The sequence below is a fragment of the Malus domestica genome, chromosome 08, assembly GCF_042453785.1.
Source record: "Malus domestica chromosome 08, GDT2T_hap1".
Taxonomy (NCBI): Eukaryota; Viridiplantae; Streptophyta; class Magnoliopsida; order Rosales; family Rosaceae; genus Malus; species Malus domestica.
The window spans coordinates 3,995,163-4,066,344 of record NC_091668.1 but is presented as its reverse complement, the minus strand read 5'-3'; the positions used below and the strand labels follow the sequence as shown (position 1 = coordinate 4,066,344).

Here is a 71,182-nt window from a genome sequence, read left to right as displayed (position 1 = left end):
TGTGGCCTTAGAGATGAATCTGGTTAAGGCTGCCACCTTGCCAGTAAGGCTTTGGATGTCTTTTGAAGTTACTGGCTCTTTCATGTCGAGGATTGCTTTGATCTTTTCGGGGTTAGCTTCAATGCCTCGTTGGCTAATCATGAAGCCTAAGAATTTGCCAGAGCCCACGCCGAAGGCACATTTGTTGGGGTTCAACCTCATTCGATACCTCTTTAGAATGGTGAAAGTTTCAGATAGGTTGGTGATGTGTTGTTCAGCATGTTTGCTCTTGACTAACATATCATCAACGTAAACTTCCATGCTCTTCCCAATCTGTTCGGCGAACATTGAATTGACCAGTCTCTGATAAGTTGCTCCTGCATTCTTTAGGCCGAAAGGCATGGCTTTGTAGCAATATAGTCCCTTGTCAGTAGTGAAGGCTGTGTGTTCTTGGTCTGAGGGGTTCATGAGGATTTGGTTGTATCCTGAATAAGCGTCCATGAAGCTCAAGAGCTCACACCCTGCCGTAGAGTCTATAAGTCTATCAATGAGAGGAAAGGGAAACTATCATTCGGGCATCCTTTGTTCAGGTCGGTGTAGTCGACACACATTCTCCACAAGACCTTTTGAAGCAGGAGACTTTCCTTGGTCGGATTTTTCTTAACAAGGACAACATTTGCTACCCATGTTGGGTAATTGACTTCACGGACGAAGCCTATGTCCTTGAGTTTTTCAACTTCTGTTTTCACCGCCTCGTATCGTTCAACATCATAAGATCTTCGCTTCTGTTTTACTGGTTTGGTCTTGGGATCAATACTCAAGTGGTGACAGATGATATCGGGAGAGATGCCCGGCATATCTTTATATGACCAAGCGAAGACCTCGGCGTTCTCTTGCAAAAAAGAGATCAGCGACAACCGAAGGGGTGGTGACAAAGTGGTGCCAATCTTCACCATGCGATTTGGATGGTTTTTGGAGATAGAGACATTCTTTAACTCTTCAGCGGGTTGTGCTTGCTGGGTGAATGAGTCATCTCGAGGGTCGTCGGGTTGACTGTTGCCATCATGAAGATCCGAGTTGGCTTCATCTGGACTGGTCTTTACTACCTGGTTATGTATAGAGAGGGTCTCCTTGGGGGCAGGCAGGTGTTGTTGCTTAACTGAAGTGTTGTAACATGATCGAGCACTAAGTTGATCTCCCCTGATGTATCCATTGCCGAAAGGGGTTGGAAACTTCATCAACAACATATGTGTGGATACCATGGCCTTGAGATCATTGATGCCTGTGCGCCCAAAGATGACATTGTATGCCGTCGGGCAATTGACCACTAGGAAGTTAGTGGTAATAGTAACTGTGTAGGGGCCTGTACCAATGGTGAAGGGTAAATGTATACTCCCTAAAGGTTGCACGATATCGCCAGAGAAGTTTATCAGAGGAGAAATCGAGCGATCGAGCAAGTGTTCAGCTACATTAAGTGCCTTGAAAGCTTCAGCAAACATGATATTGACTGAAGCACCTGTGTCTATCAGGATTCGTTTCACATCAAAATTTGCTATGTGAGCCTCCACGATCAGCGGGTCGTTGTGAGGGTAGATGATACCTCTTTCTTCCTCAAGGTAGAAACATATTGGATCCCAGTTAGGCTTTTGATACTTGCCTCCCCTGATGTCTTCCACGTGAAACACTTGATGGCCAGGTCTCAAAGTTCGTTCACTGTTTTTCATGGCCCTATTGGAAGATTCAGACATAGGTGTGCTGCCGCTTATAGAATATATCACATTCACCTAGCGTTGGTTACGGTTATCCCTTGGAGGGTGAAGGAGGAACTGATCAATTTTTCCTTCACGTGCCAAAGCTTCAATATGATCACGGAGGATGACGCACTTCTCGCCATCATGGCCATTATACTCATGGTAGCAGCAAAACATGCCCGTGTTTTTCGTGGACTTGTAATTTGGCTGTCTTGGCTTTGGCTTTGGTATCAAATGAGCTATATTGGGGTAGATGGCCGCGCATGTAGCGTTCACAGGTGTGTATGTCTCATACCTCGGGGTAGGGCCTGTCTTGACACGTGATTGGCCCACTGCATTGACTGCTTGGGGACAGGCGTTATTGTGACGATATCCTGAGTTATCGCGATAATGCCCCTTATTCTTTTTATTAAAATGAGATTGGTGAGGATGGAAATCTTTCATTTTGCCCTGGGATTGATATGTCTGCTGACTTGGCGAAGCATTAAATGAGGCAGGGGGGTGTGCTGCTACCGTTTGGAAGGTTGAGGTCTTCTTATTTGGTTGGATCTGGCCTCCACTCCCTACTTGCTGATAAGGGGTGACTGTAGGGGGTTTCCCTTGATATGTCATTGCCTCGGCGGAGGCATGGTTGTAAGCTTGTGCCATCACCTCAGAGTAAGTCTTCCAAGTGTTGGCATTGATCATGTACTTGAAGAAACAGTCACGTAAGCCTGCCGTGAAGGCCTTGAGGGCGGTCTTGTCATCTGCCTTAGCGCAACGAGAATACTCATGGCTGAAGCGGCCGTCATACTTTCGTAATGACTCGTCTGGCTTCTGGCAAATAGTGTACAAGTCATCTGCGGAATGCAAGCGATCGGTCTGGAAGATGTGTTGAGAGACAAACAGCTTCCTCAACTCTTCAAATGAGTCTACTGTCTCAGGCGGAAGACGGCAATACCAGTTTAAAGCTCCGCCAGAGAGGGTGGAGGGGAAGAGAAGGCACCGTTCTTCGTCGGTGTGTCTCCGATATACCATGGTGGACTCAAAGAGGTTAAGGTGTTCAATCGGGTCTTCCTTTCCAGTATAGAGTTGTAAGCCAAGCTTCTGCTTTGTCTTTGCTTGGAGGGGGGTGTTGAGGATCCTTCTTGTGAGGGGGCCAGGCCTGGGTTGGTTCCAGTCAGGTATCTCGGCTTGACGTTCAGCCTTCAACTTGTTTACTTCCTCCAGGAGCTGTAGGACAAGGGGGTCCTGAGTGGAGTCGTGCACCACTGAAGGTTTCTTCCGTAAGTCCCCATCGCCTCTTGTAAGTAGGAAAGTTTGATCAAGATAGCGTGATTTTTCTTTGGACTCATCACACTGACTCCTAGAGTGAGTATGTCGGAACATTTCCGAGGCCCCTGTACCTTCATGTTCTTCTGGGACTTGTTGCCCATTCCCTAGATTAACTGCTGGCCTGGGTCGTGGGAGAGGGCCGAGTCTTTCAGAAACTCTTGGGTCATTGATCTTCGAGCTTATGTGGATGGGATTCTCTCGACGTTGCTTTAGGAAGTCTCGACAATCGCGATAGACGACTTTTGATCATTCCACTCCTTCTGTGAGGAGGTGTTTTCCTCTACTCATTTTGCTTCGGGTTGAAGCAGCTGGGTTGAGAGAAGTCTCATGTTGATTATCACATTGATGTGTAGCTCGATCCTTATCAGGGATGTCCGTGTTGGATATCGGTGACCCTCCGTGTTGGGGGGCATTCAGATGATTGTTGACCTCAGCAGGGGCGACGAGCTTGTGTGCTTGAGCATGCCTAGCCTCGTGAAGCATCTCAAAAAGTTTTTCATACTGCTCTTGAAGAACCTCGTTCCTCATCACTATCTTGTTGTTCTGAGCTTCTAACTCATCGACTTTAGCTTGAAGAGTAACTCTATTTCCTTCCTGCTTTCGTTGCTTCATACTAGGTCCAATGAGGATGTCATTCTGTGTGCTATGGCTTCTTTCGCTCCCCATGTCGGAGATAGATGCTTGGCCAAAAGAGAGTGTACGAGCAGTGGAAACCAGCTTGACAAAGCTGAAGAGAGTGGGAATAAGTGTCGTTTCCCACAGACGGCGCCAAATGTTGATGCACAAAATCAGCGAGGACTTTGGTGCAACAGAAAGTGTCAGGTTTGTGACCTTCGCTTGGTTGCTTCGATCACTAGTGAAGATAAGTACGTAAATGAATAGGGACAGGGAAGCAAACACAAGATGTACGTGGTTCACCCAGATTGGCTACGTTCACGGAGTAGAGGAGTTCTCATTAATTGTGAAGGGTTTACACAAATACATAGGTTCAAGCTCTCATTTTGTGAGTTCTAGTGAATAGTTTAGTACAAAATGACATTAGAGATTATTGTGGGAGAATGATCCCTATTTATAGAAGAAAGTTTCTAGTTTTGTTCTAACATTGACACGTGTCGTGTTGTGATTGGCTTCTGATGTTGACACGTGTCGCGCTGTGATTGGTATCTGATGTCGACACGTGTCGCATTGTGATTGGCCTCATAGTTGAAGGGAAGCTCTTCTGGGTTCTTGCCGGTATAACGTTGACCGATGCTCAGTAGTTTCGGGATTGGTCAAGTATGGTACAAACATGGTGTCTTCTATAAATTCGGATATTCATAGACTAGCGTTGCCAAAACGATTTTCTTACCAAGAACTAGTTGCAGCCACCAATGGATTTGCAAATGACGGAAGGCTAGGTCACGGAGGTTCAGCCTTTAGGGCAGGTTTATAAAGGAACTATAAGAGACCTAGGCTGCAAGGTTGCTGTGAAGAAAATCTTCACGGAATCTGAGCACTATGAGGGAATTTTTGTCAATGAAGTGAAGATAAAAAGTCGGTTGATACATAGAAACCTGGTGCAATTCATCGGATGTCTTGAGCAAGGCGAATGCTTACTTGTTTATTCATACATGCCAAACAGCAGCCTGGATACGCATCTATTTGGCTCGAAAACAACATTGCAATGGGATTTCAAGTACAAGATAGCTTTAGGCTTGGCTTCCGCTCTTCATTATCTACATGAAGGTGCAGAGCAGTGCGTTCTTCATAGGGATATCAAATCAGCTAATGTCTTGTTAGACAAAGATTTCAGTGCTAAGCTTGGGGATTTTGGGATTGCCAAGCTCGTGGATCCCCAGTTCAAGACTCAGATAACAGGGGTGGTAGGGACTTTTGGATACATTGCCCCTGAATATGCAAACGGAGGGAGAGTCAGTAAAGAATCTGACATGTTTAGTTTTGGAGTTGTCGCCTTGGAACTTGCATGTGGAAGGAGGACTTACTGTGATGGGGGGTTTTACTTGCCAATTGTGAGTTGGGTTTGGCAACTCTACCTTGCTGGAAATCTTCTATGTGTAGCTGATGAAAGATTGGAAGTGGATTTTGACCGAAATGAAATGGAATGCTTGTTAGTTGTTAGATTATGGTGCAGTCAGCCCAACAGCGAGGGAAAGCCAAAAGCCGGACAAGTGATAAAGGTTCTTCAGCTCGAAGCACCATTTCCGGAACTTCCACCTGATATGCATGACATTCCACTCCTGCCTCAGCACCAGTTGGTTCCTCTCAATGATCTTTAGCGTCTAGTTTCTAACCAGTGGGTCATCAAATTTAAAACCGCTAAGCTACATCGATGTACAATATCATCTGAATCTCTTTTGTTTACTTATCGTTTTAGAATTAAGCAAGTGCATTTGATAGCTCGAGATAAAATTGTTGGATGCGAATTATCTGCGATGACCAAGTTACATGGCTAATAGTTTGATGCTTTTCGATGTATAATGTCTGAATTTTTCATCTTAGTTTTAGGGTTCTAGTACTTCTTTCGTGTTTTCGACGCGCTTTTGTGTATATGTATTGGGCTATTAAATTTGTTAGTTGAATAACATAGCTTAGTCCTCTAAATATGTTTATGAAATCTAAAACAATTTTGAAGTGAATGATATATATTGGCGACGTTCTCTTCTTTTTAAGTTTCTGTAATACAAAGAGCGGAACAGTCCAGATGAACTTTGGGAATAAAAAATATCAAAAAATGAGTCATGAAATTGTGTCGGAGCAAAGACTGTTTGCACTCTATGAATATAACTTGTAGTTTAGTATGAAAAAATAAATTAGTCAAAATATTGTAGTCTTCAGTATGTAACCATTTCGGCGTTCTTGTTTCTTTGTTCGCACTTTAATAAAATAATATTCGTAGTTTGTAATTCGTTCATCCGTCTGTTTATTATGAGTCTCTTAATTTCAATGCAGCGGATGAAAGACTGGAAATGTGTTTTGATCAAAATAAAATGGAATGCTTGTTACCAGTGGGATTGTAGTGCACTAATCCAAACAGCAATGAAAGGCCAAACACGGGACAAGTGATGAAGGTTCTTCAGCTTGAAACACCACTGCCGAAATACTTTCTGTTACACCCACATCCAATTTAAATTATATTTTTACTAAGTTTGAGTTTACCTTGCTTTTAAAATTGTTTTTGGATCTTAAATGGTGTGCCCAAGGGGCCCACCCCCTGTTTTGTCCCCCGGTTCTCTTTCCCTTTCCTTTTATTTTTCTGAAAAGTCTTTCTCTCTCTTCTCTCTTCTCCCTCACACTCATTTATCTCTCCTTCTCTACTCTCTGTGCTCTCTCCTCCCTGGTGACCAACACCCACACTCACGCACACACACCCATCACCAACCCCGTGCGTGCAACACCTCCATCATCATCATCACTCTGTCGTCTCTCTCTCTCTCTTTCGTCGCTGCGAGACACGGAGGAACCCAGGAACCTCCGGCGAGCTTCTTCATTTTCTCCGGTTAGGTAAGCTTTGGGTTTACCTCTATTTGTTGTAGATTGAAGCTTGGGTGTGATTTATGAAGTGTTATACTCGTGATTTCTAAGGTTTTGGAACGAGATCGGCTCGGTGGAAAGCACACCCAGCACCTGCGCGTCCGACTACTTTCGAGCCAATTTTCGGCCAAACAACGGCGATTTGGCCGGTGTGAAAGGTATCAATCACTTCGTCTCGCCGAGTACTACAACTTTCCTTTTTGTTTCGCCCAATTTCATGGAATATTGAAGAAGTTATATCCATTTGAATCTTACCCAGTTTCCGGCGACCTCAGTGGCTTTCGAAGCGTTTTCCAGCCAAACCACGGCGAGCTAGACGTCGTGCGAGGTACCATTCTCTTCGTCTCTTCGAGATCTATGATTTCCGTTTTTGAATCACTCGATTTCGTTGAGTTTTGACAAAGTTATGGCCGTTTAAAGTTTGTGTAGTTTTCCGGCCGAATTCCGGCTTTCTCTCCCATTGGGTCTGGCCACCCACCAAACCCAAGGCTTTTGGGCCTTTCCTGCCGAGCCCAACCCAAACCCATTTCTGTTTTATTTATTTTATAATTGTTTTAATGTAAAAGGCCTTCGGGCCGTTCCTAATAGGGCCTTCAGCCCCGTTCCTTTTTCAAACCCAAAACCCTTGGCTTAAAGCCTTTGGGCCAATTAGAACTTGGGCATTCAACCCATTAGTCTAACCCAAAACCCAAGCCCAGCTAGGTTCGGCCCAAACCCATGTGACCCAAGACCCGTTGACTTTGACACGGTCTGACCGTTGACCGAGTCGACGGTCAGTGTTGACTTTGACATTGACCGATCAATGTTGACTTTGACCAGTCAACGTTGACTTTGATCGCTGACTTTTTAAATTTTCGTCCGAGACCTCTCCTAGTCTAATTTCGACGTTCTGGACCCGTTTCTGAAGTCCGTTTTCCCAAATTAAGTCGTTTGAGTAGAGTTTGACTTGATGCACCCTTTTATGTGATTAGGTGCTTTGATTAAGACATTTCTATCTTCGCTAGCAGCGCGGCTTCGACAGCTAAGTACTATGAGTGGACCCTTTCAAAAATGCATGTTTTGATAATAGAAATGCACACATGAAAAACATGATTTAATGATTACGTTTTATGAAATGCTTTGAGATAACATGCCTACTGAGGCTAGATTGAATTATTACTATTTTCCTATAACTCGTGTTCTTAGAAAATATCTGATGGATGACAGCGTTGACCGAGTCAGCGTTGCTTTGACTTTGATCGGTCAACGTTGATTTTGACCATTGACTTTTCAAGTTTTCATCCGAGACCTCTCCTAGTCTAATTTCGACGTTCTGGACTTGTTTCTGAAGTCCGTTTTCCCAAATTAAGTCGTTTGAGTAGAGTTTGACTTAATGCACCCTTTTATGTGATTAGGTGCTTTGATTAAGACATTTCTGTCTTCGCTAGCAGCGCGGCTTCGACGGCTAAGTACTGTGAGTGGACCCCTTAAAAAATGCATGTTTTGATAGTAGAAATGCACACATGAAAAGCATGATTTAATGATTACGTTTTATGAAATGCTTTGAGATAACATGCCTACTGAGGCTAGATTGAATTATTACTATTTTCCTATAACCTGTGTTCTTATAGAATATCTGATGGATGACGATATGATATTTAGAACATGTTTAGAACACCTCTTTATAGTATAGATGATGGATGACTTTATACTATGAAGTTGCTTTTCAATATATATATGTTTTATGGTTTTTTACTTACCTAGTAGTCCTTTCCGCTACGGGACGTAAGGATAGATTCCGGTCCGTCCCGGGCGAAGGTTTGATGTTGGCATAGGGCCTGGAGTGTGTTTCCTCTGGCATTTAAGACCAGGGATGAGGAGCCGGCAAGGGGCCTGGGGGTAATTTTCCTCTGACTGTCCGCTCAAAGATGGGGAGCCGGCATGGGGCCTGGTGGTTATATTGGACATTCACTAGTGATTATTATATATACAAGTTATGATTTGAGACAGTACACGGCATGCTAGGTTTCAGAAAACCTATGTTTATCATGATATATGTGTTTTCATAAAACTTGGGGGTTAGTACTGTTCGTGGCAGGAATTTCCGCTGGGGATGTTTCCTGGCCGACGAGCACACAGCTCCCCTGGAGGTTGGCGCCGGTTGAGGGCTGTTGTCGGGCTTCTGCTTCGTTTCTGGGCGTTGTCGGGCAAGTCTCGTCGGGCAAGACTTTTCGGGCAAGGCTCTTCGGGCAAGGCTGAAAGAGAAGGACAGAGTTAACTTTGAGAGGTGCCTTTGTGGGGCCTTAGGTATAGGCCTTGAGGCTCACAATCAAGGTTAACATTTAGGTGCTCAGGCGTGCCACTGCCATCTTTAGCATGGCAGATGTAAAATGGTTGTCGTTCTTTCATTGTATATATATATATATATATATATATATATATATATATATATATATATCCAAGAAACCTTGTTTAGTTATAACAGGTGCCTTTGTGGGGCCTTAAATGTAGGCCTTGAGGCTTCCCATACATAACTAAACCAGTACTCGAACGCATCATATGTATTCTTGTGATTGTAGGAGTCTTCTAACCATTATATTTCTGATTACCCGAATCTAAGGAATAGAACAAACCCAAATGGGTGCCTTTGTGGGGCCTTAGGTGTAGGCCTTGAGGCTTCCCATCAGAGTTCATTCTTATGCTTAGACTCTTAAGATCGCTGAATAGGATGAATCCAAATGGATGCCTTTGTGGGGCCTTAGGTGTAGGCCTTGAGGCTTTCCATTAGAGTCCATCCCATGCCTAAGCGTTCTATGATAATCATGATATAATAGAAAGAAAACTAGAAGGTAGGTCGATTACTTGCGCCCCAAGTAACTTCGGACTTCTCGTTTATCAAGGATTGTCGTGGATGGGTTAAGTCCACATAAAGTTCTTTTTTATGCCTTGAGGCCAAGGACTTTTAAACTAATCAGATTTACATGCCTACGGGCTTAGGACTTGGATCTAATTTAAGCATTGAAGATATATTTAAATCAGATCCAAGTGTTGAGAAAGCTTGGTCATCGTGATTTTGCTAGAAACAACTTGCATATAACTAAAAACATACAACATATCGCTAGACTTTAAAGAAAGAAAAGACAAAGACAGAACAAAGCAGGTCGGGCAAGATTAAACCTTATCAATTAAGGCTGATCGTCTTGCAGGTCCCTATCTTTGTGGTTCTGTCAAAGGTCTGAAAGCTTAGGTGGAGAGGGGAAAGGAGAATACAAAAGGGTGAATCGATACTACAACAAGTTTGAACAAGGTAGCAGAGCTATTACAAAGTTTAGGAGAAAAGATTATCCCGAGGGGGATGAAAGCTTGGGCTGACTACAGCTTCGTTTTGAAAGGCAAATCTGGCTTTTTGAGCAGAGTTTGTGCTTTTGTTTGTTTGTTTGAGTGTCCTTATTCCTGTCTTCTCTTCCTCATTTTATAGACTACTCGGTTTGGCTTCTGTAGCAACAGCTTTGCCCGAATGCGGTCTGAGGGTGATGACTCATCAGCTTTATTACATGTAATGCCACCATAAAGTACTTTATGGGCTGTGCAGTCTGATCAGTCTACACCACTTGGTCTTTGGGTAGGTAGGCAAGTGGCCTTTGTGAATTGTATCAAGTCAGAAAAGGCCCTTTCCTGCCTTCCCAGGTCTCGGCTGGGCTTTGATCTTCTATTCCTCCAGGCCTCCTTTTGGGCCGACTCCATCTTTGGGCCAAAAATCAAGTTTTAATCCAAACAGTGCCCCCTTCAATTAATGTGAAGGTTGGAATCTCAAGTGTCAACATTGATTGAATACCCGTATGCATGCATATCCGTCCTTGGAAATTGGTGCTTCCGGTGCCCCTTGCTTTTTTCATGACCCTTGAACTGTCCTTTGAGCTCTATAAAATCGAGCTCGGGACTTCTCATACAAAGCCACCAACTTTCCTTTGGCTCTGGCCTTCAACTTCTATCCATCTTGAGGGTTCTTGTTTTCTCTTAGCAACTGAGAAATGGGTTCCTTAGGTTTTGAGTGGAGTTTCCTAAAACTCCCTTTTCGCGAGAAAATGAGGTTTTAACTGATGACTGTTATCTCCAACACCCTTGGTCGACCGCCCCTCTATCTCCAACACCCCTGGTCAGGCGGCTTCCTTCTGATGGTTTGTCCTCCCGCAAGTTGCGGTGATAAATCAGACTTCACCATCACATATGGTGACAGCCCCGTTGGAGGATCCTCTACCAGGCCCATGTTGGCCGCACAACCCGATCACCCGATTGGGTTCCATCCATGAAGACGTCGGGAAACCAGTCGAAGACACCACCATATTCAGAGAGAATTAAATGTAATAGATAGGATTGGAACTCTGTAAATTTCATCAATTTGCCAACATGAAATAAATACTATTTTAGCAATTTCTGTCTTTCTGCCCTCTTTGAATGTTTGATGAACAAAAACACTGCATATGGGATTCCCGAAGCTTGCTTCACTCTGCCCCCTCTTCAATGTAACAATCCCTAACATCCCATAATGTAGGACAATATTTCTTTAAGAATCTAACATTAATGGGATGTTTCTGCCTATTTCCTTCGAGGTCCGCTAGGTAGTATCCTCCTTTATTCAAGACTTGACTAATAATGAAAGGACCTTCCCATGTCGGGCTCCACTTTCCAAAACCCCGAAGCTGAGCTCCCAGAGGGAGGACTGTTTTCCATACTAAATCTCCCTCTTTGAAAGACTTTACCTTCACCTTCTTGTTATAAGCTCAGGCAACAGCTATCTTTCCTTCCTGAATCTGGTTCAAGGCTTCAATTCGGGCTGCATCCAGATCTTCAATACCTTGACACATAGCTTCGATATATTCTGTACTATGTAACCCAAATTGGTTTTGAATTCTTACGGAACTAACGTTGATCTCCATGGGGAGCACTGCATCTTGCCCGAACGTCAAAGCATAAGGAGTTGTGCCGGTCCCCGCTCTTTTGGAAGTCCTGTATGCCCACAACGTGTTCCCCAACATCTCATGCCACTTTTCTGGACTATCTGTCACCATTCTTTTAATAATGTTGACCAAGATCTTGTTGCTAGCTTCGGCCTGCCCATTTGACTGAGGGTAGTACGGACTGGATTGGATCATCTTTATTTTATACTTGCTTGCAAACTCCTCGACTTCTTTTGAAATGAAAGATGGCCCACGGTCCATCACTATAGTATCGGGCACCCCATATCTGTGCAGGATCTTAGTCTCGATAAAATTCTTGACTACGGTGGAAGTTACGGATTTTACTGCTGATGCTTCCACCCACTTGGTGAAGTAATCCGTCGCCACAATTATAAAAGTATGCCCTTTACTGGAAGCTGGATAAATTTGCCCGATGAAGTCCATCGCCCATCCTCGGAACGGCCAAGGCTTGACCACTGGATTCAAAGGTACTGAAGGCACGTGTTGGAGAGGTCCATGCCTCTGACATTCTTCATAACCGCGGGCATAAGACTTGCAGTCTTTTTCCATGTCGGGCCAGAAATAACCGTACCTTCTGAGTAGCCATCTCATCTTTGTCCCCGTTTGATGTGCTCCACATATTCCCTCATGTACTTCGGCCATCACTCTCATGGATTCTTCCTGGCCTAAGCATTTTAACAGTAATCCATCCGGGGTTTTTCTCAGAAGGTTCTTCGTCCATAAGACATATTTGGTTGCTTGCTGTCTATTCTTCTTACTTGTAGGTGAAGAAGGATCCTTCAGGTGATAAATGATGGGTGCCCTCCAATCTTCCATCTTGGCTTCTAGAACCATTACATCCAAACTAAACCCCCGATCCAAGATGGAAGGAAGGTTTCTTGTTTGAATCTCGACATTTACTCCATACTTTCTTTCCTGTATTGGCACTCCTGAGGCGAGTTGCGCCATTTCATTGGCTGCTAAGTTAGATCCCCTAGGAATATGATTGACCGATAGCTCGGATTCCCAGAAACTCAACAATTGTGTTGCTGCCATATAGTACCCCGCCATAGTGATATGTCTGCACTTGAACTCGCCATTTAGCTGGTTTACTACCAACTCTGAATCACCAAAGACTTCTACCTCTGCTGCCCCCAAATCCAACTGGATTTCCAGACCAATAATCAATGCCTCATACTCTGCCCGATTATTAGTATTTTCTTGGTAATCGAGCAGGAATGAGTAATAATGATAAACCCCCTGAGGATTTATAATCACAATCCCAGCTCCTGCAGCCTTCTAAATGTGGGATCCATCGAAATATAGCTTCCAAGGAGTAATCCATAGGCCCGTTACTCTTCTTATCTCTTGCTGGATCCAATCTTCTTTGCCCGAAACATCACTTCTTGGTGGGATCCAAACGCTAGTAACCTCCAAACTTCCTGGGATATTAATTACCTCACTTTGAGGTTCCTGATGCTCGGTCAAGAAATCAGCTATTGCCTGGCCTTTGACTGCCATTTGAGGTACATACTAAAAGCTGAATTCTGACAGTGCTAGAATCCACTTCCTAATCGTTCCTGCTAGCATAGGCTTTGACAACATGTACTTTATCACATCTGTTTTGGCAATGATGTGTACGTGACAAGGTAACATATAATGTCTTAGCTTGCTGGCCGTAAAATATAGAGCCAAACACAATTTCTCCACCGGAGAATATCTTGTTTCTACTTCGGTCAAAATTCTGCTGAGGTAGTATACGGCCTGCTCCTTTCCACCTTCATTATTTTGAGCTAGCAAACTCCCAATTGACTTTTTCGAAGCAGAAATATATAGCTTCAAAGGCTTTCCCCTTTGAGGTGGTACCAGCACTGGTGAAGAAGTTAGGTAGGCCTTGATGCTGTCAAATGCCTGTTGGTGGGTCGGCCCCCACTCGAAATTCTCTTTATCTTTCAACCTTAGTAAAGGAGTCAGCGGTTGGATTTTGCCTGCTAAATTGGCAATGAATCTCCTCAAGAAGTTGATCTTGCCTAGTAGTCTCTGAAGCTGCACTTTGTTGGTGGGTGGAGGTGACTCCAATATTGCTCGAGACTTGTTTTTGTCCACTTCCACACCTCTCTGATGCACCAAGAATCCCAAGAAGTTGCCCGCTCTTACTCCAAATGCACACTTCTTTGGATTCATCTTCAATTTGTGGATCCGCATCCTTATCAATGCTTGCTTGAGATCTACTAGATGCTGTTCTTCTGTTTTAGATTTCACCACGATGTCGTCGATATAGACCTCCATGCTTTGGCCGATTAGATCATGAAAAATGGCATTCATTGCTCTTTGATATGTTGCGCCAGCATTCTTGAGCCCGAATGGCATGACCAGATATTCATATGCCCCCACATGACCAGGACACCTAAAAGCTGTTTTATGAATATCATCTGGAGCCATCTTTATCTGGTTATATCCGGCATTTCCATCCATAAAAGATAAAACTTTATGCTTTGCTACTGCATCTATGGACAAATCAGCCATAGGCTTGGGGTACTCATCTTTTGGTGTAGCGCCATTAATATTTCTGTAATCAACACAACATCGTACTGCTTTTGTTACAGCTTTTAAAATGGGTACGATGTTGGCTAACCACTTCACATATTTGGCTGGTCTGATAAAGCCAGCTTTCACTAGCCTCTCAATCTTTTCTTTGACCTTTTCTTCTATCTCCTTTGACATCCTCCGTGGTGCTTGCTTGACCGGTTTATATCCTTCCTTGATGGGCATTCTATGTTCCACCAAGGTTGGATCTAACCCTGGCATCTCGGTGTAATGCCAAGCAAAACAGTCTTTGAATTCTTGCAGGAGACAAATAATCCTGGCCCGATCCTTGGCCCCTAATAAACCACTGATCTGTATTGGTCTTGGATCATTCTCTGTGCCTAGATCAATAACTTCCAAAGGATCCTGAACTTCGGGTGATGGTTTATCAGGTTCTGCACATAAAAATTCGACCAATTCTGGGCTCTCAGGCAAGTCGTCTGGCCCATCTAGATCATATATGCACTCGGCCATCTGAATAGCCTTATCCAGTTCTTCACTGCAAGATTCCTCTTCATTTTCATGCTGGCTGGTCGAAGCTTCTTCCTGCCATTCTTGCTCTTCCTGCTCCCTCTCTTGTCTTCTTCCTTTCCCATATACCAACAGCATTTTAATCAGGGATCTGATTGCCATGACCTGATCTTTCTTCTTTTGTTCAGTCATTGATGGTGTAGGGAAATTGGTATGAGACAGGGTCTATCCCACTCCTCCTTAGTAAGGAGCATTCCTTGTTCCAAAAGCTTTTGGGCCGTCACCTTGGTAGGGCGGCCGTTCTTATCAGCTCCTGAACATTTCAAGATTCCTACGTTGGGATTGTAGAAACCTGCTTCCGCAACATTGGCCGAGGGGAGGAACGGCCGTGTTTCGGCCTCTACTATCTCCCAAAAGCCTGGTCCTTCAACACCCGCCTCATGATATACCGCCACTTGTTGATGAAGAGTGGAAGGTATGGCTAAACTTTGATGGATCCAATCTCTTCCGAGTAAGGCTCCGTAAGTAGAGGTGCAGTCCACCACAAAGAATGCCAGCATTATCTTTTTGGATCCCAAGTCCACCTCCAAAGGTAATATGCCATGAGTCTTAGTGATGGCACCTGAGAAGCTAGAGACCGTAAGGTCCGTGGGAATAAGATCTTCCGTACCTCTCCCCATCTTCCTCATCTGCTTGGTCGGTAACACGTTAACCGCTGCTCCTCCATCAATCAAAATTCTTTTGAAGGGCACACCTTCTAGGTGAGCTGAAACATATATAGGCTTCAGATGGTTGGCCAACGAAATACTCGGACGGCTAAACACCATCTTATTTGTGTAAATCCTTAGAGGACCACCTTTGGATGTTTCTGAGGGCTCAGCTTTGCCCAAGTCTTCTTCTTCCGCTATATCCACATTCACTTGTGCCATCATTTGCTCTGTTGTTAAGTAATCACCCTCCATAGTAGTAGGTTGATCAGGTCTGGCACCAAAAGTGGCGGATAATATATACGCCATGTTGATGTGGAAATTACTGGGCTCGAGTACATCCTCCTTCTTGCTCCCAATATGGTCCATGAATTCATCTAACCAGGCCATCGCATCGGCTGGAAGCAGAGGTTCTGGTATCCCCTCCTGTTGTAGTTGACCCATGCCCTCGTACAGAGCTTGTTTTGGAACTTCACCAAAGGGATCCACCAATGGCAGAGAAAGTGGTCTTGCAACGGTTCCCATGTGAATAGGCTCCGGCTTCCATCCAGGAGTTGGTACCATGATCGGATCTTCTTGAGCTCTTCTCAAGATCCTATACTTCCCAGGATGTTGGCTCTGCGGCACATGATCCCCCACCCCTTCTGCTTTGCTGTTGGCTTTCTCTACCTCCTTCTTATTTCGCCAATGGAGCTGGCTACTACCTCCAGATGTTGCTCTTTCCATCTTTTGAGTTTTTGAGGTTTCAGAGGTAGTGGGGGTTTTTAAGGAATTCATGTAGGCCTTGTGCTGCCTTTGAACCCTCCTGATCATAGAGGCTCCCATTGGTTTGGTAGGCTGTTCGTTCTTTCCGACTACATACCATTTCCGCCCGAGGTGGGCAGAATTCCCTTTTCTGTCGGGATTAGCTATCCCATCAGTTCTCTTGACTTTCCTCCTCATCTGGCCATTCTGAGGATGATCTGCACCTCTTTGGATTGTGGCCTCCATTTTTTCTGCCTCGTCAGAAGCTTCATGGTTTCGAAACACTTCTGACAAAGCCTTGGGCTGGGAATCACCTTCCAAGCGTTGAAAAACACTTCGGGAGGTGTCCTTCCTTGTTGCCTGCTTATTTCTCTCGCAGGCCTCTCTTCTTGCATCTTCTTCCTTCCTCTTGATTAACTCGTGATCAATGAGGACTCCAGCCGAAGGAATCTCGAGCTCACACTCACACTGGCATTTACTGCACATAACCATCCCCTTGATTATGGCAGCCTTTGGATACACGGGTAGTTTGTTTATTTTCTCCGTAGGTTTCTTGGCCAGTCTTTCTTCTTCTTCCCTTGTAATCTTCCCTTTTCCCTTCTCCGCCCATGTTATATTCAGCATATTTATAGGGGCCTCTGGAAGGGGACATGCAGGGTTGATTATCACGTCCATCCCGTCTGGCTGGTTGTTTTTACGTCTTTTTCCTCTGGGAGGAACTACATCAATATCACTTCTAGAGCTCGTGGAGGCTTTCTCCAAGCGTTGCAACATTTGGAATAACGTGTTCTGCAAGTCTTCTGGCATATCCGTTTCTCTATCTTCTGATTGGTAAGTCCCACCGAGCGTGCCAAAACATTGTTCGTGGCAGGAATTTCCGCTGGGGATGTTTCCTGGCCGACGATCACACAGCTCCCCTGGAGGTTGGCGCCGGTTGAGGGCTGCTGTCGGGCTTCTGCTTCGTTTCTGGGCGTTGTCGGGCAAGTCTCGTCGGGCAAGACTTTTCGGGCAAGGCTCTTCAGGCAAGGCTCTTCGGGCAAGGCTGAAAGAGAAGGACAAAGTTAACTTTGAGAGGTGCCTTTGTGGGGCCTTAGGTATAGGCCTTGAGGCTCACAATCAAGGTTAACATTTAGGTGCTCAGGCGTGCCACTGCCATCTTTAGCATGGCAGATGTAAAATGGTTGTCGTTCTTTCATTGTATATATATATATATATGTATCCAAGAAACCGTGTTTAGTTATAACAGGTGCCTTTGTAGGGCCTTAAATGTAGGCCTTGAGGCTTCCCATACATAACTAAACCAATACTCGAACGCATCATATGTATTCTTGTGATTGTAGGAGTCTTCTAACCATTATATTTCTGATTACCCGAATCCAAGGAATAGAACGAACCCAAATGGGTGCCTTTGTGGGGCCTTAAGTGTAGGCCCTGAGGCTTCCCATCAGAGTTCATTCTTATGCTTAGACTCTTAAGATCGCTGAATAGGATGAATCCAAATGGATGCCTTTGTGGGGCCTTAGGTGTAGGCCTTGAGGCTTTCCATTAGAGTCCATCCCATGCCTAAGCGTTCTATGATAATCATGATATAATAGAAAGAAAACTAGAAGGTAGGTCGATTACTTGCGCCCCCAGTAACTTCGGACTTCTCGTTTATCAAGGATTGTCGTGGATGGGTTAAGTCCACATAAAGTTCTTTTTTATGCCTTGAGGCCAAGGACTTTTAAACTAATCAGATTTACATGCCTGCGGGCTTAGGACTTGGATCTAATTTAAGCATTGAAGATATATTTAAATCAGATCCAAGTGTTGAGAAAGCTTTGTCATCGTGATTTTGCTAGAAACAACTTGCATATAACTAAAAACATACAACATATCGCTAGACTTTAAAGAAAGAAAAGACAAAGACAGAACAAAGCAGGTCGGGCAAGATTAAACCTTATCAATTAAGGCTGATCGTCTTGCAGGTCCTTATCTTTGTGGTTCTGTCAAAGGTCTGAAAGCTTAGGTGGAGAGGGGAAAGGAGAATACAAAAGGGTGAATCGATACTACAACAAGTTTGAACAAGGTAGCAGAGCTATTACAAAGTTTAGGAGAAAAGATTATCCCGAGGGGGATGAAAGCTTGGGCTGACTACAGCTTCGTTTTGAAAGGCAAATCTGGCTTTTTGAGCAGAGTTTGTGCTTTTGTTTGTTTGTTTGAGTGTCCTTATTCCTGTCTTCTCTTCCTCCTTTTATAGACTACTCGGTTTGGCTCTTGTAGCAACAGCTTTGCCCGAATGCGGTCTGAGGGTGATGACTCATCAGCTTTATTACATGTAATGCCACCATAAAGTACTTTATGGGCTGTGCAGTCTGATCAGTCTACACCACTTGGTCCTTGGGTAGGTAGGCAAGTGGCCTTTGTGAATTGTATCAAGTCAGAAAAGGCCCTTTCCTGCCTTCCCAGGTCTCGGCTGGGCTTTGATCTTCTATTCCTCCAGGCCTCCTTTTGGGCCGACTCCATCTTTGGGCCAAAAATCAAGTTTTAATCCAAACAAGTACGTTGATAACTGTTTTACTATATATATATCAAATTGGTCCACTCATGTTTGTTTTGCGCCCCCTTCAGGACTTAGAATCGAGGCATACAATCCCGGCGTCAAGGCACTTCCGCATCGGCATCTTCGAGTCCTCTCGGTGTAGGACTCATTCTTTTATTCATTCAATCTTATATTAGTTCTTTTAGTGGTCTAGTTAGTTGTATGCTCTGAACACGTTTCTTAAATGCATATTCTTTATTCCTTTATATTTATAAGTCTTATTTATTTCTTAATCTCAGCATTTGCATTCAATAAATGGCTTTCGTAACCCTCGGGTGTCGGTCAGCACGTGCTTACCCTGGTGTTCGGGGAATATCGAAGTCGGGGCGTGTCACTTTCACTTGACAGGCATGATCATCTCCCGCCTCAGGGCCCTAAAACTCAACGACCTGGTGCTTCTTCGCCGGCATGCTTAGCTTGTAGCTTCGGCACTGTGGGTCGTTAAAGTAGTGCAGCCACCAACCTACATCAATGTAAAATATATCAGAGCCTTTATTCTTTCTTCCTAAATCTGTTACGTTATATCCGGTTGCACTGCTCTAGATTAGCACTAATTAAACATTTTGATCCAAACCAAATCCCGGAAATTCACTAAAAAAACATATATAGAATTTCATAGCTGTCTAGTTAGAACAACAAAAAAGCCTTACCCACCAAGTGAAATCGGCTGTATGAATCATAAAACGCCACTACGCTTGTTTTTTGCGCCAAGTCTTATGAAAGCTGCCCAGTTAAAGACCAAATAATTAAGGGGCATTTTAATATAGATGCCTCAAATTTGAATTTTTTTAATCAAACATCTATAACTTTTAAACTTTTGATCAAACATATCTAAAATGAGGCATCTAATTCTAATTAACTGAATAATTAATCTAGACTAATGTTGCCTTGAAAGCTCAAGTATAAAGTTTCTGTACTAGTTTAAACAAAATTGTATAAAATTCCTCCGATCTAATTTTGCAAAGCAAACTGACCTTGTCAAAGTCTTCCAGCTACCGATGAGGTACTGCCAAAACAGATGCCGTACGTTAAATCCTCGCCGGCCAGACTTTTTCGATATTTTTCAGTTTGTTTAACATCTTAACAGATGGGAATCTTTCTTCTTTCCCTCTGTAAAACAAGAGTGTATTATCCTAATACATCGTCTTTGTATATAATAACTAATTACTTAATGATTTTTAAGTAAAATACTAAAATGTCATTGTATATCTTTGAGATGCTGCACGCTGGTTTCGTACTCATCTGAATTGTATTACATATCACATTCTTCAGATTGACCTCGACCTCGAGCAAGTCTTTCATTCAGAAATCCAAAGATGCAATCGATGGTCTTTTTTTTAATTCTTTGATTGCAGATTATTTTTTCTTCCTTCTAATATCTTTGCAAGAGTTTCGTTCTAGTTACTAGCTAAACGGAAGTTACAATGTTTCAAAGCATTCTAGCAAGTTTCATCCTCATTGTCATTAGTTTTTTGACCCGGCAACGTTGACTTTGACCGTTAACTTTTCAAGTTTTTGTCCGAGACCTCTCTTAGTCTAATTTCGACGTTTTGGACCCGTTTCTGAAGTCCGTTTTCCCAAATTAAGTCGTTTGAGTAGAATTTGACTTAATGCACCCTTTTATGTGATTAGGTGCTTTGATTAAGACATTTCTGTCTTCGCTAGCAGCGCGGCTTCGACTGCTAAGTACTGTGAGTGGACCCTTTCAAAAATGCATGTTTTGATAGTAGAAATGCACACATGAAAAACATGATTTAATGATTACGTTTTATGAAATGCTTTGAGATAACATGCCTACTGAGGCTAGATTGAATTATTACTATTTTCCTATAACTCGTGTTCTTATAGAATATCTTTGCAAGAGTTTCGTTCTAGTTACTAGCTAAACAGAAGTTACAATGTTTCAAAGCATTCTAGCAAGTTTCATCCTCATTGTCATTAGTTTTTTGACCCGTCAACGTTGACTTTGACCGTTGACTTTTCAAGTTTTCGTCCGAGACCTCTCCTAGTCTAATTTCGACGTTCTGGACCTGTTTCTGAAGTCCGTTTTCCCAAATTAAGTCGAGCAAGTCTTTCATTCAGAAATCCAAAGATGCAATCGATGGACTTTTTTTAATTCTTTGATTGCAGATTATTTTTTCTTCCTTCTAATATCTTTGCAAGAGTTTCGTTCTAGTTACTAGCTAAACGGAAGTTACAATGTTTCAAAGCATTCTAGCAAGTTTCATCCTCATTGTCATTAGTTTTTTGGCTCCCCTTGCACATCCGCTGTCCTTCAAAATAACGCAATTCGACCAAACTACAAAGAACATATCTTATGAAGGTGATGCCTCGCGGGTATCCAGAGCAATTCAACTCAACGAAAAAAGTTCATGGATGGTTGGGCGGGCTACGTACACTCTCCACCTGTGGGACTCTAGTACAGGATCACTGGCAGATTTCACTACTCATTTCACTTTCATTGTCGACACTGGTAACAAGAGCGACTTTAGTGACGGATTTGCCTTTTTCCTTGGTCCTGTTGGCCATCCAATCCCAGTAAACTCCGCCGGCTCTCTACTCGGATTATTCAACAGCACCGATGAAAGCAATAAACAAATTGTAGCTGTTGAGTTTGACACTTTCGCAAACGAAGCCTTTGATCCGCAAAAGTGGCATGTCGGGATAAACATAAACAGTATCAACTCCGTAGATACTGCCAGTTGGAAAAATGTTAGCAGCAACAGCGGGAAGCTGGGACATGCATTGATAACTTACAATGCCACTTCCAAAAACCTTAGTGTGTTTTGGACGTATGACGAAAACCCTGTTTTTGTGAACAACTCTTCTCTTTCTCACCAGATTGACTTACGAGAGGTTCTCCTCGAAAAGGTTACAATAGGATTTTCAGCTTCTACCGGAGTGTTCCCAGAACGACATCTCATATATTCTTGGGAATTCAGTTCAAGCTTGAATTTTACTAGCAAACAGAACGAAAGAAAAAGGGACAAGAGATTCTTGATAGTGGCGGTTGCAGTTTCTTTTTTCGTTTTGATGTTTTGTGTGGCCATATGCTGGTTGGTGATCAAGAAGAAGCGCGTATATAGGACCGACACACCCTCGGTGAATACGAATCTTGAGGGACTGTCATTTCCGAAACGATTTGCTTACAAAGAATTAGCTGCAGCCACCAACGGCTTTGCTAACGATGTGAGGCTAGGCCAAGGAGGTTCGGGACAAGTTTACAAAGGAATGTTAAAAGACCTTGGATGCGCAGTTGCGGTGAAGAGGATCTTCGCAGAATCAGAGCATGACGAGAAAATATTCGTCAATGAAGTCAAAATACTAAGCCGATTGATTCACAGGAACCTGGTGCAGTTCATTGGATGGTGTCATGAGCAAGGCGAATGCTTACTTGTTTACGCATACATGCCTAATGGCAGCCTTGACACGCATCTATTCGGCCATAGAGCAGTACTGCAATGGGATTTTCGGTTTAAGATTGCTTTAGGCTTGGCCTCGGCTCTTCATTATCTACACGAAGATGTGGAGCAGTGTGTCCTTCACAGGGATATCAAATCAGCTAATGTGTTTGTTGGAAGAATGCATGCAAGTCATATCTTGTGTTAAAATGCATGCATGAAATAAACATGTTGGATGACTAGTGAAGTTAGGCTAGTCAACATTCTTTGTGTAAATTAGGCAAGTTAGGCAAGTTAGGAAATTAGGCATGTTAGGCAAGTTAGGCAAGTTAGGCTTATGTCTACTTTCTTTTCCTATATATATGTTTCATTTGTAATTGTTTCTTCATGAAATACACATCAAAAATTCTACATGGTATCAGAGCAGGTTCATTTGTAACCTGTCTCTGCCATTCTTGCTGCTGCAATTTTTTCTTTCTTTCAAAGTCTAAGTCATGACTGAAGAAAGTTCTGTGAACCATGATGAGGAAACCCGGCACAATCTCTCTCCAAACTTCTCAGACGTTGAGGTTAACACCAATCAACGTTTGTGTTCAGTTCTCTTGAACGAGTTCAATTATCTTCCTTGGTCCCGAGCTGTTTCACTAGCTCTCGGAGGCAAAGGGAAGTTAGGGTTTGTAAATGGAAGCGTGGAAGCTCCAGACAGTTCTTCCTCTACATACAATGCATGGCTCTGCAAAGATCAACTTGTCATGTCCTTGCTGCTCAACATCATGGAGAAACATGTTGCTGAAATTTTTAGCTACTCCAATTCCGCACATGATCTTTGGAAAGCTTTGCAGGATATGTATGGAAATCAAAACAACTATGCACGGGTCTTCCAATTAAAGAAGGACATTGCCAGTGCTCAACAAGAAGGGAAAGCATTTGTTCAACACCTTGGGAGCCTCAAAGCCATGTGGAATGAGTTGGATGTATATCTCCCTCATACCACAGATCCTACCATTCTCCTAAAACGAGCTGAGGAAGACAAAATTTATCAGCTGTTAGGGAGTTTGAGCTCTGGGTACGAGGACCTAAGGAGTCACATCTTGATGAGTCAAGACCTGCCTACCTTCAACAATGTTTGTGCAACTATCCAACGAGAAGAAGCAAGGAAGAAGGTTATGAATGTTGATCACAATCCTAGATTAACGGAGACTCGGGCATATGCATCAAAGTACAAGAACTCAGAAGCCAAGGTATACAAGGGAAGAAACACACATCTAAAATGCAAATATTGCAATGGTGTTGGTCATGAGGAAGACAAGTGTTGGGAACTTCATCCTGAACTCAAGCCTAAGTTCAGCAAAGATGGAAGGATGATACCAAGGTCCTCACAGCAATTTCAACCTCATTTCAAGGCACAACTTGCTAATGCTCACGCTCCTACTATCTCACAAGGATCCATGGAGTTCACTGCCAATCCATTGTCATTGATCAATGAATTTGCAGCTTACCTACAAAGTAAGGGGCACAGAGGAGGCTCACATGGTCAAGGCAATGAAGAGGGTAGTCACACAGCTATGTTGGGACAATTTGCCGGATTTCTTGCTGGAAATGAGAAAGTTCCAAAGGGAGAAGCATCAGGTATACTCAAAGCCTTTACTACTGCCCTATTAACTAGTACTGAAATTGATTGTTGGATAATTGATTCAGGCGCCACAGATCATATGACAAACAAAGTTACAAATTTACATCATTTTAAAAAATTTTCAAGCCCCTCACATGTGTCTGTTGCAAATGGAAAAAATGTCTTAGTTTTGGGAAAAGGAGAAATAAACTTACTCTCTCAAAAAACACCTTCCACTGCCCTCTATGTACCAACCTTTCCCTTTCAACTTTTGTCAATTGGAAAGATCACCAACACCCTAAACTGCCGTGCTATTTTCTCACCAAATAAAGTAATGTTTCAGGATGTTCTCACCATGAAGATGATTGGTGAAGGGGTCTTCATAAATGGACTTTACTACCTGTGCAAGAATGCATGTTTCACTCAAGCTCTTCAAGCTCAATCGAAGTCCATAGATGAAAACCAACTTTGGCATAGGAGATTAGCTCACCCCTCTGAACTTGTCTTGTCGAAACTGTTTCCAAATTTTTGTAACCCCTATCCTACTTGTGATACTTGTCAATTTTCTAAGTTTACTAGGCTACCTTTTGGTAATTCAATGTCTAGGACAAGTAAACCTTTTGAAATGGTACACACCGATGTATGGGGACCTGCAACTGAATCAATGGAAGGTTTTAAATATTTTGTTCTATTTGTTGATGATTTCTCTCGAACAAGTTTTCTATATCTTATGAAATCAAAAAGTGAAGTCCCTACCATTTTCAAAGACTTTCACATGCATGTTAAAACACAATTTCAATCAAACATTAAGGTTTTAAGGTCAGATAATGGCACTGAATTTCTATCCAACAACATGCTTCAATACATAAGTTCTCAAGGTATCATACATCAAACCAGCTGTGTGGGGACTCCCCAACAAAATGGAGTAGCCGAGAGGAAAAATAGAGATCTCTTGGAAAAAACTCGTGCTCTCATGATTCACATGCACGTTCCAAAGAAATTTTGGTCGTTTGCCATCCTTACTGCCACTTATCTCATCAATCGACTTCCAAGTCGTGTGCTAGGGTTTAAATCTCCATATGAAGTTCTCAAGGGGAGGAAAATAGATTTGACACATCTCAAGGTGTTTGGTTGTGTGTGTTTTGTTCACATCCAAACCTTGAACCGTGACAAACTAGATGCCAGGGCAACCAAGTGTGTGTTTATGGGATACTCGACCACTCAAAAGGGATACAAGTGCTTCAATCCAGTCACTAAGAAGTGCACAGTTTCAAGAGATGTGAAGTTCGAAGAAGACTATCCCTATTTTACAAGTCAGGGGGAGGATTTAGTTGACATGTTCCCACTCCCTCAAAACTTTAATTATCCGATGTTGGAAAAGAGATCAGTCATTGTAAGTCCAGATTGTGAAGAAGTTCAAACTGACCAAATTACTGCCAGTGAGAGTGAAGACGAGCCCTACTCTGATCCTTCTCCGCCCTCTACAGAGTCTCAGGTGATTAAAAGAAATCCTCCTCGAATCAGAAAACCTCCAGCTAGGTTGCAGGACTATGTTACATATGCCTCACGACATCCAATCAATGAATGTATCAGCTTTAGTAAGTTCTCAACATCTCATGCTGCATTTCTCAGTGAAATTGATAAGCACTATGAACCAAGAAGCTTTCAAGAAGCTTCTCTTCTCCCACAATGGAACCAAGCCATGAAAGAAGAGATTCGTGCACTGGAAGAGAATTGCACCTGGAGCCTAGTTCAACTACCACCAGGAAAAAAGGCTGTTGGAAGTCGTTGGATTTACAAGACTAAATTCAAAGCTGATGGATCTATCGAGAGACACAAGGCTAGACTTGTTGCTCGAGGTTTCACCCAAACCTTTGGTGTAGATTATAAGGAAACATTCGCACCGGTGGCCAAGATGAACTCAGTCAGGGTTTTACTGTCAGTTGCAATCAATTGTGGATGGTCACTCTACCAAATGGACGTGAAGAATGCTTTCCTTCACGGCGAGCTGCAGGAAGAAGTGTATATGCAACCTCCTCCAGGCTATGATGGTATTAAAGGCAACATGGTTTGTAAATTGCACAAGGCAATATACGGATTGAAACAATCACCAAGAGCTTGGTATGCCAAGCTCAGTTCTGTTCTGGAAAAGGCTGGATTCATGCGAAGTAATGCTGATTCTTCGTTATTTGTAAGAACTGGCACCAGGGGGAAGTTGGTGGTCCTCGTCTATGTTGATGATCTTATCATCACTGGAGATAATACCGTGGAGATTGAGGCACTAAAACTCTCACTACATCAAGCTTTCGCTATCAAAGATTTGGGGAGGTTAAAATATTTTTTGGGGATCGAAATGGCAACATCTTCAAAAGGACTGTTTCTACATCAACGGAAATATGTATTGGACCTCCTTCAAGAAGCAAAAATGCTTGACTGCAAGCCTGCTATCACTCCCGTTGATTGTAAACTGAAGCTCAGCATAGATGGAGAAGCCATGCATGATGTAAGCTACTATCAACGATTAGTAGGCAAGCTCATATACCTCACTATCACTCGTCCAGATATCACATATGCAGTGAGCTTGGCTAGTCAGTTCATGCACTCTCCCACTGTTGATCACCTTAACCTTGTTAAGAGAATCCTTCGTTATCTTAAGGGTTCAATTGGGCAAGGAATTACAATGCATAACAATCAGTCCACTGTCATTAGTGGCTACACAGATGCAGACTGGGCAGGTAATGCAATTGATAGGAAATCAATCACAGGCTATTGTACATTTGTTGGTGGAAACCTTGTCACATGGAAGAGTAAGAAGCAACAGGTAATTGCTTGTTCCAGCGCAGAGGCTGAGTATCGAGCCATGGCAGCCACTGCGTGTGAACTCATTTGGCTTAAAGGGCTTCTTTCAGACTTAGGGTTTCCTAGTTCTACTCCTATAACGCTTATGTGTGATAATCAGGCAGCCATGCACATTGCTGCCAATCCTGTGTTCCATGAAAGAACCAAACATATTGAAGTGGATTGTCATTTCATCCGAGCTCAAGTTCAAACGCAAATCATCCGGACCATGTTCACACGAAGCCATGATCAACTAGCAGATCTTTTTACAAAGGCACTAGCATCATCTCAGTTTCATCGGTTATTGGGCAAGCTTGGCTCAGTGAATCCCTTCGACCCAGCTTGAGGGGGAGTGTTGGAAGAATGCATGCAAGTCATATCTTGTGTTAAAATGCATGCATGAAATAAACATGTTGGATGACTAGTGAAGTTAGGCTAGTCAACATTCTTTGTGTAAATTAGGCAAGTTAGGCAAGTTAGGAAATTAGGCATGTTAGGCAAGTTAGGCAAGTTAGGCTTATGTCTACTTTCTTTTCCTATATATATGTTTCATTTGTAATTGTTTCTTCATGAAATACACATCAAAAATTCTACAGTGTTGTTGGATGCCGAATTCAGCACAAAGCTTGGTGATTTTGGGATTGCGAAGCTCATGGATCCGCGGTTCAGGACTCAAACAACAGGGGTGGTAGGGACTTTCGGGTACATGGCCCCCGAATATGAGAAGGGAGGGAGGGCAAGTAAAGAATCCGACATGTTTAGCTTTGGAGTTGTGGCCTTGGAACTTGCATGCGGTAGGAGGACTTTCCATGACGGAGAACTTGACGTGCCGCTTGTGAGTTGGGTTTGGCAACTCTACCTTGCCGGAAATCTGCTCTACGCAGCTGATGAAAGGTTAGATTCGAACTTCGACATAAATGAAATGGAATGCTTGTTAATTGTGGGATTATGGTGCACTAATCCCGACAATAAGGAAAGGCCGAAAGCTGGACAAGTGATGAATGTTCTTCAGCTTGAAGCGCCATTGCCGGATCTTCAGCACGACATGCATGATCTTCCGCTGCCTCAGCTTCAGTAAAATGGCGATTCCTCTCACGTGATCCTTTCATATATGATCTGATTTCACCATGTCATCGCTTCCGAGCTACTATATTATATTTTTAATCTCTCTATTTGTATGCATGTATGAGTATTGTGTTTTAAGATTTCTTTCACGAAATTAGATTTTTTTTGTATAACTTTCCAACTGATATTCATGTTCCATCGATCCATTCATCACTTCCCAGCTCCCCCGACACGAATAGTTTAGGTCATTGAATCAAATTATCCGCTAATCTTTAGGGAAGAAAAATATCATTAGATAAAGAGCCAATTTAATATTTTTTGTCGTACTATTCATTGATTTTGCATACGAGAGTCACTAATTACAATTATTAACGAACTGCTTTATCGCAGTGGCAAAAAACAATAATGCATATGCACACTGGTGCCACTAATCCCCCTCCCTTCTTCATTTAACAATTTAATCGATTTGTTAAAAAAAAGAATTATTCCTTATCGAGATAGTAATGGATAGTTGTTAGATTACATCCAATCTCGACAATAAAAGAAAACAAGCTAATACATCATTCAACTCCGGCACACCGAAAGAAACTTTATTCATCTTCGAGAAAATGATGGTGTTTTATTGTAGTGGCGAAAAGCGATAACACATATGCACCCTAGTACGGTTCGATCCCCAACGATCCTCCTACCCTTTGAAATTTAACAATTTAACCGATGAATGTTATCGTTTGTTTATTCATCATCGGGACAGTAACGGATAGTAGTTAGAGTACATTCAACCTTGATAATAATAGAAAACAACCCTCTGACATTTACCAATTTAACTGAGAAAATTATCGTTTGTCGAAAAAACAAAAATTATTCATCATCATCGAGACACTAACGGATAGTTGTTAAATTACATCATAGAAAACAAGTGAATACATAATTCAACTCCATCGCACCAAAGAAGCCGGCCTAATATTATAATGGGGGAGTATGTCTTGTTCCTTTTTTTTTCACTCGTTAAGTGACTTTGAATTGGTCGGTCTCTTTTAGTTGAATTGGTCGGTCTTTGGAGTTGAATATCCTCCTAAACTATTTAATTAAGATTCTAGAGGCTCGCACGCATCGACTTTTAGGATAAGCTGCATCGTCACTATTGTTCTTTTCCTTTTTTGTATAGTAAATAAAATAAATTAACTGTCGCTATTTTTGTTTGCAGATTACTCTTTTTTTTTTCTTTTTTTTTTTACAAACGATATTAGAACGACAAATTCACTTAAAGTAAGAGGAGAATATGATATTCGAGTATGAAGATAAGAGTAAACAAGGTCGGCCAAGGTCATGGACAGAGCCAATGAAGGCTCACTAGGGGTAGATGTCCCCACTCAAGTAATTCGTTTATTAAGTTGCTGACTAGAGTTATATAATATACACGTACTATTCATTGATTTTGCATACGAGAGTCACTAATTACAATTATTAACAAACTGCTTTATCGCAGTGGCCAAAAACAATAATGCCTATGCACACTGGTGCCACTGATCCCCCTCCCTTCTTCATTTAACAATTTAATCGATTTGTTAAAAAAAAAAATTATTCCTTATCGAGATAGTAATAGATAGTTATTAGATTACATCCAATCTCGACAATAAAAGAAAACAAGCGAATACATCAATCAACTCCGGCACACCAAAAGAAACTTTATTCATCTTCGAGAAAATGATGGTGTTTTATTGTAGTGGCGAAAAGCGATAACACATATGCACCCTAGTGCGGTTTGATCCCCAACGATCCTCCTACCCTTTGAAATTTAACAATTTAACCAATGAATGTTATCGTTTGTTTATTCATCATCGGGACAGTAACGGATAGTAGTTAGAGTACATTCAACCTTGATAATAATAGAAAACAACCCTCTGACATTTACCAATTTAACTGAGAAAATTATCGTTTGTCGAAAAAACAAAAATTATTCATCATCATCGAGACACTAACGGATAGTTGTTAAATTACATCATAGAAAACAAGTGAATACATAATTCAACTCCATCGCACCAAAGAAGCCGGCCTAATATTATAATGGGGGAGTATGTCTTGTTCCTTTTTTTTTTCACTCGTTAAGTGACTTTGAATTGGTCGGTCTCTTTTAGTTGAATTGGTCGGTCTTTGGAGTTGAATATCCTCCTAAACTATTTAATTAAGATTCTAGAGGCTTGCACGCATCGACTTTTGGGGTAAGCTGCATCGTCACTATTGTTCTTTTCCTTTTTTGTATAGTAAATAAAATAAATTAACTGTCGCTATTTTTGTTTGCAGATTACTCTTTTTTTTTCTTTTTTCTTTTTACAAACGATATTAGAACGACAAATTCACTTAAAGTAAGAGGAGAATATGATATTCGAGTATGAAGATAAGAGTAAACAAGGTCGGCCAAGGTCATGGACAGAGCCAATGAAGGCTCACTGGGGGTAGATGTCCCCACTCAAGTAATTCGTTTATTAAGTTGCTGACTAGAGTTATATAATATACACGTGTTATCTTTGAAGAAAATATATGTATCTAATATCCAACATAGCTTCATATCACTTATACTCCATGTCAAATATTATATGAGCAAAAGTGCTCTTACTCATGTCATTCAACCTGAAAAACTCACTCCCGCCTATTATGTATTAATATTTTTCACACCACTTTTCCACTTTCCACTACTATATTGAAATTTTTGTAACATGGAATTGTGATACATCATCATTTGAAAGCATCTCTATTATCATATTGAGTATAAGTCATACTATAATAAGGTTTTCTTAGTTGATTTTCGGATACCCACACTAAAAGAAATTTGTAGCTCCGTCCCTGCCAAGGTTCAACCAATAAGAGATAAGACGGCTTTAATTAGTGCATAAGACTATTTAATCAGTCAATAAGTGTATACCACTTATCATATTCCTCGTATTTTTCTTTGCTGTTTCAAAGTTGTTTAGGCCTTTTTCTGCAGTTCTCTTTTTTACTGAAACTTTGCACCTATTTCATCCTAAACTATCAGACAATGATCTTTCACTACTCAAACAAGCGCTACATTTTTAGTGTCTTCTTCCTTTCCATCCATCTTTTCGCTCCCTTTGCCAATCCACTTTCCTTCAGCTTCCCACAATTCGACTCTGGCTCAAATAAAATACACTACGCGGGCGATGCCCGTCTCTCCTACACAAAGATCGAACTCAACCAGCAGCTGGGGTCACCCTGTGTCGGGCGAGCTACGTATTCAGAGCCTCTGCAGTTATGGGACTCTACTACGAGCTTGCTCGCAGACTTCGCCACTCATTTCACGTTTACTGTCAATTTTGGCGACAGTCCGTACATTGGCGACGGTTTTGCCTTTTTTCTTGCACCCGTTGGCTATCCTATTCCGCCCAACTCCCACAGCGGTAATCTAGGATTGTTCAACAAAACAACTAATCTTGTAGTGTCACAAAACCATATTGTAGCTGTTGAGTTTGATAACTTCAAAAACGAGCAGTGGGATCCACCTGCGCCCCACGTGGGGATCAACGTGAATCAGATTTCCTCCACGGTTAGTGGCAGTTGGGATCTTAGAAGCAAAAGTGAGAACGTTGGTCATGCATGGATAACTTACAATGCTTCCTCCAACAACCTCAGTGTGTTTTGGACATACGACGTAAGCCCTGTTTTTGTGGACAACTCTTCTCTTTTTTCTGTCATTGACTTGCGAAAGGTTCTCCCCGAGCAGGTTACAATTGGGTTTTCTGCTTCTGCTGTTCAGAAGCAGCGGCATGTTATAAGATCATGGGAATTCAATTCCAGTTTGGATTCTGTTGAGGTAGCCATCAAACAGAAGGAAAAGAAAACGAAGAAGGCAATCTTGATCACGGCAGTTGTAGCTTCTTCTTTCGTTTTGATGCTTGGTGTAGCCATTTGCTGTTTCTGTTTGTTGGTGGTTAAGAAGCGAAGAAATCGGAATGATGGACATGCAAAGCACTCGAATGATTTGAATCTTGAGAAACTGGCATTTCCGAAACGGTTTTCTTACAAAGAATTAGTTGCAGCAACCAATGGCTTTGAGGACGATAGAAAGCTAGGCCAAGGAGGGTCAGGACAAGTTTATGAAGGAATATTACAAGATCTTGGATGTGCGGTTGCTGTGAAGAGAATCTTTGCCAAGATTAAGAACCATGAGAAAATCTTCACCACTGAAGTAAAAATAATATGTCGTTTGATGCACAAGAATCTGGTGCAATTCATTGGATGGTGTCACGAGGAAGGCAAATGCTTACTTGTTTATTCGTACATGCCTAATGGCAGCCTTGACATGCATCTATTTGGCCCTAGAACAACCCTGCAATGGAGTTTCAGATATAAAATAGCTTTAGGCTTGGCCTCGGCGCTTCATTATCTACACGAAGATGCAGAGCGGTGTGTTCTTCATAGGGATATCAAATCAGCTAATGTCCTGTTGGACAACGATTTCAGTGCTAAGCTTGGTGATTTTGGGATTGCGAAGCTTGTGGATCCACTGGTCAGGACTCAAACAACAGGGGTGGTAGGGACTTACGGCTACATGGCACCGGAATATGCGAAAGGAGGGAAGGCCACTAAGGAATCTGATATGTTTAGTTTTGGAGTTGTGGCCTTGGAACTTGCATGTGGAAGGAGAACTTACGAGGATGCCGGATATCATGAGCCGCTCTTCAGTTGGGCTTGGAAGCTGTACCTTGCAGGAAATCTTCTCGACGTGGCGGACGAGAGATTGTGTATGAATTTCAATAGAAATGAAATGGAATGCTTGTTAGTTGTGGGATTATGGTGCACTCGCCCTGACCACGAGGAGAGACCAAAAGCAGGACAAGTAGTGAAGGTTCTTCAGCTCGAAGCACCCTTGCCCGAACTTCCCCAAAATATGCATGAATATCTACTGCCTCAACGTCCACAACAAGCTTTCTCCTCTCACGGATCCATTACTGATACCTTTGAAGATGCAGGTCGGTAGAAACCGAGCTACATCCTTGCACAATATCATCAGATTCGCTCTGTGTTTCCTTCTTTTTAAATTACTACCTTTTATCTTAATGCATGGCTGTATGATTTCACATATGAAACATTTGAATTGGTATATGCGTTTAATGTTTGTTTGTTCGTCATGCTTTAGCACATGAGGCCATTTAATTTTCTTGCGAAATAACAAACCGCACCAGCTATGTATGCAAAAACAAACTTCAATGAACAGTCTGAATTTCGAACATAAAAATTTGGCAACAGCCGAAAACAACATATTCACTTTAGCATCTAACTCTTCACTTAGAACCATAGAATACATATGGGGTGCCTGAAGAAAAGTGCAATCCTTTGAATGTGATTTATCAGTTCCCCATCAAAAAGAAGCTAATGTGTTCTGTCCGCTATCACATCTGGGCTTTCGGTTCCAGCACAAACAATTTGTATCGTTAAAGCCGAATTGTTTGCCATCATCAAGCTGCATTTCTTGTATATGAATTCAGATTTATAAAGTCTGAATCACTACATTTTGTTTTTGGGTGTCACTACTTACTATACTAGTAATTCCTGGTAGTTGTTTAATTTGTTAAGCCTCTATCTGTTTCAATTGCTAATAGAGAAGCAATCCCAATCTAAACAAGAGTTTAATGAGTTTCGGCAAAATCCTGTCTACATCGAACCCGAAGATATTTGTTCTTCATTGTGAAAACATAAACCGGTACAAGGTAAATCACATAACCCAAAACCCAAATCCCTTGTGCCGCAACACATAGAGATTTACTCATCGCGCTAAATCACATAACCCAAAACCCAAATCGCTTGTACCGCAACACAGAGATTTTCACTATGAGCTTCCTTTTGTAACAGAGTCTGCATGCTTATCCTTACCAAATGCACATACCCTGATTAAGCTATACATAGCCAAAGACATATATGATGGAAAGATTTCCACAATCTGTAATGGTTTCTACGGTCTACAAATCAAGACCGGAATCGCCTTCAGGTGCTCCGCTCTTATCTACCGCAATCACTTTGCTTTTTAACTTTGTGCCCATAGAAATCGGTATAATTAACAGAATAAGAATAGTTGAAAACAAACTAACAACCACAAATAAACTGCTGAGGATCTAAAATCAATCCAATTGTTTGCTATTTACCTTGTCAATATTTTCATGCTGACTGGATATATAGAAAAAAAGGGCGGACTTCAAGCCAACTCTATAAATATATAGCTTGTAGTTTAGTATGAAAAAACAAGTTAGTCGCAATATTGTAGTCTTCAGTTTGTAGCGCATTCTTGTTTCTTTGTTTTCACGTTAATAAAATAATATTCGTAGTTTGTAATTCGTTTGTTCGCCTGTTTATTATGCGTTTCTGTTTTTCGATGCACCTCACGAGAGATTAGAAATGAATTTTGATCAAAATGAAAGGGAATGCTTGTTAATAGTGGGATTGTGCACTCATCCTAGCAGCAACGAAAGGCCAAACGCGAGACAGGTGATGAAGGTTCTTCAGTTCAAAACACCATTGCCGAAACTTTCACTTCACATGCATGATCACCCACCGCCCCAAAGGCCCTAAAACTCAACGACCTGGTGCTTCTTTCCCGGCATGCTTAACTTTTAGCTTCGTCACTGTGGGTCGTTAAAGTAATACAGCCACCAAGCTACATGGCCATGTACAATATATCAGAGCCTTTACTCTTTTTTCCCTAAATCTGTTACGTTATATCCGGTTACACTGCCCTAGATTAGCACTAATTAAAGATTTTGATTCAAACAGAAGCCCGGAAATTCACTAAAAAAACAGATATAGAAAGGTTTCAAAGCTGTCAACTTACAACAACAACAAAGTCTTATCCCACCAAGTGACGTCGACTGTAGGAATGCTAAAACGCCACTATGCTCGGTAATTGAATATTTTTTGGCGTACTATACTTTGATTTTGCATATGAGAGTCACTAATTACAATTATTAATAAACTGCTTTACTGCAGTGGCTGAAAGCAATAATGCATATACACCCTGATGCGAGTTCGGTCTCCACTAATCCTCCTCTCTGACATTTAACAATTTAACCGACGAACGCTATTGTTTGTCATCATCGAGACATTAACGAATAGTCGTTACATTACATCCAATCTTGATAATAATAGAAAACAAGCAAATACACCAATCAACTCCGGCACACCAAAGAAGCCGGCCTAATATTGTAATGGGGTGGGGGGTAATGTCTTAATCTTTTGTTTTTTCAATTGTTAAGCGACTTCGAATTGGTCGGTCTTTTTGAGTTGAATATCCTCCTAAGATTAGAAAGATAAAACTATTTAATTACGATTAGAGGCCCCCGTGAGTCGCGCGCGTCGACTTTTGGGGTAAGCTGCATTGTTGTCACTATTGTTCTTTTCCTCTTTTGTATAATAAATAAAATAAATTGACTGTTCCTACTATTGTTTGCAGACTACTGTTTTTTCAATTTTTTTATACAAACAATATTAGACGTTAAATTCAAAGCTGTCACCGTTGACCGAGTCAACGGTCAGCGTTGACCGAATCAACGGTCAGCGTTGACCGAGTCAACGGTCAGCGTTTGCCCGAGTTAAAACGTTCAACGTTGGCCGAGTCAACGGTCAGCGTTGACTTTGACCGGTCACTGTTGACTTGACCGTTGACTTTTCAAGTTTTCGTCCGAGACCTCTCGTAGTCTAATTTCGACGTTCTGGACCCGTTTCTGAAATCCATTTTCCCAAATTAAGTCGTTTGAGTAGAGTTTGATTTTTTTGATTCTTTGATTGCAGATTATTTTTTCTTCCTTCTAATATCTTTGCAAGAGTTTCGTTCTAGTTACTAGCTAAGCGGAAGTTACAATGTTTCAAAGCATTCTAGCAAGTTTCATCCTCATTGTCATTAGTTTTTTGGCTCCCCTTGCACATCCGCTGTCCTTCAAAATAACGCAATTCGACCAAACTACAAAGAACATATCTTATGAAGGTGATGCCTCGCGGGTACCCAGAGCAATTCAACTCAACTCACAAAGTTCATGGATGGTTGGGCGGGCTACGTACACAGAGCCTCTCCACCTGTGGGACTCTAGTACAGGATCACTGGCAGATTTTACTACTCATTTCACTTTCGTTGTCGACACTGGTAACAACAACGTCTTTAGCGACGGATTTGCCTTTTTCCTTGGTCCTGTTGGCTATCCAATCCCACCAAACTCCGCCGCCTCTTCACTTGGATTATTCAACAGCACCACCAAACTCCGCAGCAATAACCAAATTGTAGCTGTTGAGTTTGACACTTTCGCAAACGAAGCCTTTGATCCGCAAAAGTGGCATGTCGGGATAGACATAAACAGTATCTCCTCCGTAGATACTGCCAGTTGGACAAATGTTAGCAGCAACAGCGGGAAGCTGGGACATGCATGGATAACTTACAATGCCACTTCCAAAAACCTTAGTGTGTTTTGGACGTATGACGAAAACCCTGTTTTTGTGAACAACTCTTCTCTTTCTCACCAGATTGACTTACGAGAGGTTCTCCTCGAAAAGGTTACAATAGGATTTTCAGCTTCTACCGGAGTGTTCCCAGAACGACATCTCATATATTCATGGGAATTCAGTTCAAGCTTGGATTTTACTAGCAAACAAAAAAAGGTCGTACCCAGTGCACAAGACTCCCGCTTTACGCAGAGTCAGAACGAAAAAAAAAGGGACAAGAGATTCTTGATAGTGGCGGTTGCAGTTTCTTTTTTCGTTTTGATGTTTTGTGTAGCCATATGCAGGTTGGTGATCAAGAAGAAGCGCGTATATAGGACCGACGCGCCCTCGGTGAATACGAATCTTGAGGGACTGGCATTTCCGAAACGATTTGCTTACAAAGAATTAGCTGCAGCCACCAACGGCTTTGCTAACAATGTGAGGCTAGGCCAAGGAGGTTCGGGACAAGTTTACAAAGGAATGTTAAAAGACCTTGGATGCGCAGTTGCGGTGAAGAGGATCTTCGCAGAATCAGAGCATCACGAGAAAATATTCGTCAATGAAGTCAAAATACTAAGCCGATTGATTCACAGGAACCTGGTGCAGTTCATTGGATGGTGTCATGAGCAAGGCGATTGCTTACTTGTTTACGCATACATGCCTAATGGCAGCCTTGACATGCATCTATTCGGCCATGGAGCAGCACTGCAATGGGATTTTCGGTATAAGATTGCTTTAGGCTTGGCCTCGGCTCTTCATTATCTACACGAAGATGTGGAGCAGTGTGTCCTTCACAGGGATATCAAATCAGCTAATGTGTTGTTGGATGACGAATTCAGCACAAAGCTTGGTGATTTTGGGATTGCGAAGCTCATGGATCCGCGGTTCAGGACTCAAACAACAGGGGTGGTGGGGACTTTCGGGTACATGGCCCCCGAATATGAGAAGGGAGGGAGGGCAAGTAAAGAATCCGACATGTTTAGCTTTGGAGTTGTGGCCTTGGAACTTGCATGCGGTAGGAGGACTTTCCATGACGGAGAACTTGACGTGCCGCTTGTGAGTTGGGTTTGGCAACTCTACCTTGCCGGAAATCTGCTCTACGCAGCTGATGAAAGGTTAGATTCGAACTTCGACATAAATGAAATGGAATGCTTGTTAATTGTGGGATTATGGTGCACTAATCCCGACAATAAGGAAAGGCCGAAAGCTGGACAAGTGATGAATGTTCTTCAGCTTGAAGCGCCATTGCCGGATCTTCCGCACGACATGCATGATCTTCCGCTGCCTCAGCTTCAGTAAAATGGCGATTCCTCTCACGTGATCCTTTCATATATGATCTGATTTCACCATGTCATCGCTTCCGAGCTACTATATTATATTTTTAATCTCTCTATTTGTATGCATGTATGAGTATTGTGTTTTAAGATTTCTTTCACGAAATTAGATTTTTTTTGTATAACTTTCCAACTGATATTCATGTTCCATCGATCCATTCATCACTTCCCAGCTCCCCCGACACGAATAGTTTAGGTCATTGAATCAAATTATCCGCTATCACCAAGCACGTGATTGTATGATTTCGGATCTTTAGGGAAGAAAAATATCATTAGATAAAGAGCCAATTTAATATTTTTTTGTTGGAGTATGTGGCCAAGTGGCCACCTTTTAATTAAACAAATCAAAAAGAAAAAAAAGACAAAATAATTATGTCTCTTCCTTGTTTTGGGGAAAAGAAAAGGGAATTGGTCTAAAGTTGTCTTGGTCCATGGGAAGTCACAGATGAGTTCTTTGAAAGAGAAATAATTGCTATTTTTGATGAAGTGTAGTAATGAAGCCATAAGAGAGGAAAAAACGTAGCAGAAAATGAGAGCAAAAACAGAGGTGCTGCAGCCCCATTTTGAAGAGAAGAAAGAAAGGTTAGCTTGAGTTGGTTCCAACGGGTTTGGTGCTATCTTAGCACAACAATTGGTATCAGAGCACTGGTTGCTCTTGGGTACTGTGTAGTTGCCAAAGATGTCAGACGGGCAAGATGAAAATCCTTTTGGAAGCAGCTCCGGGTTTGCAAGAACTACGATGCAAAATGCAAAGTTCGAAGTGGAAAAGTTTGATGGCACAAACAACTTCGGGATGTGGCAATGTGAGGTCAAAGATGTGTTGGCTCAACAAGATCTACTTGCCGCGTTGGGAGAGAAGCCGGAAACTATGACAAAGCCGGAATGGGAGAAATTAAATTTGTGGGCTTGCTCTTCAATTCGGTTGTGCCTTGCAAAAACTCAGAAGTATTTTGTGATGCGGGAGACATTAGCAAGTGTGTTGTGGCAAAAATTGGAAGACAAGTATATGACAAAGAGTGCAGAGAACCGGCTACACTTGAAGAAAATGCTCTACCGCTTCCAATACAAAGAAGGTACAAAAATGATTAGACACCTTGATGCTTTTAATAAGTTGATTGCTGACTTGTTAAATTTAGATGAGGATATTAAGGATGAAGATAAGGCCTTAATATTGTTGAATTCATTGCCGGACTCTTATGAGCATTTTGTTACCACTATTATGCATGGTAAAGAAACTGTGAAATTTGAAGATGTGTCAAATGCCTTGATGAATTATGAAATGAGGCATAGAGATAAAAATCATGATAGTACCTCTGAAGCTTTATTTGTTAGAGGTAGATCATCGGAAATGAGGTCCTCTACTAATAGGAAAAAATCACAGTCTCGACCTAGAGGAAACTCTAAAGGTAGAAAACCTTTAGAAAGGGATGAATGTGCCTTTTGTCATAATAAGGGCCATTGGAAGAAAGATTGTCCTAAGTTGAAGACCAAAGGAAAAGAAAGTTCTGAAGCTAATGTTGCTGAGGTTGAAACAGATTTTTCTGATTTTGCTTTAACCACTTCCTCATCATTTGATTGTGCTACTAAGTGGGTGTTGGATACGGGTTGTACTCATCATATGACTCCTCACAAGGATTGGTTTTCAAGCTTGAAAGAGTTTGATGGTGGCGTTGTGTTCATGGGAGATGACAATCCTTGCACAACAAAAGGGATTGGTACAGTTCGGTTGAAGTTGCATGATGGCATGGTTAAAGAGTTGACAGGTGTTCGGTATGTACCGAATTTGAAGAAAAATCTTATTTCTTTAGGTACTTTGGAATCCAAGGGTTTCAGGTTTCATTCAGATGGGCAGACATTAAAAGTTACTTATGGTGCACTTGTTGTGATGAAAGCTCCTAGATGTGGCCATTTGTATTTATTGAAGGGAAGCACTGTGACAGGTGAAGCATCTGTAGTTTCTGAAAATATGGGCACATCTGATTCAGATACTACTAGACTGTGGCATATGAGATTAGGCCATGCCGGTGAGAAAGCTCTACAAGGGCTTGTGAAAAAAGGTCTTCTAAAAGGTGCCACGACTTGTAAGCTTGATTTCTGCGAGCATTGTGTCTTGGGGAAGCAAACTAGAGTGAAGTTTGGTACTGCTGTACATCAGACGAAGGGCATTCTTGATTATGTGCATTCGGATGTTTGGGGTCCTACAAAGACTCCCTCTTTGAGTGGTAGACATTGGTTCGTGACCTTTGTTGATGATTATTCAAGAAGGTCTTGGGTTTACACTATGAAGCACAAGAGTGAGGTGTTAAGCATTTTCTTGGGATGGAAGAAAATGGTTGAGAACCAGACTGGGAGAAAGATTAAGATTTTGAGATCGGATAATGGTGGTGAATACACATCCGACCCTTTCTTTAAAGTTTGCAAAGAAGAAGGAATTGTGAGACATTTTAGTGTTCGGGGAACTCCACAACAAAATAGAGTTGCAGAAAGATTGAATCGAACCTTGCTTGAGAAGGTTAGATGTATGTTGTCTCAGTCGGGTTTAAGCAAGTCATTTTGGGCAGAGGCAGTTAATTATGCATGTCACATCATCAACCGGTTACCCTCAGCTGCTATTCAGGGTAAGACACCAATGGAGGTATGGACTGGAAAACCTTATTCTAATTATGATCATATTCGTATTTTTGGTTCACCTGCTTATTTTCATGTAACTGAAAATAAACTTGATCCTAGAGCCAAAAAGGCTATCTTTCTTGGTTTTAGTAGTGGTGTCAAAGGTTACAGGTTGTGGTGTCCAGAGATGAAGAAACTGGTAATTAGTAGAGATGTGACATTTGATAAAGAAAGTATGTACAAAGTCTCTGAGAAGAATGTGAAAGATGTCCAACAGGTGGAGCTTGAGAAAGTTGCCTCTGATACTTCAAATCCTATTTCCGCTGATGTCGAAGCCACTACAAGTGAAGAAGTTGGAGACCATGAGGATGTTGAAGAAGTTGAACTTGAAGATTCTATTCAAGTTGAAGAGCAAGTTTCACCTCAAGAGTCTATTGCTAAGAACAGAGGAAAGAGACAAATTACCAAGCCAGCTCGGTACAGTGACTATGTTGCTTTTGCTCTTCCTATTATCACTGATGAGATTCCATCCAATTTTGAGGAAGCTATTGAGAGTGAGGAGAAGAAAAGGTGGTGCAATGCCATGGGTGATGAGATGAATTCTCTCTTGAAGAACAAGACTTGGGAATTAGCTAAATTGCCTAAGGGCAAGAAAGCTATCGGTTGCAAATGGGTGTATGCCAAGAAGGAAGATGCTGATGAGAAAAGCAATGTGAGATTTAAAGCAAGATTAGTTGCTAAAGGGTATGCACAAAAGGAGGGCATTGACTACAATGAAATCTTTTCTCCGGTTGTGAAACACTCCTCAATTCGCATTATGTTAGCTCTTGTTGCACAGTATGATCTTGAGCTTGTGTAACTTGATGTGAAGACGGCTTTCCTACATGGTGATTTGAATGAAGAGATCTATATGTGTCAACCGGATGGGTATATAGTGAAAGGGAAGGAAAATTTGTTTTGCAAATTGAAGAAATCGCTTTATGGCTTGAAGCAATCTCCAAGGCAATGGTATTTGAGGTTTGATAAATTTATGAGAGGCCAAAATTATTCTAGAAGTCAATATGATCATTGTGTGTACTTCAAGAAGTTGCAAGATGGGTCTTTCATTTATTTATTGATATATGTTGATGATATGTTGATTGCCTCAAAGAATGTTGAAGAGATTGAGAAATTGAAGAAACAAATGAAGAACGAGTTCGAGATGAAGGATCTTGGTGAAGCGAAGAAGATCCTTGGCATGGAGATCACTAGAGATAGAGAGAAAGGTTTGGTCAGTTTGAATCAAAGACAATACCTTGAGAAGTTGATTCGGAAGTTTGGAGTTCATGATTCAACCAAACCGGTTAGTACCCCTTTGGCTCCTCATTTTAAATTGAGTTCTCTACAATGTCCTAAAACTGATAAAGAGAAGCTGCAAATGAAAAATATACCATATGCTAATTTGGTTGGTAGTTTGATGTATGCAATGGTATGCTCTAGACCGGATATTGCTCATGCAGTTGGCATGGTGAGTCGATATATGCATAATCCAGGTAAAGAGCATTGGCAAGCAGCTAAGTGGATATTGAGGTATCTCCATGGTACTCGAGATGTTGGTTTATGCTTTGAGAGAGATGACTCTGGTATTGGTCATTTTGCAGTTGGTTATGTTGATTCAGATTATGCAGGTGATCTGGATGGAAGGAAGTCTACTACAGGCTATGTGTTTACTATGGCTAAAGGGCCAGTTTGTTGGAGGTCCATTTTGCAGTCGTCTGTTGCCTTGTCTACTACAGAGGCTGAATATATGGCAGTTGCTGAAGCTATAAAGGAGGCCATTTGGATACATGAGCTTATTAGAGATTTGGGGGTTGATCAGAAGCAGGTGGAGGTACATTGTGATAGTCAGAGTGCCATTTATTTGGCTAAGTATCAGGTTCATCATACGAGGACCAAGCACATAGATGTGCGTTATCACTTTGTTCGTGAAATTGTTGGTGAAGGGGAAATCATTCTCCAGAAGATTCCAACGAAAGACAACCCCGCTGATATGTTGACTAAGGTTGTTGGTGTAGCCAAGTTTGTTCACTGTTTGAACTTGGCTCACATTATGCCTATATAAAGAAGGCGTTGAGCAGTAGGAGTTTTGGAGTATTTGGCTCGGCATGAGTTGTTCTCTTGCTAGTGTTTGGGAGTGATGTTGTGTGTTAATTGTGTTGGTTGGCTTATCATGACGTTTTTCGGAACTTGGCCAAGGTGGAGATTGTTGGAGTATGTGGCCAAGTGGCCACCTTTTAATTAAACAAATCAAAAAGAAAAAAAAGACAAAATAATTATGTCTCTTCCTTGTTTTGGGGAAAAGAAAAGGGAATTGGTCTAAAGTTGTCTTGGTCCATGGGAAGTCACGGATGAGTTCTTTGAAAGAGAAATAATTGCTATTTTTGATGAAGTGTAGTAATGAAGCCATAAGAGAGGAAAAAACGTAGCAGAAAATGAGAGCAAAAACAGAGGTGCTGCAGCCCCATTTTGAAGAGAAGAAAGAAAGGTTAGCTTGAGTTGGTTCCAACGGGTTTGGTGCTATCTTAGCACAACATTTTTGTCATACTATTCATTGATTTTGCATACGAGAGTCACTAATTACAATTATTAACGAACTACTTTATCGCAGTGGCAAAAAACAATAATGCATATGCACACTGGTGCCACTGATCCCCCTCCCTTCTTCATTTAACAATTTAATTGATTTGTTAAAAAAAAAGAATTATTCCTTATCGAGATAGTAATGGATAGTTGTTAGATTACATCCAATCTCGACAATAAAAGAAAACAAGCGAATACATCAATCAACTCCGGCACACCAAAAGAAACTTTATTCATCTTCGAGAAAATGATGGTGTTTTATTGTAGTGGCGAAAAGCGATAACATATATGCACCCTAGTACGGTTCGATCCCCAACGATCCTCCTACCCTTTGAAATTTAACAATTTAACCGATGAATGTTATCGTTTGTTTATTCATCATCGGGACAGTAACGGATAGTAGTTAGAGTACATTCAACCTTGATAATAATAGAAAACAACCCTCTGACATTTACCAATTTAACTGAGAAAATTATCGTTTGTCGAAAAAACAAAAATTATTCATCATCATCGAGACACTAACGGATAGTTGTTAAATTACATCATAGAAAACAAGTGAATACATAATTCAACTCCATCGCACCAAAGAAGCCGGCCTAATATTATAATGGGGGAGTATGTCTTGTTCCTTTTTTTTTCACTCGTTAAGTGACTTTGAATTGGTCGGTCTCTTTTAGTTGAATTGGTCGGTCTTTGGAGTTGAATATCCTCCTAAACTATTTAATTAAGATTCTAGAGGCTCGCACGCATCGACTTTTTGGGTAAGCTGCATCGTCACTATTGTTCCTTTCCTTTTTTGTATAGTAAATAAAATAAATTAACTGTCGCTATTTTTGTTTGCAGATTACTCTTTTTTTTTTCTTTTTTTTTTTACAAACGATATTAGAACGCCAAATTCACTTAAAGTAAGAGGAGAATATGATATTCGAGTATGAAGATAAGAGTAAACAAGGTCTGCCAAGGTCATGGACAAAGCCAATGAAGACTCACTGGGGGTAGATGTCCCCACTCAAGTAATTCGTTTATTAAGTTGCTGACTAGAGTTATATAATATACACGTACTATTCATTGATTTTGCATACGAGAGTCACTAATTACAATTATTAACGAACTGCTTTATCGCAGTGGCCAAAAACAATAATGCATATGCACACTGGTGCCACTGATCCCCCTCCCTTCTTCATTTAACAATTTAATCGATTTGTTAAAAAAATGAATTATTCCTTATCGAGATAGTAATGGATAGTTATTAGATTACATCCAATCTCGACAATAAAAGAAAACAAGCGAATACATCAATCAACTCCGGCACACCAAAAGAAACTTTATTCATCTTCGAGAAAATGATGGTGTTTTATTGTAGTGGCGAAAAGCGATAACACATATGCACCCTAGTGCGGTTCGATCCCCAACGATCCTCCTACCCTTTGAAATTTAACAATTTAACCGATGAATGTTATCGTTTGTTTATTCATCATCGGGACAGTAACGGATAGTAGTTAGAGTACATTCAACCTTGATAATAATAGAAAACAACCCTCTGACATTTACCAATTTAACTGAGAAAATTATCGTTTGTCGAAAAAACAAAAATTATTCATCATCATCGAGACACTAACGGATAGTTGTTAAATTACATCATAGAAAACAAGTGAATACATAATTCAACTCCATCGCACCAAAGAAGCCGGCCTAATATTATAATGGAGGAGTATGTCTTGTTCCTTTTTTTTTCACTCGTTAAGTGACTTTGAATTGGTCGGTCTCTTTTAGTTGAATTGGTCGGTCTTTGGAGTTGAATATCCTCCTAAACTATTTAATTAAGATTCTAGAGGCTCGCACGCATCGACTTTTGGGGTAAGCTGCATCGTCACTATTGTTCTTTTCCTTTTTTGTATACTAAATAAAATAAATTAACTGTCGCTATTTTTGTTTGCAGTCTTGTTCCTTTTTTTTCACTCGTTAAGTGACTTTGAATTGGTCGGTCTCTTTTAGTTGAATTGGTCGGTCTTTGGAGTTGAATATCCTCCTAAACTATTTAATTAAGATTCTAGAGGCTCGCACGCATCGACTTTTGGGTTAAGCTGCATCGTCACTATTGTTCGTTTCCTTTTTCGTTAAGTGACTTTGAATTGGTCGGTCTCTTTTAGTTGAATTGGTCGGTCTTTGGAGTTGAATATCCTCCTAAACTATTTAATTAAGATTCTAGAGGCTCGCACGCATCGACTTTTGGGGTAAGCTGCATCGTCACTATTGTTCTTTTCCTTTTTTGTAAAGTAAATAAAATAAATTAACTGTTGCTATTTTTGTTTGCAGTCTTGTTCCCTTTTTTTTCACTCGTTAAGTGACTTTGAATTGGTCGGTCTCTTTTAGTTGAATTGGTCGGTCTTTGGAGTTGAATATCCTCCTAAACTATTTAATTAAGATTCTAGAGGCTCGCACGCATCGACTTTTGGGGTAAGCTGCATCGTCACTATTATTCTTTTCCTTTTTTGTATAGTAAATAAAATAAATTAACTGTCGCTATTTTGGTTTGCAGATTACTCTTTTTTTTTTCTTTTTTTTTTAACAAACGATATTAGAACGCCAAATTCATGTAAAGTAATAGGAGAATATGATATTCGAGTATGAAGATAAGAGTAAACAAGGTCGGCCAAGGTCATGGACAGAGCCAATGAAGGCTCATTGGGGGTAGATGTCCCCACTCAAGTAATTCGTTTTTTAAGTTGCTGACTAGAGTTATATAATATACACGTGTTATCTTTGAAGAAAATATATGTATCTAATATCCAACATACATTCATATCACTTATACTCCATATCAAATATTATATGAACAAAAATGCTCTTACTCATGTCATTCTAACTGAAAAACTCATCTCCCGCCTATCATGTATTAATATTTTTCACACCACTTTTCCACTTTCCACTACTATATTGAAATTTTTGTAACATGGAATTGTGATACATCATCATTTGAAAGCATCTCTATTATCATATTGAGTATAAGTCATACTATAATAAGGTTTTCTTAGTTGATTTTCGGGATACCCCCACTAAAAGAAATTTGTAGCTCCGTCCCTGCCAAGGTTGAACCAATAAGAGATAAGACGGCTTTAAATAAGTGTATACCACTTATCATATTCCTCGTATTTTTCTTTGCTGTTTCAAAGTTGTTTAGGCCTTTTTCTGCAGTTCTCTTTTTAACTGAAACTTTGCACCAATTTCATCCTAAACTATCAGACAATGATCTTTCACTACTCAAACAAGCGCTACATTTTTAGTGTCTTCTTCCTTTCCATCCATCTTTTCGCTCCCTTTGCCAATCCACTTTCCTTCAGCTTCCCACAATTCGACTCTGGCTCAAATAAAATAGGCTACGCGGGCGATGCCTTTCTCTCCTCCACAAAGATCGAACTCAACCAGCAACTGGGGTCACCCTGTGTCGGGCGAGCTACGTATTCAGAGCCTCTGCAGTTATGGGACTCTACTACGAGCTCGCTGGCAGACTTCGCCACTCATTTAACTTTTACTGTCGATTCTGGCGACAGTCAGACCCTTGGCGACGGTTTTGCCTTTTTTCTTGCACCCGTTGGCTATCCTATTCCGCCCAACTCCCACAGCGGAAATCTAGGATTGTACAACAAAACAACTAATCTTGTAGTGTCACAAAACCATATTGTAGCTGTTGAGTTTGATAACTTCAAAAACGAGCAGTGGGATCCACCTGCGCCCCACGTGGGGATCAACGTGAATCAGATTTCCTCCACGGTTAGTGGCAGTTGGGATCTTAGAAGCAAAATTGAGAACGTTGGTCATGCATGGATTGTTGGAGTATGTGGCCAAGTGGCCAACTTTTGATTAAACAAATCAAAAAGGAAAAAAAGACAAAATAATTATGTCTCTTCCTTGTTTTGGGGAAAAGAAAAGGGAATTTGTCTAAAGTTTCTTGGTCTATGTGGGAAGTCACGGATGAGTTTTTGAAGTAGAAGTAATTGCTACTTTTGATGAAGAGTAGTAATGAAGCCATAAGAGAGGAAAAAACGTAGCAGAAAAAATAGAGCAAAAACAGAGGTGCTGCAGCCCCATTTTGAAGAGAAGAAAGAAAGGTGATTTTCTTTCTTTGTTGGTACTCACTCAATCAAAGTTGTATTTGTGTATTAGCTTTGAGCTTTGTATAGAGAGGAAATTATTCACTATATTTCCCTCTCTATTTGTTTCTTTGGTGAGTGAGAGTTATTGGATGTATTGGGGTTTTGGGTTGTGAGATTGCCAACACTTTGTAAACTCCCATTTGGTTGATAGTGGATTATTGGGTGAGCTCCTACTGCTCCGAGGACGTACTCCAGTTACACTGACTGTTGAGGAACCTCGTTAAAATCTTGGTGTCTTTAATATTTTGTTCTTGCATTTTCATTTGATAAATTTCTTGTGGGTTAGCTTGAGTTGGTTCCAACGGGTTTGGTGCTATCCTAGCACAACAATTGGTATCAGAGCACTGGTTGCTCTTGGGTACTGTCTAGTTGCCAAAGATGTCAGACGGGCAAGATGAAAATCCTTTTGGAAGCAGCTCCGGGTTTGCAAGAACTACGGTGCAAAATGCAAAGTTCGAAGTGGAAAAGTTTGATGGCACAAACAACTTCGAGATGTGGCAATGTGAGGTCAAAGATGTGTTGGCTCAACAAGATCTACTTGCCGCTTTGGGAGAGAAGCCGGAAGCTATGTCGAAGCCGGAATGGGAGAAATTAAATTTGTGGGCTTGCTCTTCAATTCGGTTGTGCCTTGCAAAAACTCAGAAGTATTTTGTGATGCGGGAGACATTGGCAAGTGTGTTGTGGCAAAAATTGGAAGACAAGTATATGACGAAGAGTGCAGAGAACCGGCTACACTTGAAGAAAAAGCTCTACCGCTTCCAATACAAAGAAGGTACAAAAATGATTAGACACCTTGATGCTTTTAATAAGTTGATTGCCGACTTGTTAAATTTAGATGAGGATATTAAGGATGAAGATAAGGCCTTAATATTGTTGAATTCCTTGCCGGACTCTTATGAGCATTTTGTTACCACTATTATGCATGGTAAAGAAACTGTGAAATTTGAAGATGTGTCAAATGCCTTGATGAATTATGAAATGAGGCATAGAGATAAAAATCATGATAGTACCTCTGAAGCTTTATTTGTTAGAGGTAGATCATCGGAGAGAAGATCATCTTCTAGCAGGAAAAAATCACAGTCTCGACCTAGAGGAAACTCTAAAGGTAGAAAACCTTTGGAAAGGGATGAATGTGCCTTTTGTCGTAATAAGGGCCATTGGAAGAAAGATTGTCCAAAATTGAAGACCAAAGGCAAAGAAAGTTCTGAAGCTAATGTTGCTAAGGTTGAAACAGATTTTTCTGATTTTGCTTTAACCACTTCCTCATCATTTGATTGTGCTACTAAGTGGGTGTTGGATACAGGTTGTACTCATCATATGACTCCTCACAAGGATTGGTTTTCAAGCTTGAAAGAGTTTGATGGTGGCGTTGTGTTCATGGGAGATGACAATCCTTGCACAACAAAAGGGATTGGTACAGTTCTGAAGTTGCATGATGGCATGGTTAAAGAGTTGACAGGTGTTCGGTATGTACCGAATTTGAAGAAAAATCTTATTTCTTTGGGTACTTTGAAATCCAAGGGTTTCAGGTTTCATTCAGATGGACAGACATTGAAAGTTACTTATGGTGCACTTGTTGTGATGAAAGCTCCTAGATGTGGCCATTTGTATTTATTGCAGGGAAGCACTGTGACAGGTGAAGCATCTGTAGTCCCTGAAAATATGGGCACATCTGATTCAGATACTACTAGATTGTGGCATATGAGATTAGGCCATGCCGGTGAGAAAGCTCTACAAGGGCTTGTGAAACAAGGTCTTCTAAATGGTGCCACGACTTGTAAGCTTGATTTCTGTGAGCATTGTGTCTTGGGGAAGCAAACTAGAGTGAAGTTTGGTACTACTGTACATCAGACGAAGGGCATTCTTGATTATGTGCATTCGGATGTTTGGGGTCCTACAAAGACTCCCTCTTTGAGTGGTAGACATTGGTTTGTGACCTTTGTTGATGATTATTCAAGAAGGTCTTGGGTCTACACTATGAAGCACAAGAGTAAGGTGTTAAGCATTTTCTTGGGTTGGAAGAAAATGGTTGAGAACCAGACTGGGAGAAAGATTAAGATTTTGAGATCGGATAATGGTGGTGAATACACATCCGATCCTTTCTTTAAAGTTTGCAAAGAAGAAGGAATTGTGAGACATTTCAATGTTCGGGGAACTCCACAACAAAATGGAGTTGCAGAAAGATTGAATCGAACCTTGCTTGAGAAGGTTAGATGTATGTTGTCTCAGTCGGGTTTGAGCAAGTCATTTTGGGCAGAAGCAGTTAATTATGCATGTCACATCATCAACCGGTTACCCTCAGCTGCTATTCAGGGTAAGACACCAATGGAGGTATGGACTGGAAAATCTTCTTCTGATTATGACTATATTCGTATTTTTGGTTCACCTGCTTATTTTCATGTGACTGAAAATAAACTTGATCCTAGAGCCAAAAAGGCTATCTTTCTTGGTTTTAGTAGTGGTGTCAAAGGTTACAGGTTGTGGTGCCCAGAGATGAAAAAACTTGTAATCAGCAGAGATGTGACATTTGATGAAGAAAGTATGTTCAAATACTCTGAGAAAAATGTGAAAGATGTCCAACAGGTGGAACTTGAGAAAGTTGCCTCTGGTACTTCAAATCCTATTTCCGCTGATGTCGAAGCCACTACAAGTGAAGAAGTTGGAGACCATGAGGATGTTGAAGAAGTTGAACTTGAAGATTCTATTCAAGTTGAAGAGCAAGTTTCACCTCAAGAGTCTATTGCCAAGAGCAGAGGAAAGAGACAAATTACCAAGCCAGCTCGGTATAGTGATTATGTTGCTTTTGCTCTTTCTATTATCACTGAAGAGATTCCATCCAATTTTGAGGAAGCTATTGAGAGTGAGGAGAAGAATAGGTGGTGCAATGCCATGGGTGATGAGATGAATTCTCTCTTGAAGAACAAGACTTGGGAGTTAGCTAAATTGCCTAAGGGCAAGAAAGCTATTGGTTGTAAATGGGTGTATGCCAAGAAGGAAGATGCTGATGAGAAAAGCAATGTGAGATTTAAAGCAAGATTAGTTGCTAAAGGGTATGCACAAAAGGAGGGCATTGACTACAATGAAATATTTTCTCCAGTTGTGAAGCACTCATCAATTCGTATTATGTTAGCTCTTGTTGCACAATATGATCTTGAGCTTGTGCAACTCGATGTGAAGACGGCTTTCCTACATGGTGATTTGAATGAAGAGATCTATATGTGTCAACCGGATGGGTATATGGTGAAAGGGAAGGAAAATTTGTTTTGCAAATTGAATAAATCGCTTTATGGCTTGAAGCAATCTCCAAGGCAATGGTATTTGAGGTTTGATAAATTTATGAGAGGCCAAAATTATTCTAGAAGTCAATATGATCATTGTGTGTACTTCAAGAAGTTGCAAGATGGGTCTTTCATTTATTTATTGATATATGTTGATGATATGTTGATTGCCTCAAAGAATGTTGAAGAGATTGAGAAATTGAAGAAACAAATGAAGAATGAGTTTGAGATGAAGGATCTTGGTGAAACAAAGAAGATCCTTGGCATGGAGATCACTAGAGATAGAGAGAAGGGTTTGGTCAGTTTGAATCAATGACAATACCTTGAGAAGTTGATTCGGAAGTTTGGAGTTCATGATTCAACCAAACCGGTTAGTACCCCTTTGGCTTCTCATTTTAAATTGAGTTCTCTACAATGTCCTAAAAATGATAAAGAGAAGCTGCAAATGAAAAATATACCATATGCAAATTTGGTTGGTAGTTTGATGTATGCAATGGTATGCTCTAGACCGGATATTGCTCATGCAGTTGGCATGGTGAGTCGATATATGCATAATCCAGGTAAAGAGCACTGGCAAGCAGCTAAGTGGATATTGAGATATCTCCATGGTACTCGAGATGTTGGTTTATGCTTTGAGAGGGATGACTCTGGTATTGGTCATTTTGCAGTTGGTTATGTTGATTCAGATTATGCAGGTGATCTGGATGGAAGGAAGTCTACTACAGGCTATGTGTTTACTATGGCTAAAGGGCCAGTTTGTTGGAGGTCCATTTTGCAGTTTTCTGTTGCCTTGTCTACTACAGAGGCTGAATATATGGCAGTTGCTGAAGCTATAAAGGAGGCCATTTGGATACATGGGCTGATTAGAGATTTGGGGGTTGATCAGAAGCAGGTGGAGGTACATTGTGATAGTCAAAGTGCCATTTATTTGGCTAAGTATCAGGTTCATCATGCGAGGACCAAGCACATAGATGTACGTTATCACTTTGTTCGTGAAATTGTTGGTGAAGGGGAAATCATTCTCCAAAAGATTCCAACTAAAGACAACCCCGCTGATATGTTGACTAAGGTTGTTGGTGTAGCCAAGTTTGTTCATTGCTTGAACTTGGCTCACATTTTGCCTATATAAAGAAGGCGTTGAGCAGTAGGAGTTTTGGAGCATTTGGCTCGGCATGAGTTGTTCTCTTGCTAGTGTTTGGGAGTGATGTTGTGTGTTAATTGTGTTGGTTGGCTTATCATGGCGTTTTTCGGAACTTGGCCAAGGTGGAGATTGTTGGAGTATGTGGCCAAGTGGCCAACTTTTGATTAAACAAATCAAAAAGGAAAAAAAGACAAAATAATTATGTCTCTTCCTTGTTTTGGGGAAAAGAAAAGGGAATTTGTCTAAAGTTTCTTGGTCTATGTGGGAAGTCACGGATGAGTTTTTGAAGTAGAAGTAATTGCTACTTTTGATGAAGAGTAGTAATGAAGCCATAAGAGAGGAAAAAACGTAGCAGAAAAAATAGAGCAAAAACAGAGGTGCTGCAGCCCCATTTTGAAGAGAAGAAAGAAAGGTGATTTTCTTTCTTTGTTGGTACTCACTCAATCAAAGTTGTATTTGTGTATTAGCTTTGAGCTTTGTATAGAGAGGAAATTATTCACTATATTTCCCTCTCTATTTGTTTCTTTGGTGAGTGAGAGTTATTGGATGTATTGGGGTTTTGGGTTGTGAGATTGCCAACACTTTGTAAACTCCCATTTGGTTGATAGTGGATTATTGGGTGAGCTCCTACTGCTCCGAGGACGTACTCCAGTTACACTGACTGTTGAGGAACCTCGTTAAAATCTTGGTGTCTTTAATATTTTGTTCTTGCATTTTCATTTGATAAATTTCTTGTGGGTTAGCTTGAGTTGGTTCCAACGGGTTTGGTGCTATCCTAGCACAACATGGATAACTTACAATGCTTCCTCCAACAACCTCAGTGTGTTTTGGACATACGACGTAAGCCCTGTTTTTGTGGACAACTCTTCTCTTTTTTCTGTCATTGACTTGCGAAAGGTTCTCCCCGAGCAGGTTACAATTGGGTTTTCTGCTTCTGCTGTTCAGAAGCAGCGGCATGTTATAAGATCATGGGAATTCAATTCCAGTTTGGATTCTGTTGAGGTAGCCATCAAACAGAAGGAAAAGAAAACGAAGAAGGCAATCTTGATCACGGCAGTTGTAGCTTCTTCTTTCGTTTTGATGCTTGGTGTAGCCATTTGCTGTTTCTGTTTGTTGGTGGTTAAGAAGCGAAGAAATCGGAATGATGGACATGCAAAGCACTCGAATGATTTGAATCTTGAGAAACTGGCATTTCCGAAACGGTTTTCTTACAAAGAATTAGTTGCAGCAACCAATGGCTTTGAGGACGATAGAAAGCTAGGCCAAGGAGGGTCAGGACAAGTTTATGATGGAATATTACAAGATCTTGGATGTGCGGTTGCTGTGAAGAGAATCTTTGCCAAGATTAAGAACCATGAGAAAATCTTCACCACTGAAGTAAAAATAATAAGTCGTTTGATGCACAAGAATCTGGTGCAATTCATTGGATGGTGTCACGAGGAAGGCAAATGCTTACTTGTTTATTCGTACATGCCTAATGGCAGCCTTGACATGCATCTATTTGGCCCTAGAACAACCCTGCAATGGAGTTTCAGATATAAAATAGCTTTAGGCTTGGCCTCGGCGCTTCATTATCTATGTTAAGCATTAGCCATTTAACCAAGAAAACGAAGGAATCTAGAAAGAGACAGAACTTAGAGAGAGAGAGAGAGTTCGGTAACTGTATTTCTATTTCTTCTTACTTAAGCTATTACATCACACTAGTATTTATAGAGAAGCCATACATCACAACTGCCTCTCCAACAATCCTAACTAATTACTCATATCTTGAGCTGACAAGTGGCACTATATCTACCCTTGATTATACTCTAACATCCCCCCGCAATCACATGTGTGGATGAACCAAGCATGAGATTGTTACAATGAGTGTGAAATAGGGGTGCACTAAGACCCTTAGTGAAAATATCTGCAAACAGTTCTCGAGATGACACAAACTGAACAGCAAGCTGCTTCTTGGCAATCCTCTCCCGGACAAAATGGACATCCACCTCAATATGTTTCGACCTTTGATGTTGAACAGGGTTAAATGACAACGCTATTGCCGACAGGTTGTCACAAAAAAGGACAGGAAGAGAAGATATTTGAACCTGCAGAAATGCAAGAACTTGTAAGATCCAATCAAGCTCAGCAGAGGTAGTAGACATAGCCCGATACTCAGCCTCTGTGGAGGACCGAGAAACAGTTTGCTGTTTCTTGGAAGACCAGGAAACAGGATTTGAACCCAGAAACACTACCAATCCAGTGGTGGACCTGCGATCATTCGGATCACCTGCCCAATCCGCATCACTAAAAGCTCGTATTGTCAAGTCACTCTTGGAGTAAGTAAGACCAAGCTGCATTGTGCCTTTCAAATATCAGAGGATTCTCTTTACAGCAGTAAAGTGAGACACCATAGGATTTTGCATAAACTGACAGACTTGGTGTACAGAGAATGAGATATCTGGACGGGTAAATGTAAGATATTGTAAGGCACCAACAATACTTCTATAGGCAGTGGGATTGTTATACGGAAGGCCATCATCTTTCAAAAGCCTGTTATAGGGTAAGCAAGGAGTATCACAAGGCTTGGCCTCGAGCATTTCTGTCTTCTGCAGCAGGTCCTGAATATATTTAGACTGGGAAAGAAACAAACCAGAATCTGTTCTAGTGATTTGGATGCCAAGAAAATAATGTAACTCCCCAAGATCCTTAAGATCAAACTTAGAAGTAAGGGACCGAATAACCTGTTGGATAACAGTGATGGAGCTTCCAGTAATGATAATGTCATCAACGTATAGTAATAGAACCACAACAGCACTACCAATGGTGTTTATGAACAGAGAAGAATCTGAATATGTTGTTTTGAACCCAATTGTTGGAAGGAACGTAGTGAACCGCTCATTCCATGCTCGAGGAGCTTGTTTCAAGCCATAGAGAGACTTGTGAAGCTTACAAACAAGATGTGGATGGCTAGAATCTTCAAACCCCGGAGGTTGGGACATATAGACCTCCTCTTGCAAAAAACCATGCAGGAACGCGTTCTTCACATCCAATTGTCGAAGAGGCCAGCCAAAGTGAGCAGCAAGGGATAAAACTAACCGGACTGTAGTTGGTTTGACCACAGGACTGAAAGTCTCCCCAAAATCTAAACCAGGTTCTTGGCTAAATCCTTTTGCAACCAAACGAGCCTTATGTCGACCAATGGACCCATCAGCATTCCGTTTGAGTTTGAACACCCACTTACAGCCTACAAGATTCTTCTGAGATGGTAAGGAAACCAATGACCAAGTGCCTTGAGAGTGAAGTGCATGGATTTCCTCCTGCATAGCCTTGTACCAAACTGGAACCTTAAGAGCATTCTTATAGGATGTGGGTTCAATAACAGATAGATCCACTTCACTGGAGTCCTCCAAGGTAGCAAGGAATGCCTTTCTTTTGACAATACCATTTTTGCTCCTAGTTTGCATAGGATGCAAGTTAATGGGAGCAATAGGCAGGACCACGGGCAAGTGCTCAGGACTAAATGTGGAGCCTATAGAATCAACAGGACTTTGTACATAATCCACAGGGAGCAGGGAGGAAACATTGTGACCAGCAGTAATGGACTGTGATGGTAATTGAGGCTGAGACCCTGCAGGAGAAATTGATGCTAGTGGCACTGACTCGTGGGTTGCAGAAACAGTGTGATTATGATTTGAAAGAGGACAATGAGATGAGGAGGAAACCAAAATGTTATCGAGTGTGGGAATGAATGATGAATGTGAAAGAGTGCTAGAAGATTAAGGGAGAGAATACTGATGCTTCTGAGACAGCAAGGCTTTGTATGGAAACTCTAACTCATTGAACACTACATGCCTGGATATGTAATATTTGTGCCGTGAGACATCAAAACAAATATACCCCTTGTACTGGGAAGCATAACCAAGGAAGACACACTTGATGGTTTTGGGTTGTAATTTAGATGCATTATAAGGGCTGAGAAATGGAAAACATGAACAACCAAAGATCTTAAGATGGGAAATGATGGGGAGTTTACCATACAAAGCTTCAAAAGGGGATTTATTTTGTAAAATAGTGGTAGGCATTCGGTTAATAAGATAGACAGCAGTTTGACAACCAAAAGACCAGAATTCAGAGGGTAGATAAGCATGTTGAAGTAATGTGATTGTGGTTTCAATGACATGCCTATGTTTACGCTCAGCTAAACCATTTTGTTGAGGTGTATAGGGACAAGATTTGTGATGTAGAATGCCTTGATGTTGTAAGAAGGAATGCAACCTATGATTGACATACTCACCACCACCATCAGTTTGTAATATTTTGACAGTAGTAGAGAATTGAGTGTGTACAAAAGAACAGAAACTTACAAAGGTGGTAAAGAAATCTGATTTATTTATAAGAGGGAGTATCCAACAAAAACGAGTACACTCATCAATTAGTGTGACATAATACTTGAAACCATCAATAGAACTACAAGGAGCAGGACCCCAAAGGTCACTGTGTACAATTTCAAATGGAATGGAAGATTGATGAGTTCTAGGTGAAAAAGGTAACCTGGTGAATTTACCCTCTAAACAACTTTGACACACAGTGGACACAACATCTTTATCACATGGGATATGAGCATTTTTCAGCATCAATGAGGTAGTAATATTAGAAGGATGACCGAAACGGTTGTGCCAAACACTGGATTTGACAAGCTGTCCAAGACATGCAATAGTCTGGTGAATAGAAGATCGGGACTGAGGAAGAGTTGGTATGGGATAAAGTCCATTACTGCACAGGCCTTTGTGGAGGATCCTCCCTGTGGCTTTGTCCTGGATCCAAAAACAAGAGGCATCAAATATGAGCCAACAATGGTTATCAAGACAGATTTTATGAACTGATAACAGGTTATGAGTCAACTTTGGTACATATAAAACGGAATTCAATTTAATGGGATAGGTAGAATGTTTGATAACACTACTGCCAATATGAGACACAGTCAAACCTTCACCATTGGCAGTTTGCACAAGCTCAGTAGTGGGATATGGCGAGGCTAAAGACAGATTCTGAATATCAGCAGTCATATGGTTTGAGGCTCCCGAATCCGCAAGCCAAAACTGAGGAGAGGTTTGAGAAGAAGAGCATTGGGAAGGATGATTAACCACAGTATGCATACCATGCATATGAGGCAGATTTGGAGACTGAGAAGTCGACATGGAGACTTGAGAGGGATGAAACTGCGAATCACCAATGTAATTTGGCCCTTTGTCATTATAAAAACAAAACCAAGTGGAGTGGTTTGTCTTGCCACAGATATGACAGCCTTGTTGTGATTGAGATCTCGATCCGCAAAAAGATGCAGAGTGACCATATGTGTTGCATAGCTGACAAATGACGGAAGGAGATCCACCAGTATACCCATTTGGAGAAGAACCAAGAACTCCTGAAGTTGGATTAGGATACACATTATAAGACTGTCTGTGGAATTTGACTCCGTGATTAAACTTGCCCCTGCCCTTTTGTTTGTTATGATTAAACTGCCTGTTCCCTCCTGAGAAGAAATTAGATGGACCAGAATTATTATGAAACTGAGATGGAGATCGTTTGGTAGCCGAAGAATGATCTGCAACCATAGCAGACAAAAGTGGACCCTGAACATGAGTTTCAACAATGAGCTCCTCAGCAAGAAGTTGAGATCTAAACTCCTTAAGAGATATAACATTCTCACGGCCCCGAATCACACACCTAAAGGTATTATATTCAGGAGGTAATCCATTAAGTGCAAGAATCACAATGTCCTGATCTGCAAAGTGTACCCCGGCAGCAGAAAGATAATCTCGAGCTTCTTTGATCTTTTGCAAGTACTGAGACACACTATCAGACCATTTCTTGATTGTTTGGAGATTGGACTTCATTTGAAAGATACTAGTTCGAGAAACAGTGGAGAATTGTTCCTTCAATCTAGTCCACAAATCTTGAGAACTAACACTGCCAATAGCACAGGAGACAGCAACTGGAGATAAAGTTGCAGTGATTAATTGCAATAAAGCCCGATCATGCATTTTCCAGACAATGTAATCCTCATTTTCCACAGTAGATAAACCAGGCTCATTGTTCCGATCAACAGCAGAATTTCCAGAACGTTGAACAAAACGAGCAGGACAAGGAGTAGATCCATCAACAAATCCCATAATCCCATGTCCGTCCAATAACAATTGCATTTGAAATTGCCAATTTAAGTAGTTAGAATCATCCAATTTCACATGAACAGATGCAGAAACAGTGGAAACAAGAGATGTTATGGGAGATTGAACAATCTGAAGTTGAGAAGCAGTCACCATAATTTCGTATATCAACGAAGAAACTTAACAGAGGCAATATCACAAACACCTGGCGGGCAGAAAAAAATTTTAATCTTGAAGAGAATCGAAGGACAATATCAGAAACCCTAGAAATCGAAGGAGAAGAATACCAATCCAATCTTTGAAGAACCACAACACCAAGTGCAGAAATGGCTGTGGGAAGAAGACGAAGAACTCGACGAGCAGCGAGTAGCGGAAGCAACTAGAGGATCGAAGATGCGCAAGCAATTCCGGCGATTGATACCATGTTAAGCATTAGCCATTTAACCAAGAAAACGAAGGAATCTAGAGAGAGACAGAACTTAGAGAGAGAGAGAGAGTTCGGTAACTGTATTTCTATTTCTTCTTACTTAAGCTATTACATCACACTAGTATTTATAGAGAAGCCATACATCACAACTGCCTCTCCAACAATCCTAACTAATTACTCCTATCTTGAGCTGACAAGTGGCACTATATCTACCCTTGATTATACTCTAACAATCTACACGAAGATGCAGAGCGGTGTGTTCTTCATAGGGATATCAAATCAGCTAATGTCCTGTTGGACAACGATTTCAGTGCTAAGCTTGGGGATTTTGGGATTGCGAAGCTTGTGGATCCACTGGTCAGGACTCAAACAACAGGGGTGGTAGGGACTTACGGCTACATGGCACCGGAATATGCGAAAGGAGGGAAGGCCACTAAGGAATCTGATATGTTTAGTTTTGGAGTTGTGGCCTTGGAACTTGCATGTGGAAGGAGAACTTACGAGGATGCCGGATATCATGAGCCGCTCTTCAGTTGGGCTTGGAAGCTGTACCTTGCAGGAAATCTTCTCGACGTGGCGGACGAGAGATTGTGTATGAATTTCAATAGAAATGAAATGGAATGCTTGTTAGTTGTGGGATTATGGTGCACTCGCCCTGACCACGAGGAGAGACCAAAAGCAGGACAAGTAGTGAAGGTTCTTCAGCTCGAAGCACCCTTGCCCGAACTTCCCCAAAATATGCATGAATATCTACTGCCTCAACGTCCACAACAAGCTTTCTCCTCTCACGGATCCATTACTGATACCTTTGAAGATGCAGGTCGGTAGAAACCGAGCTACATCCTTGCACAATATCATCAGATTCGCTCTGTGTTTCCTTCTTTTTAAATTACTACCTTTTATCTTAATGCATGGCTGTATGATTTCACATATGAAACATTTGAATTGGTATATGCGTTTAATGTTTGTTTGTTCGTCATGCTTTAGCACATGAGGCCATTTAATTTTCTTGCGAAATAACAAACCGCACCAGCTATGTATGCAAAAACAAACTTCAATGAACAGTCTGAATTTCGAACATAAAAATTTGGCAACAGCCGAAAACAACATATTCACTTTAGCATCTAACTCTTCACTTAGAACCATAGAATACATATGGGGTGCCTGAAGAAAAGTGCAATCCTTTGAATGTGATTTATCAGTTCCCCATCAAAAAGAAGCTAATGTGTTCTGTCCGCTATCACATCTGGGCTTTCGGTTCCAGCACAAACAATTTGTATCGTTAAAGCCGAATTGTTTGCCATCATCAAGTTGCATTTCTTGTATATGAATTCAGATTTATAAAGTCTGAATCACTACATTTTGTTTTTGGGTGTCACTACTTACTATACTAGTAATTCCTGGTAGTTGTTTAATTTGTTAAGCCTCTATCTGTTTCAATTGCTAATAGAGAAGCAATCCCAATCTAAACAAGAGTTTAATGAGTTTCGGCAAAATCCTGTCTACATCGAACCCGAAGATATTTGTTCTTCATTGTGAAAACATAAACCGGTACAAGGTAAATCACATAACCCAAAACCCAAATCCCTTGTGCCGCAACACATAGAGATTTACTCATCGCGCTAAATCACATAACCCAAAACCCAAATCGCTTGTACCGCAACACAGAGATTTTCACTATGAGCTTCCTTTTGTAACAGAGTCTGCATGCTTATCCTTACCAAATGCACATACCCTGATTAAGCTATACATAGCCAAAGACATATATGATGGAAAGATTTCCACAATCTGTAATGGTTTCTACGGTCTACAAATCAAGACCGGAATCGCCTTCAGGTGCTCCGCTCTTATCTACCGCAATCACTTTGCTTTTTAACTTTGTGCCCATAGAAATCGGTATAATTAACAGAATAAGAATAGTTGAAAACAAACTAACAACCACAAATAAACTGCTGAGGATCTAAAATCAATCCAATTGTTTGCTATTTACCTTGTCAATATTTTCATGCTGACTGGATATATAGAAAAAAAGGGCGGACTTCAAGCCAACTCTATAAATATATAGCTTGTAGTTTAGTATGAAAAAACAAGTTAGTCGCAATATTGTAGTCTTCAGTTTGTAGCGCATTCTTGTTTCTTTGTTTTCACGTTAATAAAATAATATTCGTAGTTTGTAATTCGTTTGTTCGCCTGTTTATTATGCGTTTCTGTTTTTCGATGCACCTCACGAGAGATTAGAAATGAATTTTGATCAAAATGAAAGGGAATGCTTGTTAATAGTGGGATTGTGCACTCATCCTAGCAGCAACGAAAGGCCAAACGCGAGACAGGTGATGAAGGTTCTTCAGTTCAAAACACCATTGCCGAAACTTTCACTTCACATGCATGATCACCCACCGCCCCAAAGGCCCTAAAACTCAACGACCTGGTGCTTCTTTCCCGGCATGCTTAACTTTTAGCTTCGTCACTGTGGGTCGTTAAAGTAATACAGCCACCAAGCTACATGGCCATGTACAATATATCAGAGCCTTTACTCTTTTTTCCCTAAATCTGTTACGTTATATCCGGTTACACTGCCCTAGATTAGCACTAATTAAAGATTTTGATTCAAACAGAAGCCCGGAAATTCACTAAAAAAACAGATATAGAAAGGTTTCAAAGCTGTCAACTTACAACAACAACAAAGTCTTATCCCACCAAGTGACGTCGACTGTAGGAATGCTAAAACGCCACTATGCTCGGTAATTGAATATTTTTTGGCGTACTATACTTTGATTTTGCATATGAGAGTCACTAATTACAATTATTAATAAACTGCTTTACTGCAGTGGCTGAAAGCAATAATGCATATACACCCTGATGCGAGTTCGGTCTCCACTAATCCTCCTCTCTGACATTTAACAATTTAACCGACGAACGCTATTGTTTGTCATCATCGAGACATTAACGAATAGTCGTTACATTACATCCAATCTTGATAATAATAGAAAACAAGCAAATACACCAATCAACTCCGGCACACCAAAGAAGCCGGCCTAATATTGTAATGGGGTGGGGGGTAATGTCTTAATCTTTTGTTTTTTCAATTGTTAAGCGACTTCGAATTGGTCGGTCTTTTTGAGTTGAATATCCTCCTAAGATTAGAAAGATAAAACTATTTAATTACGATTAGAGGCCCCCGTGAGTCGCGCGCGTCGACTTTTGGGGTAAGCTGCATTGTTGTCACTATTGTTCTTTTCCTCTTTTGTATAATAAATAAAATAAATTGACTGTTCCTACTATTGTTTGCAGACTACTGTTTTTTTAATTTTTTTATACAAACGATATTAGACGTTAAATTCAAAGCTGTCACCGTTGACCGAGTCAACGGTCAGCGTTGACCGAGTCAACGGTCAGCGTTTGCTCGAGTTAAAGCATTCAACGTTGACCGTGTCAACGGTCAGCGTTGACTTTGACCGGTCGCTGTTGACTTGACCGTTGACTTTTCAAGTTTTCGTCCGAGATCTCTCCTAGTCTAATTTCGACGTTCTGGACTCGTTTCTGAAATCCGTTTTCCCAAATTAAGTCGTTTGAGTAGAGTTTGATTTTTTTAATTCTTTGATTGCAGATTATTTTTTCTTCCTTCTAATATCTTTGCAAGAGTTTCGTTCTAGTTACTAGCTAAGCGGAAGTTACAATGTTTCAAAGCATTCTAGCAAGTTTCATCCTCATTGTCATTAGTTTTTTGGCTCCCCTTGCACATCCGCTGTCCTTCAAAATAACGCAATTCGACCAAACTACAAAGAACATATCTTATGAAGGTGATGCCTCGCGGGTACCCAGAGCAATTCAACTCAACTCACAAAGTTCATGGATGGTTGGGCGGGCTACGTACACAGAGCCTCTCCACCTGTGGGACTCTAGTACAGGATCACTGGCAGATTTTACTACTCATTTCACTTTCGTTGTCGACACTGGTCACACTGGTAACAACAACTACTTTAGCGACGGATTTGCCTTTTTCCTTGGTCCTGTTGGCTATCCAATCCCACCAAACTCCGCCGCCTCTTCACTTGGATTATTCAACAGCACCACCAAACTCCGCAGCAATAACCAAATTGTAGCTGTTGAGTTTGACACTTTCCCAAACTCCTTTGATCCGCAAGAGTGGCACGTCGGGATAGACATAAACAGTATCTCCTCCGTAGCTAATGCCAGTTGGACAAATGTTAGCAGCAACAGCGGGAAGCTGGGACATGCATGGATAACTTACAATGCTATTTCCAAAAACCTTAGTGTGTTTTGGACGTACGACGAAAACCCTGTTTTTGTGAACAACTCTTCTCTTTCTCTCCAGATTGACTTACGAGATGTTCTCCCCGAAAAGGTTACGACAGGATTTTCAGCTTCTACCGGAGTGTACCCAGAACGACATCTCATATATTCATGGGAATTCAGTTCAAGCTTGGATTTTACATGCAAACAGAACGAAAAAAAAAGGGACAAGAGATTCTTGATAGTGGCGGTTGCAGTTTCTTTTTTGGTTTTGATGTTTTGTGTAGCCATATGCAGGTTGGTGATCAAGAAGAAGCGCGTATATAGGACCGACGCGCCCTCGGTGAATACGAATCTTGAGGGACTGGCATTTCCGAAACGATTTGCTTACAAAGAATTAGCTGCAGCCACCAACGGCTTTGCTAACGATGTGAGGCTAGGCCAAGGAGGTTCGGGACAAGTTTACAAAGGAATGTTAAAAGACCTTGGATGCGCAGTTGCGGTGAAGAGGATCTTCGCAGAATCAGAGCATCACGAAAAAATATTCGTCAATGAAGTCAAAGTACTAAGCCGATTGATTCACAGGAACCTGGTGCAGTTCATTGGATGGTGTCATGAGCAAGGCGAATGCTTACTTGTTTACGCATACATGCCTAATGGCAGCCTTGACACGCATCTATTCGGCCATAGAGCAGTACTGCAATGGGATTTTCGGTTTAAGATTGCTTTAGGCTTGGCCTCGGCTCTTCATTATCTACACGAAGATGTGGAGCAGTGTGTCCTTCACAGGGATATCAAATCAGCTAATGTGTTGTTGGATGACGAATTCAGCACAAAGCTTGGTGATTTTGGGATTGCGAAGCTCATGGATCCGCGGTTCAGGACTCAAACAACAGGGGTGGTGGGGACTTTCGGGTACATGGCCCCCGAATATGAGAAGGGAGGGAGGGCAAGTAAAGAATCCGACATGTTTAGCTTTGGAGTTGTGGCCTTGGAACTTGCATGCGGTAGGAGGACTTTCCATGACGGAGAACTTGACGTGCCGCTTGTGAGTTGGGTTTGGCAACTCTACCTTGCCGGAAATCTGCTCTACGCAGCTGATGAAAGGTTAGATTCGAACTTCGACATAAATGAAATGGAATGCTTGTTAATTGTGGGATTATGGTGCACTAATCCCGACAATAAGGAAAGGCCGAAAGCTGGACAAGTGATGAATGTTCTTCAGCTTGAAGCGCCATTGCCGGATCTTCAGCACGACATGCATGATCTTCCGCTGCCTCAGCTTCAGTAAAATGCCGATTCCTCTCACGTGATCCTTTCATATATGATCTGATTTCACCATGTCATCGCTTCCGAGCTACTATATTATATTTTTAATCTCTCTATTTGTATGCATGTATGAGTATTGTGTTTTAAGATTTCTTTCACGAAATTAGATTTTTTTTGTATAACTTTCCAACTGATATTCATGTCCCGACACGAATAGTTTAGGTCATTGAATCAAATTATCCGCTATCACCAAGCACGTGATTGTATGATTTCGGATCTTTAGGGAAGAAAAATATCATTAGATAAAGAGCCAATTTAATATTTTTTGTCGTACTATTCATTGATTTTGCATACGAGAGTCACTAATTACAATTATTAACGAACTGCTTTATCGCAGTGGCCAAAAACAATAATGCATATGCACACTGGTGCCACTGATCCCCCTCCCTTCTTCATTTAACAATTTAATCGATTTGTTAAAAAAAAGAATTATTCCTTATCGAGATAGTAATGGATAGTTGTTAGATTACATCCAATCTCGACAATAAAAGAAAACAAGCGAATACATCAATCAACTCCGGCACACCAAAAGAAACTTTATTCATCTTCCAGAAAATGATGGTGTTTTATTGTAGTGGCGAAAAGCGATAACACATATGCACCCTAGTACGGTTCGATCCCCAACGATCCTCCTACCCTTTGAAATTTAACAATTTAACCGATGAATGTTATCGTTTGTTTATTCATCATCGGGACAGTAACGGATAGTAGTTATAGTACATTCAACCTTGATAATAATAGAAAACAACCCTCTGACATTTACCAATTTAACTGAGAAAATTATCGTTTGTCGAAAAAACAAAAATTATTCATCATCATCGAGACACTAACGGATAGTTGTTAAATTACATCATAGAAAACAAGTGAATACATAATTCAACTCCATCGCACCAAAGAAGCCGGCCTAATATTATAATGGGGGAGTATGTCTTGTTCCTTTTTTTTTCACTCGTTAAGTGACTTTGAATTGGTCGGTCTCTTTTAGTTGAATTGGTCGGTCTTTGGAGTTGAATATCCTCCTAAACTATTTAATTAAGATTCTAGAGGCTCGCACGCATCGACTTTTGGGGTAAGCTGCATCGTCACTATTGTTCTTTTCCTTTTTTGTATAGTAAATAAAATAAATTAACTGTCGCTATTTTTGTTTGCAGATTACTCTTTTTTTTTTTTTTTTTTTTACAAACGATATTAGAACGCCAAATTCACGTAAAGTAAGAGGAGAATATGATATTCGAGTATGAAGATAAGAGTAAACAAGGTCGGCCAAGGTCATGGACAGAGCCAATGAAGGCTCACTGGGGGTAGATGTCCCCACTCAAGTAATTCGTTTATTAAGTTGCTGACTAGAGTTATATAATATACACGTGTTATCTTTGAAGAAAATATATGTATCTAATATCCAACATACCTTCATATCACTTATACTCCATGTCAAATATTATATGAGTAAAAGTGCTCTTACTCATGTCATTCAAACTGAAAAACTCACTCCCGCCTATCATGTATTAATATTTTTCACACAACTTTTCCACTTTCCACTACTATATTGAAATTTTTGTAACATGGAATTGTGATACATCATCATTTGAAAGCATCTCTATTATCATATTGAGTATAAGTCATACTATAATAAGGTTTTCTTAGTTGATTTTCGGGATACCCCACTAAAAGAAATTGTAGCTCCGTCCCTGCCAAGGTTCAACCAATAAGAGATAAGACGGCTTTAATTAGTGCATAAGACTATTTAATCAGTCAATAAGTGTATACCACTTATCATATTCCTCGTATTTTTCTTTGCTGTTTCAAAGTTGTTTAGGCCTTTTTCTGCAGTTCTCTTTTTTACTGAAACTTTGCACCAATTTCATCCTAAACTATCAGACAATGATCTTTCACTACTCAAACAAGCGCTACATTTTTAGTGTCTTCTTCCTTTCCATCCATCTTTTCGCTCCCTTTGCCAATCCACTTTCCTTCAGCTTCCCACAATTCTGTTGGTATATGGTCCAGCCCATGATCAATGTTCTAGATTATTCTAGTAAGCAAGAGAGATGGCTGGAGCATGCTAGACAATTCTAGCATGTTATTAAGTTGATGGAAGAAGCTAGAGAGTACTAGCTTCCTTGGTTGCAAATGGAAAGATCTAGAAGCCACACTTTTGTGGCTAGTCTAGATCTTTCTATGCTAGAGGTTTGAAGAATACACTAGAAACTAGTAGAATGCCAAACCCTCACCTATAAATATGGGTGTGATGTTGTAGTGAACCAACAAATCAAGAGAGTAGTGAGTAGCAAAGGATCAAGTCCAAAGCTAGAGTTCCACTCCAAGAGTGAGAGTGAGAGTGTTCCACTACACATTGTGTGAGTGAAGTTTAGTGTGATAGAAAGTGTGTGTCCTACTTTCTTGTATCCATCAAGCCTTGTCTTTGGCTTGGTAAGACTACTCTTGTTGTACTCATCTTTTCATATAGTGAAGATTGATCCTTGTTTGGTGGACGTAGGCATAAATTGCCGAACCACATAAATTTTTGGTGTCCATTTTCTACTTTACTTTGTGCATTCTCTATCTTGTAGTACCGACATTCCTAACAAGTGGTATCAGAGCCCGGTTGGCTCGTACTACGAGATGGAAGGAAGTGGCACTATGATCAAACTCACCAACTCCAATTGGGTAACATGGAAGCCAAGGATGGAGGACATTCTCTATTGCAAGGATTTGCATGAGCCAATTGAAGGAGATGCCGCTAAGCCCGAGAGCATGTCCGATGCCGAGTGGAAGAAGATGAATCGCAAGGCTATTGGCACAATTAGACAATGGGTGGATGATAGTGTTTTTCACCATGTGTCTAATGAAACCAATGCTCGCGAGTTTTGGACGAAGCTTGAGTCCTTGTTCGAGAAGAAGACCCCAGCCAAGAAAGCCTTCTTGATCAAAGAGCTCATCAATGTGAAGTACAAGGATGGTTTAAGTGTAGCAGAACACTTGAACAATTTCCAGAATATCATCAACCAGTTGGCTACTATGAAAATGACGATCGAGGACGAGCTACAAGCGATCTTGTTACTTGGATCCTTGCCAGACAGTTGGGAGACCTTTGTGGTGAGTATAAGTAACTCTGCTTCTAATGGTGTTCTTACTCTTGATAATGTTAAAAATAGCATGCTCAATGAAGATACAAGGAGAAAGATTTCTGGCACAGATAGCAGCCAAGTATTTGTCACAGAGAACCGCGGAAGAAGCACGAGTAGAGGGCCTAGAGGTCATGGCAGGAGTCCTAGCCGATCCAAGTCAAGGTTCAGGGGTGCATGCCACCATTGTGGCAAAGAAGGCCATATGAAGAAAAATTGTCGAGTTTGGAAGAGAGAGCAAAGGGAAGGAAACAATCAGAAGAAAGATGATACTGGCAATACCACCGCTGTCATATGTGGTGATGTACCAGAAATATTGTCTGTTGGTGAATGTCTGCATATGGGCAACTCTGACAGAGACATTGAATGGATCTTTGATAATGGAGCTTCCTTCCATGCTACGTCCAAACGGGAGTTCTTCAGTACATACAAAGAAGGTGACTTTGGCATAGTAAAGATGGGGAATGAAAGCTATTCCAAAATTCTTGGAATTGGTGATATCTGCTTAAGAACTAATCTCGGCTGCCAATTGATGTTGAAAGATGTGAGACATATTCCTGATATACGTCTCAATCTGATATCCATCGGTACCCTTGATCGACAAGGATATTATCACCATATTGGCGAAGGAAAATTGAAGCTTACTAAAGGCTTAATGGTGGTAGCAAGAGCACGACTTTGTTGTACGTTGTACCGGTCAAATGCCAAGGTTTTGAAAGGTGAGTTGAATGCTGTGGAAGACTCATCTCTAGACTTGTGGCATAAGAGGCTAGGCCACATGAGCGAGAAAGGCCTACAAGTTTTGGCAAAGAAGTCTCATATTCCCTTTGCCAAAGGTACGTCGTTAAACTCTTGTGAGCATTGTTTATTCGGAAAACAAAGAAGAGTTAGTTTTTCTGTTCCATCTACAAAGAAAGGAAACTTGTTAGATCTTGTTTATTCAGATGTGTGTGGTCCCATGGAAGTCGAGTCACTTGGAAGAAATAAATATTTTGTTACTTATATTGATGATGCTTCACGAAGGGTGTGGGTGTATTTGTTGAAATCCAAAGACCAGGTGTTTCAGACATTCCAGGAGTTCCATGCCATGGTGGAGAGGGAAATTGGGAAACCTCTCAAGTGCCTTCGTAGCGACAACGGCGGCGAGTACACATCTCACCAGTTTAGAGAGTATTGTGTAAAACATGGCATACGTCATGAGAAGACAGTTCCTGGAACTCCACAACATAACGGTGTTGCTGAAAGAATGAACCGAACCATCATGGAGAAAGTCAGGTGTATGTTGAGGACTGCAAAGTTATCTAAGCAGTTCTGGGGTGAAGCTGTAAGGACAGCCTGCTATTTGATCAACCGATCTCCATCAGTACCATTAGGTCTTGATGTTCCAGAGAGAGTATGGACTGGTAATGATGTGTCTTACTCTCATCTGAAGGTGTTTGGTTGCAAAGCTTTTGTGCATGTGCCCAAAGAGCAGAGATCGAAGTTAGACTACAAAGCTACACCGTGCATCTTTCTTGGTTATGGCGGTGAAGATTTTGGTTACAGATTATGGGACCCATACCAGAAGAAGTTTATCCGAAGTAGAGACGTGGTCTTTTATGAAGATCAAACAATTGGGGATTCGGATAAAGAGGCACAACCAGATGGCGCAGTCAGAGGAGTTGATCCATTAGCTTCAGATGAAGAAAGTCACGATGACATCCCTGAAGCAACTGCCAATGAAGTGCCTGCAGAATCAGATAATGCTGATCAAGAGGAGCCTGATCAAGATGTGCCAGACCATGAGATTGCTGATCAGGGGGAGCCTAGTCAAGAAGAGCAGATTCAAGGAGAATCCAATCAGGGGGAGCCTCTAGCCCCGCAAGAGAATGAAGATCAGGTCAGAAGATCCATCAGAAGTCGAAGACCGTCTACCAAGTATTCTTCATCAGAGTATATCATGTTGACTAATTATGGAGAGCCCGAAACATATGAGGATGCCAGAGCTCATAACGACAGTGACAAATGGATGAAGGCAATGGAGTCGGAGATGGATTCCTTATCAAAGAATGATACCTATGAGCTGGTGGAGCTTCCAAAGGGCAGGAAAGCATTGAAAAACAAGTGGGTGTTCAAATTGAAAAGAGACGACAACATGACAAGGTACAAGGCTCGTTTGGTTGTCAAAGGTTTTGGTCAAAAGAAATGAGTTGACTTTGATGAGATTTTCTCACCGGTGGTGAAGATGACTTCCATTCGAGTTATCCTTGGTATGGCAGCAAGCATGGATCTTGAGCTCGAGCAGTTAGATGTTAAAACTGCATTTCTCCACGGCAATTTAGAAGAGGAGATATACATGGAGCAACCCAAAGGCTTTGAAGTCAAAGGTAAAGAAAATTTGGTGTGCAAGCTCAAGAAAAGTTTATATGGTCTTAAGCAGGCTCCGAGACAGTGGAATAAGAAGTTCAACTCATTCATGGTGAGTAATGGGTACAAGAGAACTCATGCTGACTCTTGTGTCTATATCAAACAATTTTCTGGAGGTAAATTCATCATTTTGTTGCTTTATGTTGATGACATGTTGATTGTCGGTCAAGATGCTTTTATGATTAAAAAGCTCAAAGAAGAGTTATCTAAGTCCTTTGACATGAAGGACTTAGGGCCAGCCAAGCAGATTTTGGGCATGGAGATAATTCGTGACAGAAAATCCAAGAAGTTGTGGCTGTCACAAGAAAAGTATGTTGAACGGGTGCTTGAAAGGTTCAACATGAAAACAGCCAAATCGGTAAGCTCACCTTTAGCCAATCATATCAAGTTGAGCAAAGAGTTGTGTCCAAAAACATATGAAGAAAAGGAGAAAATGGCAGTTGTTCCCTACTCTTCAGCAGTAGGAAGTATCATGTATGCAATGGTGTGCACACGGCCAGATATTGCTCATGCAGTAGGTGTGGTGAGCAGGTTTCTCTCTAATCCAGGGAAAGACCATTGGGAAGCTGTTAAGTGGATTCTCAGATATTTGAAGGGGACTTCTAAGATGTGCTTGTGCTTTGGCGGTTCCAAACCAATCTTGGAAGGATTTACAGATGCTGACATGGGAGGTGACCTGGATGGTAGAAAATCTACGTTTGGGTACTTGTTTACTTTTGCAGGGGGAGCCGTGTCTTGGCAATCCAAGTTGCAAAAGTGTGTTGCTTTGTCTACAACCGAGGCTGAATACATAGCCGCTACAGAAGCATGCAAGGAGTTGTTGTGGCTGAAGCGGTTTCTCCAAGAGTTGGGTTTGAAGCAAAGTGATTATGGCGTTTATTGTGATAGTCAGAGTGCTCTGGATTTGAGCAAGAACACTGCATACCATTCACGCACCAAGCACATTGATATTCGTTATCACTGGATTAGAGATGCTATCGAGAACAAGATGCTACAGCTGAAGAAGATTCATACCGATAATAATTCTTCAGACATGTTGACAAAGGAGGTCACAAAATCAAAGTTGGAATTCTGCATTAAGGGTGCTGGGATGGACTCCAGGTAACTTGGAGTCATGATCGGAATTCCTCCCTCATGGACTGGAGGGGGAGATTGTTGGTATATGGTCCAGCCCATGATCAATGTTCTAGATTATTCTAGTAAGCAAGAGAGATGGCTGGAGCATGCTAGACAATTCTAGCATGTTATTAAGTTGATGGAAGAAGCTAGAGAGTACTAGCTTCCTTGGTTGCAAATGGAAAGATCTAGAAGCCACACTTTTGTGGCTAGTCTAGATCTTTCTATGCTAGAGGTTTGAAGAATACACTAGAAACTAGTAGAATGCCAAACCCTCACCTATAAATATGGGTGTGATGTTGTAGTGAACCAACAAATCAAGAGAGTAGTGAGTAGCAAAGGATCAAGTCCAAAGCTAGAGTTCCACTCCAAGAGTGAGAGTGAGAGTGTTCCACTACACATTGTGTGAGTGAAGTTTAGTGTGATAGAAAGTGTGTGTCCTACTTTCTTGTATCCATCAAGCCTTGTCTTTGGCTTGGTAAGACTACTCTTGTTGTACTCATCTTTTCATATAGTGAAGATTGATCCTTGTTTGGTGGACGTAGGCATAAATTGCCGAACCACATAAATTTTTGGTGTCCATTTTCTACTTTACTTTGTGCATTCTCTATCTTGTAGTACCGACATTCCTAACAAATTCGACTCTGGCTCAAATAAAATACACAACGCGGGCGATGCCCGTCTCTCCTACACAAGGATCGAACTCAACCAGCAGCTGGGGTCACCCTGTGTCGGGCGAGCTACGTATTCAGAGCCTCTGCAGTTATGGGACTCTACTACGAGCTTGCTCGCAGACTTCGAAACTCATTTCACGTTTACTGTCAATTTTGGCGACAGTCCGAACACTATTGGCGACGGTTTTGCCTTTTTTCTTGCACCCGTTGGCTATCCTATTCCGCCCAACTCCCACAGCGGTAATCTAGGATTGTTCAACAAAACAACTAATCTTGTAGCGTCACAAAACCATATTGTAGCTGTTGAGTTTGATACCTTAAGAAACGAGTGGGATCCACCTGCGCCGCACGTGGGGATCAACGTGAATCAGATTTCCTCCACGGTTAGTGGCAGTTGGGATTTTAGAAACAAAAGTGAGAGCGTTGGTCATGCATGGATAACTTACAATGCTTCCTCCAACAACCTCAGTGTGTTTTGGAGATACGACGTAAACCCTGTTTTTGTGGACAACTCTTCTCTTTTTTCTGTCATTGACTTGCGAAAGGTTCTCCCCGAACAGGTTACAATTGGATT

The 71,182-nt window shown here is 41.2% G+C and overlaps 7 protein-coding genes across 7 annotated transcripts in view; all 7 read left to right on the top strand.

Annotated features, from left to right (window-relative positions):
* Positions 1-4,332: 4,332 nt before the first annotated feature.
* Positions 4,333-5,320, top strand: LOC103440589 (L-type lectin-domain containing receptor kinase IX.1-like). The gene is made up of 2 exons (XM_070826798.1): positions 4,333-4,468; positions 4,566-5,320. Exons 1-2 carry the CDS (start codon positions 4,333-4,335, stop codon positions 5,318-5,320), a joined length of 891 nt encoding a protein of 296 aa, XP_070682899.1.
* Positions 5,321-20,977: 15,657 nt separating this feature from the next.
* Positions 20,978-22,210, top strand: LOC114826333 (L-type lectin-domain containing receptor kinase IX.1-like). The gene has a single exon (XM_070826797.1). It carries the CDS (start codon positions 20,978-20,980, stop codon positions 22,208-22,210), a length of 1,233 nt encoding a protein of 410 aa, XP_070682898.1.
* Positions 22,211-30,551: 8,341 nt separating this feature from the next.
* Positions 30,552-32,510, top strand: LOC103438055 (L-type lectin-domain containing receptor kinase IX.1-like). Its single transcript, XM_029106444.2, has one exon. The coding sequence runs from the start codon at positions 30,552-30,554 to the stop codon at positions 32,508-32,510; it is 1,959 nt and encodes a 652-aa protein (XP_028962277.2).
* Positions 32,511-35,404: 2,894 nt separating this feature from the next.
* Positions 35,405-37,363, top strand: LOC103440584 (L-type lectin-domain containing receptor kinase IX.1-like). The gene has a single exon (XM_070827152.1). It carries the CDS (start codon positions 35,558-35,560, stop codon positions 37,289-37,291), a length of 1,734 nt encoding a protein of 577 aa, XP_070683253.1. The 5' UTR covers positions 35,405-35,557; the 3' UTR covers positions 37,292-37,363.
* An 8,438-nt stretch (positions 37,364-45,801) lies between these two features.
* LOC103440583 (L-type lectin-domain containing receptor kinase IX.1-like) lies at positions 45,802-58,532 on the top strand. Its single transcript, XM_029106735.2, has 3 exons — positions 45,802-46,360; positions 51,898-52,701; positions 57,937-58,532. The coding sequence occupies exons 1-3, from the start codon at positions 45,802-45,804 to the stop codon at positions 58,530-58,532; spliced, it is 1,959 nt and encodes a 652-aa protein (XP_028962568.2).
* A 2,842-nt stretch (positions 58,533-61,374) lies between these two features.
* On the top strand, positions 61,375-63,321 carry LOC103440586 (L-type lectin-domain containing receptor kinase IX.1-like). The gene has a single exon (XM_070827255.1). It carries the CDS (start codon positions 61,381-61,383, stop codon positions 63,247-63,249), a length of 1,869 nt encoding a protein of 622 aa, XP_070683356.1. The 5' UTR covers positions 61,375-61,380; the 3' UTR covers positions 63,250-63,321.
* Positions 63,322-69,932: 6,611 nt separating this feature from the next.
* The window catches only part of LOC139198300 (L-type lectin-domain containing receptor kinase IX.1-like), a 2,490-nt gene continuing 1,240 nt past the window's right edge, over positions 69,933-71,182 (top strand). Inside the window, exons 1-2 of the mRNA XM_070826796.1 lie at positions 69,933-69,976; positions 70,553-71,182. The exon at positions 70,553-71,182 is cut by the window's right edge and continues 1,240 nt beyond it. Coding sequence (XP_070682897.1) covers positions 69,933-69,976; positions 70,553-71,182 — 674 coding nt within the window. The remainder of the gene's footprint in view (positions 69,977-70,552) is intronic.

Excerpts from the sequence above, each read along its gene's own strand:
- LOC103440589 (XM_070826798.1), top strand. The coding sequence starts at position 4,333 with ATGGTGTCTTCTATAAATTCGGATATTCATAGACTAGCGTTGCCAAAA. Across the intron at positions 4,469-4,565 it reads AGGTTCAGCCTTTAGGGCAG|TGAAGATAAAAAGTCGGTTG; the intron begins GTTTATAAAGGA and ends TTGTCAATGAAG.
- LOC114826333 (XM_070826797.1), top strand. The coding sequence starts at position 20,978 with ATGGTTGGGCGGGCTACGTACACTCTCCACCTGTGGGACTCTAGTACA.
- LOC103438055 (XM_029106444.2), top strand. The coding sequence starts at position 30,552 with ATGATCTTTCACTACTCAAACAAGCGCTACATTTTTAGTGTCTTCTTC.
- LOC103440584 (XM_070827152.1), top strand. The coding sequence starts at position 35,558 with ATGGTTGGGCGGGCTACGTACACAGAGCCTCTCCACCTGTGGGACTCT.
- LOC103440583 (XM_029106735.2), top strand. The coding sequence starts at position 45,802 with ATGATCTTTCACTACTCAAACAAGCGCTACATTTTTAGTGTCTTCTTC. Across the intron at positions 46,361-51,897 it reads GGATCTTAGAAGCAAAATTG|GCTATCCTAGCACAACATGG; the intron begins AGAACGTTGGTC and ends AACGGGTTTGGT. Across the intron at positions 52,702-57,936 it reads CTTGGCCTCGGCGCTTCATT|ATCTACACGAAGATGCAGAG; the intron begins ATCTATGTTAAG and ends TATACTCTAACA.
- LOC103440586 (XM_070827255.1), top strand. The coding sequence starts at position 61,381 with ATGTTTCAAAGCATTCTAGCAAGTTTCATCCTCATTGTCATTAGTTTT.